The sequence below is a fragment of the Saccoglossus kowalevskii genome, unplaced genomic scaffold, assembly GCF_978046115.1.
Source record: "Saccoglossus kowalevskii unplaced genomic scaffold, keSacKowa6.1 SCAFFOLD_272, whole genome shotgun sequence".
Lineage (NCBI taxonomy): Eukaryota > Metazoa > Hemichordata > Enteropneusta > Harrimaniidae > Saccoglossus > Saccoglossus kowalevskii.
This window is the reverse complement of record NW_028188725.1, coordinates 1-60,983: the sequence shown is the minus strand read 5'-3', so window position 1 is coordinate 60,983 and position 60,983 is coordinate 1. Positions and strand designations below refer to the sequence as shown.

General features: G+C 35.6%; 1 long non-coding RNA gene across 1 annotated transcript; it reads right to left on the bottom strand.

Moving 5' to 3' along the window:
- Positions 1–46,610: 46,610 nt before the first annotated feature.
- LOC144358010 (uncharacterized) lies at positions 46,611–51,012 on the bottom strand. Its single transcript, XR_014928814.1, has 2 exons — positions 50,328–51,012; positions 46,611–46,855 (listed from the first exon to the last, which is right to left on the bottom strand). It is a non-coding gene; the product is annotated as an uncharacterized LOC144358010 (long non-coding RNA).
- Between the last annotated feature and the right edge of the window lie 9,971 nt (positions 51,013–60,983).

Sequence of the window (60,983 nt, the reverse complement as noted above, 5' to 3'; positions counted from 1 at the left end):
CATGCTACTATTTTGGTACCAATCCTGTATCGAATGTTAACAGATCCCGACAACAGAATAATACATGCTACTATTTTGGTACCAATTCTATATCGAATAATAACAGATCCCGACAACAGAATAATACATGCGACTATTTGGGTACCAATCCTATATCGAATAATAACAGATCCCAACAACAGAAAAATACATGCTACTATTTTGGTACCAATCCTATATCGAATAATAACAAATTCCGACAACAGAATAATACATGCTACTATTTTGGTACCAATCCCATATCGAATAATAACAGATTCCGACAACAGAATAATACATGCTACTATTTTGGTACCAATCCTATATCGAATAATAACAGATTCCGATAACAGAATAATACATGCTACTATTTTGGTACCAATCCTATATCGAATAATAACAGATCCCGACAACAGACAAATACATGCTACTATTTTGGTACCAATCCATTATCGAATAATAACAGATCCCGACAACAGAATAATACATGCTACTATTTTGGTACCAATCCTATATCGAATAATAATAGATCCCGACAACAGAATAATACATGCGACTATTTGGGTACCAATCCTTTATCGAATAATAACAGATCCCGACAACAGAATAATATATGCTACTATTTTGGTACCAATCCTATATCAAATAACAACAGATCCCGACAACATAATAATACATGCGACTATTTTGGTACCAATCCTATATCGAATAATAACAGATTCTGACAACAGAATAATACATGCTACTATTTGGGTACCAATCCTATATCGAATAATAACAGATCCCGACAACAGAATAATACATGCTACTATTTTGGTACCAATCCTGTATCGAATGTTAACAGATCCCGACAACAGAATAATACATGCTACTATTTTGGTACCAATCCTATATCGAATAATAACAGATCCCGACAACAGAATAATACATGCGACTATTTGGGTACCAATCCTATATCGAATAATAACAGATCCCAACAACAGAAAAATACATGCTACTATTTTGGTACCAATCCTATATCGAATAATAACAAATTCCGACAACAGAATAATACATGCTACTATTTTGGTACCAATCCCATATCGAATAATAACAGATTCCGACAACAGAATAATACATGCTACTATTTTGGTACCAATCCTATATCGAATAATAACAGATTCCGATAACAGAATAATACATGCTACTATTTTGGTACCAATCCTATATCGAATAATAACAGATCCCGACAACAGACAAATACATGCTACTATTTTGGTACCAATCCATTATCGAATAATAACAGATCCCGACAACAGAATAATAAATGCGACTATTTTGGTACAATCCTCAATCAAATAACAACAGATCCCGACAACAGAATAATACATGCGACTATTTTGGTACCAATCCTATATCGAATAATAACAGATTCCGACAACAGAATAATACATGCTACTATTTTGGTAATAATCCTATATCGAATAATGACAGATCCCGACAACAGAATAATACATGCGACTATTTTGGTACCAATCCTATATCGAATAATAACAGATCCCAACAACAGAAAAATACATGCTACTATTTTGGTACCAATCCTATATCGAATAATAACAGATTCCGACAACAGAATAATACATGCTACTATTTTGGTACCAATCCTATATCGAATAATAACAGATCCCGACAACAGAATAATACATGCTACTATTTGGGTACCAATCCTATATCGAATAATAACAGGTCCCGACAACAGAATAATACATGCTACTATTTTGGTACCAATCCTATATCGAATAATAACAGATCCCGACAACAGAATAATACATGCTACTATTTTGGTACCAATCCTATATCGAATGTTAACAGATCCCGACAACAGAAAAATACATGCTACTATTTTGGTACCAATCCTATATCGAATAATAACAGATCCCGACAACAGAATAATACATGCTACTATTTTGGTACCAATCCTATATCGAATGTTAACAGATCCCGACAACAGAAAAATACATGCTACTATTTTGGTACCAATCCTCAATCGAATAATAACAGATCCCGACAACAGAATAATACATGCTACTATTTTGGTACCAATCCCATATCGAATGTTAACAGATCCCGACAACAGAATAATACATGCTACTATTTTGGTACCAATCCTATATCGAATAATAACAGATTCCGACAACAGAATAATACATGCGACTATTTGGGTACCAATCCTATATCGAATAATAACAGATCCCAACAACAGAAAAATACATGCTACTATTTTGGTACCAATCCTATATCGAATAATAACAGATCCCGACAACATAATAATACATGCTACAATTTTGGTACCAATCCTCAATCGAATAATAACAGTTTCCGACAACAGAATAATACATGCTACTATTTTGGTACCAATCCTATATCGAATAATGACAGGTCCCGACAACAGAATAATACATGCGACTATTTGGGTACCAATCCTATACCGAATAATAACAGATTCCGACAACAGAATAATACATGCTACTATTTTGGTACCAATCCCATATCGAATGTTAACAGATCCCGACAACAGAAAAATACATGCTACTATTTTGGTACCAAGCCTCAATCGAATAATAACAGATTCCGACAACAGAATAATACATGCTACTATTTTGGTACCAATCCCATATCGAATGTTAACAGATCCCAACAACAGAATAATACATGCTACTATTTTGGTACCAATTCTATATCGAATAATAACAGATCCCGACAACAGAATAATACATGCGACTATTTGGGTACCAATCCTATATCGAATAATAACAGATCCCGACAACAGAAAAATACATGCTACTATTTTGGTACCAATCCTATATCGAATAATAACAAATTCCGACAACAGAATAATACATGCTACTATTTTGGTACCAATCCCATATCGAATAATAACAGATTCCGACAACAGAATAATACATGCTACTATTTTGGTACCAATCCCATATCGAATGTTAACAGATCCCAACAACAGAATAATACATGCTACTATTTTGGTACCAATTCTATATCGAATAATAACAGATCCCGACAACAGAATAATACATGCGACTATTTGGGTACCAATCCTATATCGAATAATAACAGATCCCGACAACAGAAAAATACATGCTACTATTTTGGTACCAATCCTATATCGAATAATAATAAATTCCGACAACAGAATAATACATGCTACTATTTTGGTACCAATCCCATATCGAATAATAACAGATTCCGACAACAGAATAATACATGCTACTATTTTGGTACCAATCCTATATCGAATAATAACAGATTCCGATAACAGAATAATACATGCTACTATTTTGGTACCAATCCTATATCGAATAATAACAGATCCCGACAACAGAAAAATACATGCTACTATTTTGGTACCAATCCATTATCGAATAATAACAGATCCCGACAACAGAATAATAAATGCGACTATTTTGGTACCAATCCCATATCGAATGTTAACAGATCCCAACAACAGAATAATACATGCTACTATTTTGGTACCAATTCTATATCGAATAATAACAGATCCCGACAACAGAATAATACATGCGACTATTTGGGTACCAATCCTATATCGAATAATAACAGATCCCGACAACAGAAAAATACATGCTACTATTTTGGTACCAATCCTATATCGAATAATAACAAATTCCGACAACAGAATAATACATGCTACTATTTTGGTACCAATCCCATATCGAATAATAACAGATTCCGACAACAGAATAATACATGCTACGATTTTGGTACCAATCCCATATCGAATGTTAACAGATCCCAACAACAGAATAATACATGCTACTATTTTGGTACCAATTCTATATCGAATAATAACAGATCCCGACAACAGAATAATACATGCGACTATTTGGGTACCAATCCTATATCGAATAATAACAGATCCCGACAACAGAAAAATACATGCTACTATTTTGGTACCAATCCTATATCGAATAATAACAAATTCCGACAACAGAATAATACATGCTACTATTTTGGTACCAATCCCATATCGAATAATAACAGATTCCGACAACAGAATAATACATGCTACTATTTTGGTACCAATCCTATATCGAATAATAACAGATTCCGATAACAGAATAATACATGCTACTATTTTGGTACCAATCCTATATCGAATAATAACAGATCCCGACAACAGAAAAATACATGCTACTATTTTGGTACCAATCCATTATCGAATAATAACAGATCCCGACAACAGAATAATAAATGCGACTATTTTGGTACCAATCCTCAATCAAATAACAACAGATCCCGACAACAGAATAATACATGCGACTATTTTGGTACCAATCCTATATCGAATAATAACAGATTCCGACAACAGAATAATACATGCTACTATTTTGGTACCAATCCTATATCGAATAATAACAGATCCCGACAACAGAATAATACATGCTACTATTTGGGTACCAATCCTATATCGAATAATAACAGATCCCGACAACAGAATAATACATGCTACTATTTTGGTACCAATCCTATATCGAATAATAACAGATCCCGACAACAGAATAATACATGCTACTATTTTGGTACCAATCCTATATCGAATGTTAACAGATCCCGACAACAGAAAAATACATGCTACTATTTTGGTACCAATCCTATATCGAATAATAACAGATCCCGACAACAGAATAATACATGCTACTATTTTGGTACCAATCCTATATCGAATGTTAACAGATCCCGACAACAGAAAAATACATGCTACTATTTTGGTACCAATCCTCAATCGAATAATAACAGATCCCGACAACAGAATAATACATGCTACTATTTTGGTACCAATCCCATATCGAATGTTAACAGATCCCGACAACAGAATAATACATGCTACTATTTTGGTACCAATCCTATATCGAATAATAACAGATTCCGACAACAGAATAATACATGCGACTATTTGGGTACCAATCCTATATCGAATAATAACAGATCCCAACAACAGAAAAATACATGCTACTATTTTGGTACCAATCCTATATCGAATAATAACAGATCCCGACAACATAATAATACATGCTACAATTTTGGTACCAATCCTCAATCGAATAATAACAGTTTCCGACAACAGAATAATACATGCTACTATTTTGGTACCAATCCTATATCGAATAATGACAGGTCCCGACAACAGAATAATACATGCGACTATTTGGGTACCAATCCTATACCGAATAATAACAGATTCCGACAACAGAATAATACATGCTACTATTTTGGTACCAATCCCATATCGAATGTTAACAGATCCCGACAACAGAAAAATACATGCTACTATTTTGGTACCAAGCCTCAATCGAATAATAACAGATTCCGACAACAGAATAATACATGCTACTATTTTGGTACCAATCCCATATCGAATGTTAACAGATCCCAATAACAGAATAATACATGCTACTATTTTGGTACCAATTCTATATCGAATAATAACAGATCCCGACAACAGAATAATACATGCGACTATTTGGGTACCAATCCTATATCGAATAATAACAGATCCCGACAACAGAAAAATACATGCTACTATTTTGGTACCAATCCTATATCGAATAATAACAAATTCCGACAACAGAATAATACATGCTACTATTTTGGTACCAATCCCATATCGAATAATAACAGATTCCGACAACAGAATAATACATGCTACTATTTTGGTACCAATCCCATATCGAATGTTAACAGATCCCAACAACAGAATAATACATGCTACTATTTTGGTACCAATTCTATATCGAATAATAACAGATCCCGACAACAGAATAATACATGCGACTATTTGGGTACCAATCCTATATCGAATAATAACAGATCCCGACAACAGAAAAATACATGCTACTATTTTGGTACCAATCCTATATCGAATAATAATAAATTCCGACAACAGAATAATACATGCTACTATTTTGGTACCAATCCCATATCGAATAATAACAGATTCCGACAACAGAATAATACATGCTACTATTTTGGTACCAATCCTATATCGAATAATAACAGATTCCGATAACAGAATAATACATGCTACTATTTTGGTACCAATCCTATATCGAATAATAACAGATCCCGACAACAGAAAAATACATGCTACTATTTTGGTACCAATCCATTATCGAATAATAACAGATCCCGACAACAGAATAATAAATGCGACTATTTTGGTACCAATCCCATATCGAATGTTAACAGATCCCAACAACAGAATAATACATGCTACTATTTTGGTACCAATTCTATATCGAATAATAACAGATCCCGACAACAGAATAATACATGCGACTATTTGGGTACCAATCCTATATCGAATAATAACAGATCCCGACAACAGAAAAATACATGCTACTATTTTGGTACCAATCCTATATCGAATAATAACAAATTCCGACAACAGAATAATACATGCTACTATTTTGGTACCAATCCCATATCGAATAATAACAGATTCCGACAACAGAATAATACATGCTACGATTTTGGTACCAATCCCATATCGAATGTTAACAGATCCCAACAACAGAATAATACATGCTACTATTTTGGTACCAATTCTATATCGAATAATAACAGATCCCGACAACAGAATAATACATGCGACTATTTGGGTACCAATCCTATATCGAATAATAACAGATCCCGACAACAGAAAAATACATGCTACTATTTTGGTACCAATCCTATATCGAATAATAACAAATTCCGACAACAGAATAATACATGCTACTATTTTGGTACCAATCCCATATCGAATAATAACAGATTCCGACAACAGAATAATACATGCTACTATTTTGGTACCAATCCTATATCGAATAATAACAGATCCCGACAACAGAATAATACATGCTACTATTTTGGTACCAATCCTATATCGAATGTTAACAGATCCCGACAACAGAAAAATACATGCTACTATTTTGGTACCAATCCTCAATCGAATAATAACAGATCCCGACAACAGAATAATACATGCTACTATTTTGGTACCAATCCCATATCGAATGTTAACAGATCCCGACAACAGAATAATACATGCTACTATTTTGGTACCAATCCTATATCGAATAATAACAGATTCCGACAACAGAATAATACATGCGACTATTTTGGTACCAATCCTATATCGAATAATAACAGATCCCAACAACAGAAAAATACATGCTACTATTTTGGTACCAATCCTATATCGAATAATAACAGATCCCGACAACATAATAATACATGCTACAATTTTGGTACCAATCCTCAATCGAATAATAACAGTTTCCGACAACAGAATAATACATGCTACTATTTTGGTACCAATCCTATATCGAATAATGACAGGTCCCGACAACAGAATAATACATGCGACTATTTGGGTACCAATCCTATACCGAATAATAACAGATTCCGACAACAGAATAATACATGCTACTATTTTGGTACCAATCCCATATCGAATGTTAACAGATCCCGACAACAGAAAAATACATGCTACTATTTTGGTACCAAGCCTCAATCGAATAATAACAGATTCCGACAACAGAATAATACATGCTACTATTTTGGTACCAATCCCATATCGAATGTTAACAGATCCCAACAACAGAATAATACATGCTACTATTTTGGTACCAATTCTATATCGAATAATAACAGATCCCGACAACAGAATAATACATGCGACTATTTGGGTACCAATCCTATATCGAATAATAACAGATCCCGACAACAGAAAAATACATGCTACTATTTTGGTACCAATCCTATATCGAATAATAACAAATTCCGACAACAGAATAATACATGCTACTATTTTGGTACCAATCCCATATCGAATAATAACAGATTCCGACAACAGAATAATACATGCTACTATTTTGGTACCAATCCCATATCGAATGTTAACAGATCCCAACAACAGAATAATACATGCTACTATTTTGGTACCAATTCTATATCGAATAATAACAGATCCCGACAACAGAATAATACATGCGACTATTTGGGTACCAATCCTATATCGAATAATAACAGATCCCGACAACAGAAAAATACATGCTACTATTTTGGTACCAATCCTATATCGAATAATAATAAATTCCGACAACAGAATAATACATGCTACTATTTTGGTACCAATCCCATATCGAATAATAACAGATTCCGACAACAGAATAATACATGCTACTATTTTGGTACCAATCCTATATCGAATAATAACAGATTCCGATAACAGAATAATACATGCTACTATTTTGGTACCAATCCTATATCGAATAATAACAGATCCCGACAACAGAAAAATACATGCTACTATTTTGGTACCAATCCATTATCGAATAATAACAGATCCCGACAACAGAATAATAAATGCGACTATTTTGGTACCAATCCCATATCGAATGTTAACAGATCCCAACAACAGAATAATACATGCTACTATTTTGGTACCAATTCTATATCGAATAATAACAGATCCCGACAACAGAATAATACATGCGACTATTTGGGTACCAATCCTATATCGAATAATAACAGATCCCGACAACAGAAAAATACATGCTACTATTTTGGTACCAATCCTATATCGAATAATAACAAATTCCGACAACAGAATAATACATGCTACTATTTTGGTACCAATCCCATATCGAATAATAACAGATTCCGACAACAGAATAATACATGCTACGATTTTGGTACCAATCCCATATCGAATGTTAACAGATCCCAACAACAGAATAATACATGCTACTATTTTGGTACCAATTCTATATCGAATAATAACAGATCCCGACAACAGAATAATACATGCGACTATTTGGGTACCAATCCTATATCGAATAATAACAGATCCCAACAACAGAAAAATACATGCTACTATTTTGGTACCAATCCTATATCGAATAATAACAAATTCCGACAACAGAATAATACATGCTACTATTTTGGTACCAATCCCATATCGAATAATAACAGATTCCGACAACAGAATAATACATGCGACTATTTGGGTACCAATCCTATATCGAATAATAACAGATCCCGACAACAGAAAAATACATGCTACTATTTTGGTACCAATCCTATATCGAATAATAACAGATCCCGACAACAGAAAAATACATGCTACTATTTTGGTACCAATCCTATATCGAATAATAACAAATTCCGACAACAGAATAATACATGCTACTATTTTGGTACCAATCCCATATCGAATAATAACAGATTCCGACAACAGAATAATACATGCTACGATTTTGGTACCAATCCCATATCGAATGTTAACAGATCCCAACAACAGAATAATACATGCTACTATTTTGGTACCAATTCTATATCGAATAATAACAGATCCCGACAACAGAATAATACATGCGACTATTTGGGTACCAATCCTATATCGAATAATAACAGATCCCGACAACAGAAAAATACATGCTACTATTTTGGTACCAATCCTATATCGAATAATAACAAATTCCGACAACAGAATAATACATGCTACTATTTTGGTACCAATCCCATATCGAATAATAACAGATTCCGACAACAGAATAATACATGCTACTATTTTGGTACCAATCCTATATCGATTAATAACAGATTCCGATAACAGAATAATACATGCTACTATTTTGGTACCAATCCTATATCGAATAATAACAGATCCCGACAACAGAAAAATACATGCTACTATTTTGGTACCAATCCATTATCGAATAATAACAGATCCCGACAACAGAATAATAAATGCGACTATTTTGGTACCAATCCTCAATCAAATAACAACAGATCCCGACAACAGAATAATACATGCGACTATTTTGGTACCAATCCTATATCGAATAATAACAGATTCCGACAACAGAATAATACATGCTACTATTTTGGTACCAATCCTATATCGAATAATGACAGATCCCGACAACAGAATAATACATGCGACTATTTTGGTACCAATCCTATATCGAATAATAAGAGATCCCGACAACAGAAAAATACATGCTACTATTTTGGTACCAATCCTATATCGAATAATAACAGATCCTGACAACAGAATAATACATGCTACTATTTTGGTACCAATCCTCAATCGAATAATAACAGATTCCGACAACAGAATAATACATGCTACTATTTTGGTACCAATCCTATATCGAATAATGACAGATCCCGACAACAGAATAATACATGCGACTATTTGGGTACCAATCCTATATCGAATAATAACAGATCCAGACAACAGAATAATACATGCTACTATTTTGGTACCAATTCTATATCGAATAATAACAGATCCCGACAACAGAATAATACATGCGACTATTTGGGTACCAATCCCATATCGAATAATAACAGATCCCGACAACAGAATAATACATGCGACTATTTGGGTACCAATCCTATATCGAATAATAACAGATCCCGACAACAGAATAATACATGCGACTATTTGGGTACCAATCCTATATCGAATAATAACAGATCCCGACAACAGAAAAATACATGCTACTATTTTGGTACCAATCCTATATCGAATAATAACAAATTCCGACAACAGAATAATACATGCTACTATTTTGGTACCAATCCCATATCGAATAATAACAGATTCCGACAACAGAATAATACATGCTACTATTTTGGTACCAATCCTATATCGAATAATAACAGATTCCGATAACAGAATAATACATGCTACTATTTTGGTACCAATCCTATATCGAATAATAACAGATCCCGACAACAGAAAAATACATGCTACTATTTTGGTACCAATCCATTATCGAATAATAACAGATCCCGACAACAGAATAATAAATGCGACTATTTTGGTACCAATCCTCAATCAAATAACAACAGATCCCGACAACAGAATAATACATGCGACTATTTTGGTACCAATCCTATATCGAATAATAACAGATTCCGACAACAGAATAATACATGCTACTATTTTGGTACCAATCCTATATCGAATAATAACAGATCCCGACAACAGAATAATACATGCTACTATTTGGGTACCAATCCTATATCGAATAATAACAGATCCCGACAACAGAATAATACATGCTACTATTTTGGTACCAATCCTATATCGAATAATAACAGATCCCGACAACAGAATAATACATGCTACTATTTTGGTACCAATCCTATATCGAATGTTAACAGATCCCGACAACAGAAAAATACATGCTACTATTTTGGTACCAATCCTATATCGAATAATAACAGATCCCGACAACAGAATAATACATGCTACTATTTTGGTACCAATCCTATATCGAATGTTAACAGATCCCGACAACAGAAAAATACATGCTACTATTTTGGTACCAATCCTCAATCGAATAATAACAGATCCCGACAACAGAATAATACATGCTACTATTTTGGTACCAATCCCATATCGAATGTTAACAGATCCCGACAACAGAATAATACATGCTACTATTTTGGTACCAATCCTATATCGAATAATAACAGATTCCGACAACAGAATAATACATGCGACTATTTGGGTACCAATCCTATATCGAATAATAACAGATCCCAACAACAGAAAAATACATGCTACTATTTTGGTACCAATCCTATATCGAATAATAACAGATCCCGACAACATAATAATACATGCTACAATTTTGGTACCAATCCTCAATCGAATAATAACAGTTTCCGACAACAGAATAATACATGCTACTATTTTGGTACCAATCCTATATCGAATAATGACAGGTCCCGACAACAGAATAATACATGCGACTATTTGGGTACCAATCCTATACCGAATAATAACAGATTCCGACAACAGAATAATACATGCTACTATTTTGGTACCAATCCCATATCGAATGTTAACAGATCCCGACAACAGAAAAATACATGCTACTATTTTGGTACCAAGCCTCAATCGAATAATAACAGATTCCGACAACAGAATAATACATGCTACTATTTTGGTACCAATCCCATATCGAATGTTAACAGATCCCAACAACAGAATAATACATGCTACTATTTTGGTACCAATTCTATATCGAATAATAACAGATCCCGACAACAGAATAATACATGCGACTATTTGGGTACCAATCCTATATCGAATAATAACAGATCCCGACAACAGAAAAATACATGCTACTATTTTGGTACCAATCCTATATCGAATAATAACAAATTCCGACAACAGAATAATACATGCTACTATTTTGGTACCAATCCCATATCGAATAATAACAGATTCCGACAACAGAATAATACATGCTACTATTTTGGTACCAATCCCATATCGAATGTTAACAGATCCCAACAACAGAATAATACATGCTACTATTTTGGTACCAATTCTATATCGAATAATAACAGATCCCGACAACAGAATAATACATGCGACTATTTGGGTACCAATCCTATATCGAATAATAACAGATCCCGACAACAGAAAAATACATGCTACTATTTTGGTACCAATCCTATATCGAATAATAATAAATTCCGACAACAGAATAATACATGCTACTATTTTGGTACCAATCCCATATCGAATAATAACAGATTCCGACAACAGAATAATACATGCTACTATTTTGGTACCAATCCTATATCGAATAATAACAGATTCCGATAACAGAATAATACATGCTACTATTTTGGTACCAATCCTATATCGAATAATAACAGATCCCGACAACAGAAAAATACATGCTACTATTTTGGTACCAATCCATTATCGAATAATAACAGATCCCGACAACAGAATAATAAATGCGACTATTTTGGTACCAATCCCATATCGAATGTTAACAGATCCCAACAACAGAATAATACATGCTACTATTTTGGTACCAATTCTATATCGAATAATAACAGATCCCGACAACAGAATAATACATGCGACTATTTGGGTACCAATCCTATATCGAATAATAACAGATCCCGACAACAGAAAAATACATGCTACTATTTTGGTACCAATCCTATATCGAATAATAACAAATTCCGACAACAGAATAATACATGCTACTATTTTGGTACCAATCCCATATCGAATAATAACAGATTCCGACAACAGAATAATACATGCTACGATTTTGGTACCAATCCCATATCGAATGTTAACAGATCCCAACAACAGAATAATACATGCTACTATTTTGGTACCAATTCTATATCGAATAATAACAGATCCCGACAACAGAATAATACATGCGACTATTTGGGTACCAATCCTATATCGAATAATAACAGATCCCGACAACAGAAAAATACATGCTACTATTTTGGTACCAATCCTATATCGAATAATAACAAATTCCGACAACAGAATAATACATGCTACTATTTTGGTACCAATCCCATATCGAATAATAACAGATTCCGACAACAGAATAATACATGCTACTATTTTGGTACCAATCCTATATCGAATAATAACAGATTCCGATAACAGAATAATACATGCTACTATTTTGGTACCAATCCTATATCGAATAATAACAGATCCCGACAACAGAAAAATACATGCTACTATTTTGGTACCAATCCATTATCGAATAATAACAGATCCCGACAACAGAATAATAAATGCGACTATTTTGGTACCAATCCTCAATCAAATAACAACAGATCCCGACAACAGAATAATACATGCGACTATTTTGGTACCAATCCTATATCGAATAATAACAGATTCCGACAACAGAATAATACATGCTACTATTTTGGTACCAATCCTATATCGAATAATGACAGATCCCGACAACAGAATAATACATGCGACTATTTTGGTACCAATCCTATATCGAATAATAAGAGATCCCGACAACAGAAAAATACATGCTACTATTTTGGTACCAATCCTATATCGAATAATAACAGATCCTGACAACAGAATAATACATGCTACTATTTTGGTACCAATCCTATATCGAATAATAACAGATCCCGACAACAGAATAATACATGCTACTATTTTGGTACCAATCCTATATCGAATGTTAACAGATCCCGACAACAGAAAAATACATGCTACTATTTTGGTACCAATCCTATATCGAATAATAACAGATCCCGACAACAGAATAATACATGCTACTATTTTGGTACCAATCCTATATCGAATGTTAACAGATCCCGACAACAGAAAAATACATGCTACTATTTTGGTACCAATCCTCAATCGAATAATAACAGATCCCGACAACAGAATAATACATGCTACTATTTTGGTACCAATCCCATATCGAATGTTAACAGATCCCGACAACAGAATAATACATGCTACTATTTTGGTACCAATCCTATATCGAATAATAACAGATTCCGACAACAGAATAATACATGCGACTATTTGGGTACCAATCCTATATCGAATAATAACAGATCCCAACAACAGAAAAATACATGCTACTATTTTGGTACCAATCCTATATCGAATAATAACAGATCCCGACAACATAATAATACATGCTACAATTTTGGTACCAATCCTCAATCGAATAATAACAGTTTCCGACAACAGAATAATACATGCTACTATTTTGGTACCAATCCTATATCGAATAATGACAGGTCCCGACAACAGAATAATACATGCGACTATTTGGGTACCAATCCTATACCGAATAATAACAGATTCCGACAACAGAATAATACATGCTACTATTTTGGTACCAATCCCATATCGAATGTTAACAGATCCCGACAACAGAAAAATACATGCTACTATTTTGGTACCAAGCCTCAATCGAATAATAACAGATTCCGACAACAGAATAATACATGCTACTATTTTGGTACCAATCCCATATCGAATGTTAACAGATCCCAACAACAGAATAATACATGCTACTATTTTGGTACCAATTCTATATCGAATAATAACAGATCCCGACAACAGAATAATACATGCGACTATTTGGGTACCAATCCTATATCGAATAATAACAGATCCCGACAACAGAAAAATACATGCTACTATTTTGGTACCAATCCTATATCGAATAATAACAAATTCCGACAACAGAATAATACATGCTACTATTTTGGTACCAATCCCATATCGAATAATAACAGATTCCGACAACAGAATAATACATGCTACTATTTTGGTACCAATCCCATATCGAATGTTAACAGATCCCAACAACAGAATAATACATGCTACTATTTTGGTACCAATTCTATATCGAATAATAACAGATCCCGACAACAGAATAATACATGCGACTATTTGGGTACCAATCCTATATCGAATAATAACAGATCCCGACAACAGAAAAATACATGCTACTATTTTGGTACCAATCCTATATCGAATAATAATAAATTCCGACAACAGAATAATACATGCTACTATTTTGGTACCAATCCCATATCGAATAATAACAGATTCCGACAACAGAATAATACATGCTACTATTTTGGTACCAATCCTATATCGAATAATAACAGATTCCGATAACAGAATAATACATGCTACTATTTTGGTACCAATCCTATATCGAATAATAACAGATCCCGACAACAGAAAAATACATGCTACTATTTTGGTACCAATCCATTATCGAATAATAACAGATCCCGACAACAGAATAATAAATGCGACTATTTTGGTACCAATCCCATATCGAATGTTAACAGATCCCAACAACAGAATAATACATGCTACTATTTTGGTACCAATTCTATATCGAATAATAACAGATCCCGACAACAGAATAATACATGCGACTATTTGGGTACCAATCCTATATCGAATAATAACAGATCCCGACAACAGAAAAATACATGCTACTATTTTGGTACCAATCCTATATCGAATAATAACAAATTCCGACAACAGAATAATACATGCTACTATTTTGGTACCAATCCCATATCGAATAATAACAGATTCCGACAACAGAATAATACATGCTACGATTTTGGTACCAATCCCATATCGAATGTTAACAGATCCCAACAACAGAATAATACATGCTACTATTTTGGTACCAATTCTATATCGAATAATAACAGATCCCGACAACAGAATAATACATGCGACTATTTGGGTACCAATCCTATATCGAATAATAACAGATCCCGACAACAGAAAAATACATGCTACTATTTTGGTACCAATCCTATATCGAATAATAACAAATTCCGACAACAGAATAATACATGCTACTATTTTGGTACCAATCCCATATCGAATAATAACAGATTCCGACAACAGAATAATACATGCTACTATTTTGGTACCAATCCTATATCGAATAATAACAGATTCCGATAACAGAATAATACATGCTACTATTTTGGTACCAATCCTATATCGAATAATAACAGATCCCGACAACAGAAAAATACATGCTACTATTTTGGTACCAATCCATTATCGAATAATAACAGATCCCGACAACAGAATAATAAATGCGACTATTTTGGTACCAATCCTCAATCAAATAACAACAGATCCCGACAACAGAATAATACATGCGACTATTTTGGTACCAATCCTATATCGAATAATAACAGATTCCGACAACAGAATAATACATGCTACTATTTTGGTACCAATCCTATATCGAATAATGACAGATCCCGACAACAGAATAATACATGCGACTATTTTGGTACCAATCCTATATCGAATAATAAGAGATCCCGACAACAGAAAAATACATGCTACTATTTTGGTACCAATCCTATATCGAATAATAACAGATCCTGACAACAGAATAATACATGCTACTATTTTGGTACCAATCCTCAATCGAATAATAACAGATTCCGACAACAGAATAATACATGCTACTATTTTGGTACCAATCCTATATCGAATAATGACAGATCCCGACAACAGAATAATACATGCGACTATTTGGGTACCAATCCTATATCGAATAATAACAGATCCAGACAACAGAATAATACATGCTACTATTTTGGTACCAATTCTATATCGAATAATAACAGATCCCGACAACAGAATAATACATGCGACTATTTGGGTACCAATCCCATATCGAATAATAACAGATCCCGACAACAGAATAATACATGCGACTATTTGGGTACCAATCCTATATCGAATAATAACAGATCCCGACAACAGAAAAATACATGCTACTATTTTGGTACCAATCCTATATCGAATAATAACAGATCCCGACAACAGAATAATACATGCTACTATTTTGGTACCAATCCTATATCGAATAATGACAGATCCCGACAACAGAATAATACATGCGACTATTTTGGTACCAATCCCATATCGAATGTTAACAGATCCCAACAACAGAATAATACATGCTACTATTTTGGTACCAATTCTATATCGAATAATAACAGATCCCGACAACAGAATAATACATGCGACTATTTGGGTACCAATCCTATATCGAATAATAACAGATCCCGACAACAGAAAAATACATGCTACTATTTTGGTACCAATCCTATATCGAATAATAACAGATTCCGACAACAGAATAATACATGCTACTATTTTGGTACCAATCCTATATCGAATAATGACAGATCCCGACAACAGAATAATACATGCGACTATTTGGGTACCAATCCTATATCGAATAATAACAGATCCAGACAACAGAATAATACATGCTACTATTTTGGTACCAATTCTATATCGAATAATAACAGATCCCGACAACAGAATAATACATGCGACTATTTGGGTACCAATCCCATATCGAATAATAACAGATCCCGACAACAGAATAATACATGCGACTATTTGGGTACCAATCCTATATCGAATAATAACAGATCCCGACAACAGAAAAATACATGCTTCTATTTTGGTACCAATCCTATATCGAATAATAACAGATCCCGACAACAGAATAATACATGCTACTATTTTGGTACCAATCCCATATCGAATGTTAACAGATCCAGACAACAGAATAATACATGCTCCTATTTTGGTACCAATCCTATATCGAATAATAACAGATCCCGACAACAGACAAATACATGCTACTATTTTGGTACCAATCCATTATCGAATAATAACAGATCCCGACAACAGAATAATAAATGCGACTATTTTGGTACAATCCTCAATCAAATAACAACAGATCCCGACAACAGAATAATACATGCGACTATTTTGGTACCAATCCTATATCGAATAATAACAGATCCCGACAACAGACAAATACATGCTACTATTTTGGTACCAATCCATTATCGAATAATAACAGATCCCGACAACAGAATAATAAATGCGACTATTTTGGTACAATCCTCAATCAAATAACAACAGATCCCGACAACAGAATAATACATGCGACTATCTCGGTACCAATCCTATATCGAATAATAACAGATTCCGACAACAGAATAATACATGCTACTATTTTGGTAATAATCCTATATCGAATAATGACAGATCCCGACAACAGAATAATACATGCGACTATTTTGGTACCAATCCTATATCGAATAATAACAGATCCCGACAACAGAATAATACATGCTACTATTTTGGTACCAATCCTATATCGAATAATGACAGATCCCGACAACAGAATAATACATGCGACTATTTGGGTACCAATCCTATATCGAATAATAACAGATCCCGACAACAGAATAATACATGCTACTATTTGGGTACCAATCCTATATCGAATAATAACAGATCCCGACAACAGAATAATACATGCTACTATTTTGGTACCAATCCTATATCGAATAATAATAGATCCCGACAACAGAATAATACATGCGACTATTTGGGTACCAATCCTTTATCGAATAATAACAGATCCCGACAACAGAATAATATATGCTACTATTTTGGTACCAATCCTATATCAAATAACAACAGATCCCGACAACATAATAATACATGCGACTATTTTGGTACCAATCCTATATCGAATAATAACAGATTCTGACAACAGAATAATACATGCTACTATTTTGGTACCAATCCTATATCGAATAATGACAGATCCCGACAACAGAATAATACATGCGATTATTTGGGTACCAATCCTATATCGAATAATAACAGATCCCGACAACAGAATAATACATGCTACTATTTTGGTACCAATCCTATATCGAATGTTAACAGATCCCGACAACAGAATAATACATGCGACTATTTGGGTACCAATCCTATATCGAATAATAACAGATCCCGACAACTGAAAAATACATGCTACTATTTTGGTACCAAGCCTCAATCGAATAATAACAGATTCCGACAACAGAATAATACATGCTACTATTTTGGTACCAATCCCATATCGAATGTTAACAGATCCCAACAACAGAATAATACATGCTACTATTTTGGTATCAATCCTATATCAAATAACAACAGATCCCGACAAAAGAATAATACATGCTACTATTTGGGTACCAATCCTCAATCGAATAATAACAGATTCCGACAACAGAATAATACATGCTACTATTTTGGTACCAATTCTATATCGAATAATAACAGATCCCGACAACAGAATAATACATGCGACTATTTGGGTACCAATCCTATATCGAATAATAACAGATCCCAACAACAGAAAAATACATGCTACTATTTTGGTACCAATCCTATATCGAATAATAACAAATTCCGACAACCGAATAATACATGCTACTCATTTGGTACCAATCCCATATCGAATAATAACAGATTCCGACAACAGAATAATACATGCTACTATTTTGGTACCAATTCTATATCGAATAATAACAGATCCCGACAACAGAATAATACATGCGACTATTTGGGTACCAATCCTATATCGAATAATAACAGATCCCAACAACAGAAAAATACATGCTACTATTTTGGTACCAATCCTATATCGAATAATAACAAATTCCGACAACAGAATAATACATGCTACTATTTTGGTACCAATCCCATATCGAATAATAACAGATTCCGACAACAGAATAATACATGCTACTATTTTGGTACCAATCCTATATCGAATAATAACAGATTCCGATAACAGAATAATACATGCTACTATTTTGGTACCAATCCTATATCGAATAATAACAGATCCCGACAACAGACAAATACATGCTACTATTTTGGTACCAATCCATTATCGAATAATAACAGATCCCGACAACAGAATAATAAATGCGACTATTTTGGTACAATCCTCAATCAAATAACAACAGATCCCGACAACAGAATAATACATGCGACTATTTTGGTACCAATCCTATATCGAATAATAACAGATTCCGACAACAGAATAATACATGCTACTATTTTGGTAATAATCCTATATCGAATAATGACAGATCCCGACAACAGAATAATACATGCGACTATTTTAATACCAATCCTATATCGAATAATAACAGATCCCAACAACAGAAAAATACATGCTACTATTTTGGTACCAATCCTATATCGAATAATAACAGATTCCGACAACAGAATAATACATGCTACTATTTTGGTACCAATCCTATATCGAATAATAACAGATCCCGACAACAGAATAATACATGCTACTATTTGGGTACCAATCCTATATCGAATAATAACAGATCCCGACAACAGAATAATACATGCTACTATTTTGGTACCAATCCTATATCGAATAATAACAGATCCCGACAACAGAATAATACATGCTACTATTTGGGTACCAATCCTATATCGAATAATAACAGATCCCGACAACAGAATAATACATGCTACTATTTTGGTACCAATCCTATATCGAATAATAACAGATCCCGACAACAGAATAATACATGCTACTATTTTGGTACCAATCCTATATCGAATGTTAACAGATCCCGACAACAGAAAAATACATGCTACTATTTTGGTACCAATCCTCAATCGAATAATAACAGATCCCGACAACAGAATAATACATGCGACTATTTGGGTACCAATCCTATATCGAATAATAACAGATCCCAACAACAGAAAAATACATGCTACTATTTTGGTACCAATCCTATATCGAATAATAACAGATTCCGACAACAGAATAATACATGCGACTATTTGGGTACCAATCCTATATCGAATAATAACAGATCCCGACAACAGAAAAATACATGCTACTATTTTGGTACCAATCCTATATCGAATAATAACAAATTCCGACAACAGAATAATACATGCTACTATTTTGGTACCAATCCCATATCGAATAATAACAGATTCCGACAACAGAATAATACATGCTACTATTTTGGTACCAATCCCATATCGAATGTTAACAGATCCCAACAACAGAATAATACATGCTACTATTTTGGTACCAATTCTATATCGAATAATAACAGATCCCGACAACAGAATAATACATGCGACTATTTGGGTACCAATCCTATATCGAATAATAACAGATCCCGACAACAGAAAAATACATGCTACTATTTTGGTACCAATCCTATATCGAATAATAACAAATTCCGACAACAGAATAATACATGCTACTATTTTGGTACCAATCCTATATCGAATAATGACAGATCCCGACAACAGAATAATACATGCGACTATTTGGGTACCAATCCTATATCGAATAATAACAGATCCAGACAACAGAATAATACATGCTACTATTTTGGTACCAATTCTATATCGAATAATAACAGATCCCGACAACAGAATAATACATGCGACTATTTGGGTACCAATCCCATATCGAATAATAACAGATCCCGACAACAGAATAATACATGCGACTATTTGGGTACCAATCCTATATCGAATAATAACAGATCCCGACAACAGAAAAATACATGCTTCTATTTTGGTACCAATCCTATATCGAATAATAACAGATCCCGACAACAGAATAATACATGCGACTATTTTGGTACCAATCCTATATCGAATAATAACAGATTCCGACAACAGAATAATACATGCTACTATTTTGGTACCAATCCCATATCGAATGTTAACAGATCCAGACAACAGAATAATACATGCTCCTATTTTGGTACCAATCCTATATCGAATAATAACAGATCCCGACAACAGACAAATACATGCTACTATTTTGGTACCAATCCATTATCGAATAATAACAGATCCCGACAACAGAATAATAAATGCGACTATTTTGGTACAATCCTCAATCAAATAACAACAGATCCCGACAACAGAATAATACATGCGACTATTTTGGTACCAATCCTATATCGAATAATAACAGATCCCGACAACAGACAAATACATGCTACTATTTTGGTACCAATCCATTATCGAATAATAACAGATCCCGACAACAGAATAATAAATGCGACTATTTTGGTACAATCCTCAATCAAATAACAACAGATCCCGACAACAGAATAATACATGCGACTATCTCGGTACCAATCCTATATCGAATAATAACAGATTCCGACAACAGAATAATACATGCTACTATTTTGGTAATAATCCTATATCGAATAATGACAGATCCCGACAACAGAATAATACATGCGACTATTTTGGTACCAATCCTATATCGAATAATAACAGATCCCGACAACAGAATAATACATGCTACTATTTTGGTACCAATCCTATATCGAATAATGACAGATCCCGACAACAGAATAATACATGCGACTATTTGGGTACCAATCCTATATCGAATAATAACAGATCCCGACAACAGAATAATACATGCTACTATTTGGGTACCAATCCTATATCGAATAATAACAGATCCCGACAACAGAATAATACATGCTACTATTTTGGTACCAATCCTATATCGAATAATAATAGATCCCGACAACAGAATAATACATGCGACTATTTGGGTACCAATCCTTTATCGAATAATAACAGATCCCGACAACAGAATAATATATGCTACTATTTTGGTACCAATCCTATATCAAATAACAACAGATCCCGACAACATAATAATACATGCGACTATTTTGGTACCAATCCTATATCGAATAATAACAGATTCTGACAACAGAATAATACATGCTACTATTTTGGTACCAATCCTATATCGAATAATGACAGATCCCGACAACAGAATAATACATGCGATTATTTGGGTACCAATCCTATATCGAATAATAACAGATCCCGACAACAGAATAATACATGCTACTATTTTGGTACCAATCCTATATCGAATGTTAACAGATCCCGACAACAGAATAATACATGCGACTATTTGGGTACCAATCCTATATCGAATAATAACAGATCCCGACAACTGAAAAATACATGCTACTATTTTGGTACCAAGCCTCAATCGAATAATAACAGATTCCGACAACAGAATAATACATGCTACTATTTTGGTACCAATCCCATATCGAATGTTAACAGATCCCAACAACAGAATAATACATGCTACTATTTTGGTATCAATCCTATATCAAATAACAACAGATCCCGACAAAAGAATAATACATGCTACTATTTGGGTACCAATCCTCAATCGAATAATAACAGATTCCGACAACAGAATAATACATGCTACTATTTTGGTACCAATTCTATATCGAATAATAACAGATCCCGACAACAGAATAATACATGCTACTATTTTGGTACCAATCCTATATCGAATAATAACAAATTCCGACAACAGAATAATACATGCTACTATTTTGGTACCAATCCCATATCGAATAATAACAGATTCCGACAACAGAATAATACATGCTACTATTTTGGTACCAATTCTATATCGAATAATAACAGATCCCGACAACAGAATAATACATGCGACTATTTGGGTACCAATCCTATATCGAATAATAACAGATCCCAACAACAGAAAAATACATGCTACTATTTTGGTACCAATCCTATATCGAATAATAACAAATTCCGACAACAGAATAATACATGCTACTATTTTGTACCAATCCCATATCGAATAATAACAGATTCCGACAACAGAATAATACATGCTACTATTTTGGTACCAATCCTATATCGAATAATAACAGATTCCGATAACAGAATAATACATGCTACTATTTTGGTACCAATCCTATATCGAATAATAACAGATCCCGACAACAGACAAATACATGCTACTATTTTGGTACCAATCCATTATCGAATAATAACAGATCCCGACAACAGAATAATAAATGCGACTATTTTGGTACAATCCTCAATCAAATAACAACAGATCCCGACAACAGAATAATACATGCGACTATTTTGGTACCAATCCTATATCGAATAATAACAGATTCCGACAACAGAATAATACATGCTACTATTTTGGTAATAATCCTATATCGAATAATGACAGATCCCAACAACAGAATAATACATGCGACTATTTTAATACCAATCCTATATCGAATAATAACAGATCCCAACAACAGAAAAATACATGCTACTATTTTGGTACCAATCCTATATCGAATAATAACAGATTCCGACAACAGAATAATACATGCTACTATTTTGGTACCAATCCTATATCGAATAATAACAGATCCCGACAACAGAATAATACATGCTACTATTTGGGTACCAATCCTATATCGAATAATAACAGATCCCGACAACAGAATAATACATGCTACTATTTTGGTACCAATCCTATATCGAATAATAACAGATCCCGACAACAGAATAATACATGCTACTATTTGGGTACCAATCCTATATCGAATAATAACAGATCCCGACAACAGAATAATACATGCTACTATTTTGGTACCAATCCTATATCGAATAATAACAGATCCCGACAACAGAATAATACATGCTACTATTTTGGTACCAATCCTATATCGAATGTTAACAGATCCCGACAACAGAAAAATACATGCTACTATTTTGGTACCAATCCTCAATCGAATAATAACAGATCCCGACAACAAAATAATACATGCGACTATTTGGGTACCAATCCTATATCGAATAATAACAGATCCCAACAACAGAAAAATACATGCTACTATTTTGGTACCAATCCTATATCGAATAATAACAGATTCCGACAACAGAATAATACATGCGACTATTTGGGTACCAATCCTATATCGAATAATAACAGATCCCGACAACAGAAAAATACATGCTACTATTTTGGTACCAATCCTATATCGAATAATAACAAATTCCGACAACAGAATAATACATGCTACTATTTTGGTACCAATCCCATATCGAATAATAACAGATTCCGACAACAGAATAATACATGCTACTATTTTGGTACCAATCCCATATCGAATGTTAACAGATCCCGACAACAGAAAAATACATGCTACTATTTTGGTACCAATCCTATATCGAATAATAACAAATTCCGACAACAGAATAATACATGCTACTATTTTGGTACCAATCCCATATCGAATAATAACAGATTCCGACAACAGAATAATACATGCTACGATTTTGGTACCAATCCCATATCGAATGTTAACAGATCCCAACAACAGAATAATACATGCTACTATTTTGGTACCAATTCTATATCGAATAATAACAGATCCCGACAACAGAATAATACATGCGACTATTTGGGTACCAATCCTATATCGAATAATAACAGATCCCGACAACAGAAAAATACATGCTACTATTTTGGTACCAATCCTATATCGAATAATAACAAATTCCGACAACAGAATAATACATGCTACTATTTTGGTACCAATCCCATATCGAATAATAACAGATTCCGACAACAGAATAATACATGCTACTATTTTGGTACCAATCCTATATCGAATAATAACAGATTCCGATAACAGAATAATACATGCTACTATTTTGGTACCAATCCTATATCGAATAATAACAGATCCCGACAACAGAAAAATACATGCTACTATTTTGGTACCAATCCATTATCGAATAATAACAGATCCCGACAACAGAATAATAAATGCGACTATTTTGGTACCAATCCTCAATCAAATAACAACAGATCCCGACAACAGAATAATACATGCGACTATTTTGGTACCAATCCTATATCGAATAATAACAGATTCCGACAACAGAATAATACATGCTACTATTTTGGTACCAATCCTATATCGAATAATGACAGATCCCGACAACAGAATAATACATGCGACTATTTTGGTACCAATCCTATATCGAATAATAAGAGATCCCGACAACAGAAAAATACATGCTACTATTTTGGTACCAATCCTATATCGAATAATAACAGATCCTGACAACAGAATAATACATGCTACTATTTTGGTACCAATCCTCAATCGAATAATAACAGATTCCGACAACAGAATAATACATGCTACTATTTTGGTACCAATCCTATATCGAATAATGACAGATCCCGACAACAGAATAATACATGCGACTATTTGGGTACCAATCCTATATCGAATAATAACAGATCCAGACAACAGAATAATACATGCTACTATTTTGGTACCAATTCTATATCGAATAATAACAGATCCCGACAACAGAATAATACATGCGACTATTTGGGTACCAATCCCATATCGAATAATAACAGATCCCGACAACAGAATAATACATGCGACTATTTGGGTACCAATCCTATATCGAATAATAACAGATCCCGACAACAGAAAAATACATGCTACTATTTTGGTACCAATCCTATATCGAATAATAACAGATCCCGACAACAGAATAATACATGCTACTATTTTGGTACCAATCCTATATCGAATAATGACAGATCCCGACAACAGAATAATACATGCGACTATTTTGGTACCAATCCCATATCGAATGTTAACAGATCCCAACAACAGAATAATACATGCTACTATTTTGGTACCAATTCTATATCGAATAATAACAGATCCCGACAACAGAATAATACATGCGACTATTTGGGTACCAATCCTATATCGAATAATAACAGATCCCGACAACAGAAAAATACATGCTACTATTTTGGTACCAATCCTATATCGAATAATAACAGATTCCGACAACAGAATAATACATGCTACTATTTTGGTACCAATCCTATATCGAATAATGACAGATCCCGACAACAGAATAATACATGCGACTATTTGGGTACCAATCCTATATCGAATAATAACAGATCCAGACAACAGAATAATACATGCTACTATTTTGGTACCAATTCTATATCGAATAATAACAGATCCCGACAACAGAATAATACATGCGACTATTTGGGTACCAATCCCATATCGAATAATAACAGATCCCGACAACAGAATAATACATGCGACTATTTGGGTACCAATCCTATATCGAATAATAACAGATCCCGACAACAGAAAAATACATGCTTCTATTTTGGTACCAATCCTATATCGAATAATAACAGATCCCGACAACAGAATAATACATGCTACTATTTTGGTACCAATCCCATATCGAATGTTAACAGATCCAGACAACAGAATAATACATGCTCCTATTTTGGTACCAATCCTATATCGAATAATAACAGATCCCGACAACAGACAAATACATGCTACTATTTTGGTACCAATCCATTATCGAATAATAACAGATCCCGACAACAGAATAATAAATGCGACTATTTTGGTACAATCCTCAATCAAATAACAACAGATCCCGACAACAGAATAATACATGCGACTATTTTGGTACCAATCCTATATCGAATAATAACAGATCCCGACAACAGACAAATACATGCTACTATTTTGGTACCAATCCATTATCGAATAATAACAGATCCCGACAACAGAATAATAAATGCGACTATTTTGGTACAATCCTCAATCAAATAACAACAGATCCCGACAACAGAATAATACATGCGACTATCTCGGTACCAATCCTATATCGAATAATAACAGATTCCGACAACAGAATAATACATGCTACTATTTTGGTAATAATCCTATATCGAATAATGACAGATCCCGACAACAGAATAATACATGCGACTATTTTGGTACCAATCCTATATCGAATAATAACAGATCCCGACAACAGAATAATACATGCTACTATTTTGGTACCAATCCTATATCGAATAATGACAGATCCCGACAACAGAATAATACATGCGACTATTTGGGTACCAATCCTATATCGAATAATAACAGATCCCGACAACAGAATAATACATGCTACTATTTGGGTACCAATCCTATATCGAATAATAACAGATCCCGACAACAGAATAATACATGCTACTATTTTGGTACCAATCCTATATCGAATAATAATAGATCCCGACAACAGAATAATACATGCGACTATTTGGGTACCAATCCTTTATCGAATAATAACAGATCCCGACAACAGAATAATATATGCTACTATTTTGGTACCAATCCTATATCAAATAACAACAGATCCCGACAACATAATAATACATGCGACTATTTTGGTACCAATCCTATATCGAATAATAACAGATTCTGACAACAGAATAATACATGCTACTATTTTGGTACCAATCCTATATCGAATAATGACAGATCCCGACAACAGAATAATACATGCGATTATTTGGGTACCAATCCTATATCGAATAATAACAGATCCCGACAACAGAATAATACATGCTACTATTTTGGTACCAATCCTATATCGAATGTTAACAGATCCCGACAACAGAATAATACATGCGACTATTTGGGTACCAATCCTATATCGAATAATAACAGATCCCGACAACTGAAAAATACATGCTACTATTTTGGTACCAAGCCTCAATCGAATAATAACAGATTCCGACAACAGAATAATACATGCTACTATTTTGGTACCAATCCCATATCGAATGTTAACAGATCCCAACAACAGAATAATACATGCTACTATTTTGGTATCAATCCTATATCAAATAACAACAGATCCCGACAAAAGAATAATACATGCTACTATTTGGGTACCAATCCTCAATCGAATAATAACAGATTCCGACAACAGAATAATACATGCTACTATTTTGGTACCAATTCTATATCGAATAATAACAGATCCCGACAACAGAATAATACATGCGACTATTTGGGTACCAATCCTATATCGAATAATAACAGATCCCAACAACAGAAAAATACATGCTACTATTTTGGTACCAATCCTATATCGAATAATAACAAATTCCGACAACAGAATAATACATGCTACTATTTTGGTACCAATCCCATATCGAATAATAACAGATTCCGACAACAGAATAATACATGCTACTATTTTGGTACCAATTCTATATCGAATAATAACAGATCCCGACAACAGAATAATACATGCGACTATTTGGGTACCAATCCTATATCGAATAATAACAGATCCCAACAACAGAAAAATACATGCTACTATTTTGGTACCAATCCTATATCGAATAATAACAAATTCCGACAACAGAATAATACATGCTACTATTTTGGTACCAATCCCATATCGAATAATAACAGATTCCGACAACAGAATAATACATGCTACTATTTTGGTACCAATCCTATATCGAATAATAACAGATTCCGATAACAGAATAATACATGCTACTATTTTGGTACCAATCCTATATCGAATAATAACAGATCCCGACAACAGACAAATACATGCTACTATTTTGGTACCAATCCATTATCGAATAATAACAGATCCCGACAACAGAATAATAAATGCGACTATTTTGGTACAATCCTCAATCAAATAACAACAGATCCCGACAACAGAATAATACATGCGACTATTTTGGTACCAATCCTATATCGAATAATAACAGATTCCGACAACAGAATAATACATGCTACTATTTTGGTAATAATCCTATATCGAATAATGACAGATCCCGACAACAGAATAATACATGCGACTATTTTAATACCAATCCTATATCGAATAATAACAGATCCCAACAACAGAAAAATACATGCTACTATTTTGGTACCAATCCTATATCGAATAATAACAGATTCCGACAACAGAATAATACATGCTACTATTTTGGTACCAATCCTATATCGAATAATAACAGATCCCGACAACAGAATAATACATGCTACTATTTGGGTACCAATCCTATATCGAATAATAACAGATCCCGACAACAGAATAATACATGCTACTATTTTGGTACCAATCCTATATCGAATAATAACAGATCCCGACAACAGAATAATACATGCTACTATTTGGGTACCAATCCTATATCGAATAATAACAGATCCCGACAACAGAATAATACATGCTACTATTTTGGTACCAATCCTATATCGAATAATAACAGATCCCGACAACAGAATAATACATGCTACTATTTTGGTACCAATCCTATATCGAATGTTAACAGATCCCGACAACAGAAAAATACATGCTACTATTTTGGTACCAATCCTCAATCGAATAATAACAGATCCCGACAACAGAATAATACATGCGACTATTTGGGTACCAATCCTATATCGAATAATAACAGATCCCAACAACAGAAAAATACATGCTACTATTTTGGTACCAATCCTATATCGAATAATAACAGATTCCGACAACAGAATAATACATGCGACTATTTGGGTACCAATCCTATATCGAATAATAACAGATCCCGACAACAGAAAAATACATGCTACTATTTTGGTACCAATCCTATATCGAATAATAACAAATTCCGACAACAGAATAATACATGCTACTATTTTGGTACCAATCCCATATCGAATAATAACAGATTCCGACAACAGAATAATACATGCTACTATTTTGGTACCAATCCCATATCGAATGTTAACAGATCCCAACAACAGAATAATACATGCTACTATTTTGGTACCAATTCTATATCGAATAATAACAGATCCCGACAACAGAATAATACATGCGACTATTTGGGTACCAATCCTATATCGAATAATAACAGATCCCGACAACAGAAAAATACATGCTACTATTTTGGTACCAATCCTATATCGAATAATAACAAATTCCGACAACAGAATAATACATGCTACTATTTTGGTACCAATCCTATATCGAATAATGACAGATCCCGACAACAGAATAATACATGCGACTATTTGGGTACCAATCCTATATCGAATAATAACAGATCCAGACAACAGAATAATACATGCTACTATTTTGGTACCAATTCTATATCGAATAATAACAGATCCCGACAACAGAATAATACATGCGACTATTTGGGTACCAATCCCATATCGAATAATAACAGATCCCGACAACAGAATAATACATGCGACTATTTGGGTACCAATCCTATATCGAATAATAACAGATCCCGACAACAGAAAAATACATGCTTCTATTTTGGTACCAATCCTATATCGAATAATAACAGATCCCGACAACAGAATAATACATGCGACTATTTTGGTACCAATCCTATATCGAATAATAACAGATTCCGACAACAGAATAATACATGCTACTATTTTGGTACCAATCCCATATCGAATGTTAACAGATCCAGACAACAGAATAATACATGCTCCTATTTTGGTACCAATCCTATATCGAATAATAACAGATCCCGACAACAGACAAATACATGCTACTATTTTGGTACCAATCCATTATCGAATAATAACAGATCCCGACAACAGAATAATAAATGCGACTATTTTGGTACAATCCTCAATCAAATAACAACAGATCCCGACAACAGAATAATACATGCGACTATTTTGGTACCAATCCTATATCGAATAATAACAGATCCCGACAACAGACAAATACATGCTACTATTTTGGTACCAATCCATTATCGAATAATAACAGATCCCGACAACAGAATAATAAATGCGACTATTTTGGTACAATCCTCAATCAAATAACAACAGATCCCGACAACAGAATAATACATGCGACTATCTCGGTACCAATCCTATATCGAATAATAACAGATTCCGACAACAGAATAATACATGCTACTATTTTGGTAATAATCCTATATCGAATAATGACAGATCCCGACAACAGAATAATACATGCGACTATTTTGGTACCAATCCTATATCGAATAATAACAGATCCCGACAACAGAATAATACATGCTACTATTTTGGTACCAATCCTATATCGAATAATGACAGATCCCGACAACAGAATAATACATGCGACTATTTGGGTACCAATCCTATATCGAATAATAACAGATCCCGACAACAGAATAATACATGCTACTATTTGGGTACCAATCCTATATCGAATAATAACAGATCCCGACAACAGAATAATACATGCTACTATTTTGGTACCAATCCTATATCGAATAATAATAGATCCCGACAACAGAATAATACATGCGACTATTTGGGTACCAATCCTTTATCGAATAATAACAGATCCCGACAACAGAATAATATATGCTACTATTTTGGTACCAATCCTATATCAAATAACAACAGATCCCGACAACATAATAATACATGCGACTATTTTGGTACCAATCCTATATCGAATAATAACAGATTCTGACAACAGAATAATACATGCTACTATTTTGGTACCAATCCTATATCGAATAATGACAGATCCCGACAACAGAATAATACATGCGATTATTTGGGTACCAATCCTATATCGAATAATAACAGATCCCGACAACAGAATAATACATGCTACTATTTTGGTACCAATCCTATATCGAATGTTAACAGATCCCGACAACAGAATAATACATGCGACTATTTGGGTACCAATCCTATATCGAATAATAACAGATCCCGACAACTGAAAAATACATGCTACTATTTTGGTACCAAGCCTCAATCGAATAATAACAGATTCCGACAACAGAATAATACATGCTACTATTTTGGTACCAATCCCATATCGAATGTTAACAGATCCCAACAACAGAATAATACATGCTACTATTTTGGTATCAATCCTATATCAAATAACAACAGATCCCGACAAAAGAATAATACATGCTACTATTTGGGTACCAATCCTCAATCGAATAATAACAGATTCCGACAACAGAATAATACATGCTACTATTTTGGTACCAATTCTATATCGAATAATAACAGATCCCGACAACAGAATAATACATGCTACTATTTTGGTACCAATCCTATATCGAATAATAACAAATTCCGACAACAGAATAATACATGCTACTATTTTGGTACCAATCCCATATCGAATAATAACAGATTCCGACAACAGAATAATACATGCTACTATTTTGGTACCAATTCTATATCGAATAATAACAGATCCCGACAACAGAATAATACATGCGACTATTTGGGTACCAATCCTATATCGAATAATAACAGATCCCAACAACAGAAAAATACATGCTACTATTTTGGTACCAATCCTATATCGAATAATAACAAATTCCGACAACAGAATAATACATGCTACTATTTTGTACCAATCCCATATCGAATAATAACAGATTCCGACAACAGAATAATACATGCTACTATTTTGGTACCAATCCTATATCGAATAATAACAGATTCCGATAACAGAATAATACATGCTACTATTTTGGTACCAATCCTATATCGAATAATAACAGATCCCGACAACAGACAAATACATGCTACTATTTTGGTACCAATCCATTATCGAATAATAACAGATCCCGACAACAGAATAATAAATGCGACTATTTTGGTACAATCCTCAATCAAATAACAACAGATCCCGACAACAGAATAATACATGCGACTATTTTGGTACCAATCCTATATCGAATAATAACAGATTCCGACAACAGAATAATACATGCTACTATTTTGGTAATAATCCTATATCGAATAATGACAGATCCCAACAACAGAATAATACATGCGACTATTTTAATACCAATCCTATATCGAATAATAACAGATCCCAACAACAGAAAAATACATGCTACTATTTTGGTACCAATCCTATATCGAATAATAACAGATTCCGACAACAGAATAATACATGCTACTATTTTGGTACCAATCCTATATCGAATAATAACAGATCCCGACAACAGAATAATACATGCTACTATTTGGGTACCAATCCTATATCGAATAATAACAGATCCCGACAACAGAATAATACATGCTACTATTTTGGTACCAATCCTATATCGAATAATAACAGATCCCGACAACAGAATAATACATGCTACTATTTGGGTACCAATCCTATATCGAATAATAACAGATCCCGACAACAGAATAATACATGCTACTATTTTGGTACCAATCCTATATCGAATAATAACAGATCCCGACAACAGAATAATACATGCTACTATTTTGGTACCAATCCTATATCGAATGTTAACAGATCCCGACAACAGAAAAATACATGCTACTATTTTGGTACCAATCCTCAATCGAATAATAACAGATCCCGACAACAAAATAATACATGCGACTATTTGGGTACCAATCCTATATCGAATAATAACAGATCCCAACAACAGAAAAATACATGCTACTATTTTGGTACCAATCCTATATCGAATAATAACAGATTCCGACAACAGAATAATACATGCGACTATTTGGGTACCAATCCTATATCGAATAATAACAGATCCCGACAACAGAAAAATACATGCTACTATTTTGGTACCAATCCTATATCGAATAATAACAAATTCCGACAACAGAATAATACATGCTACTATTTTGGTACCAATCCCATATCGAATAATAACAGATTCCGACAACAGAATAATACATGCTACTATTTTGGTACCAATCCCATATCGAATGTTAACAGATCCCAACAACAGAATAATACATGCTACTATTTTGGTACCAATTCTATATCGAATAATAACAGATCCCGACAACAGAATAATACATGCGACTATTTGGGTACCAATCCTATATCGAATAATAACAGATCCCGACAACAGAAAAATACATGCTACTATTTTGGTACCAATCCTATATCGAATAATAACAAATTCCGACAACAGAATAATACATGCTACTATTTTGGTACCAATCCCATATCGAATAATAACAGATTCCGACAACAGAATAATACATGCTACTATTTTGGTACCAATCCTATATCGAATAATAACAGATCCAGACAACAGAATAATACATGCGACTATTTGGGTACCAATCCTATATCGAATAATAACAGATCCCAACAACAGAATAATACATGCTACTATTTTGGTACCAATTCTATATCGAATAATAACAGATCCCGACAACAGAATAATACATGCGACTATTTGGGTACCAATCCCATATCGAATAATAACAGATCCCGACAACAGAATAATACATGCGACTATTTGGGTACCAATCCATTATCGAATAATAACAGATCCCGACAACAGAATAATAAATGCGACTATTTTGGTACCAATCCTCAATCAAATAACAACAGATCCCGACAACAGAATAATACATGCGACTATTTTGGTACCAATCCTATATCGAATAATAACAGATTCCGACAACAGAATAATACATGCTACTATTTTGGTACCAATCCTATATCGAATAATAACAGATCCCGACAACAGAATAATACATGCGACTATTTGGGTACCAATCCTATATCGAATAATAACAGATCCCGACAACAGAAAAATACATGCTACTATTTTGGTACCAATTCTATATCGAATAATAACAGATCCAGACAACAGAATAATACATGCGACTATTTGGGTACCAATCCTATATCGAATAATAACAGATCCCAACAACAGAATAATACATGCTACTATTTTGGTACCAATTCTATATCGAATAATAACAGATCCCGACAACAGAATAATACATGCGACTATTTGGGTACCAATCCCATATCGAATAATAACAGATCCCGACAACAGAATAATACATGCGACTATTTGGGTACCAATCCTATATCGAATAATAACAGATCCCGACAACAGAAAAATACATGCTACTATTTTGGTACCAATCCTATATCGAATAATAACAGATCCCGACAACAGAATAATACATGCTACTATTTTGGTACCAATCCTATATCGAATAATGACAGATCCCGACAACAGAATAATACATGCGACTATTTGGGTACCAATCCTATATCGAATAATAACAGATCCCGACAACAGAATAATACATGCTACTATTTTGGTACCAATTCTATATCGAATAATAACAGATCCCGACAACAGAATAATACATGCGACTATTTGGGTACCAATCCTATATCGAATAAATACAGATTCCGATAACAGAATAATACATGCTACTATTTTGGTACCAATCCTATATCGAATAATAACAGATTCCGATAACAGAATAATACATGCTACTATTTTGGTACCAATCCTATATCGAATAATAACAGATCCCGACAACAGAAAAATACATGCTACTATTTTGGTACCAATCCATTATCGAATAATAACAGATCCCGACAACAGAATAATAAATGCGACTATTTTGGTACCAATCCCATATCGAATGTTAACAGATCCCAACAACAGAATAATACATGCTACTATTTTGGTACCAATTCTATATCGAATAATAACAGATCCCGACAACAGAATAATACATGCGACTATTTGGGTACCAATCCTATATCGAATAATAACAGATCCCGACAACAGAAAAATACATGCTACTGGTTTACCTGTTTCTAGTTGAAATATAGCCAATCTTATTAACCAAGACAGTTGGACATTTGCCACATGTCACAACACTCATTTCCAAGTGCCATAGCTTGAAACAAGTAGTCAAATCTGATATTGGCTGGAGCTTTAGTTTATATGGACATGGTAAATGGCAAACTAGATGGTCAGAAAGTAATAAAAATAATCACAGCTTTACTCCACCCACCCCACTATGAAGTAAAAGGCTGTTTATAAGGCCATGTATGATGGTTTCATTTTTCTTATGGAAAACAATTTTAATTAAAAACTTCTATGCTCCTGTACCCAACCGTGGGGGTTCATCACACTAAACAACAGGTGTCACTATTACTAAGATAAATGTACTTTTTTTTCATTAAAATTACTGAATGCTTATACATATGTACTAAAACGTTAGTTAACATTTAATATCAGGCAATGCATTGGTTCATTACCCTGGCTACGTGTTAAAATGGTTATGAATTCATTTTGGATAAGTACGTACATAACCGACCAATCTTGGACTTTATTTCAATATGTTGGTCAGGGTTCTGACCCTGTGTATTTTTCGGTGGGTACCGTTTAATTTCATTACCCTGGCTACGTGTTAAAATGGTTATGAATTCACTCTGGATAAGTACGTACATAACCGACCAATCTTGGACTTTATTTCAATGTGTTGGTCAGGGTTCTGACCCTGTGTATTTTTCGGTGGGTACCGTTTAATTTCATTACCCTGGCTACGTGTTAAAATGGTTATGAATTCATTTTGGATAAGTACGTACATAACCGACCAATCTTGGACTTTATTTCAATATGTTGGTCAGGGTTCTGACCCTGTGTATTTTTCGGTGGGTACCGTTTAATTTCATTACCCTGGCTACGTGTTAAAATGGTTATGAATTCACTCTGGATAAGTACGTACATAACCGACCAATCTTGGACTTTATTTCAATATGTTGGTCAGGGTTCTGACCCTGTGTATTTTTCGGTGGGTACCGTTTAATTTCATTACCCTGGCTACGTGTTAAAATGGTTATGATTTCATTTTGGATAAGTACGTACATAACCGACCAATCTTGGACTTTATATTTCAATGTGTTGGTCAGGGTTCTGACCCTGTGTATTTTTCGGTGGGTACCGTTTAATTTCATTACCCTGGCTACGTGTTAAAATGGTTATGAATTCATTTTGGATAAGTACGTACATAACCGACCAATCTTGGACTTTATTTCAATATGTTGGTCAGGGTTCAGACCCTGTGTATTTTTCGGTGGGTACCGTTTAATTTCATTACCCTGGCTACGTGTTAAAATGGTTATGAATTCACTCTGGATAAGTACGTACATAACCGACCAATCTTGGACTTTATTTCAATATGTTGGTCAGGGTTCTGACCCTGTGTATTTTTCGGTGGGTACCGTTTAATTTCATTACCCTGGCTACGTGTTAAAATGGTTATGAATTCACTCTGGATAAGTACGTACATAACCGACCAATCTTGGACTTTATTTCAATATGTTGGTCAGGGTTCTGACCCTGTGTATTTTTCGGTGGGTACCGTTTAATTTCATTACCCTGGCTACGTGTTAAAATGGTTATGAATTCACTCTGGATAAGTACGTACATAACCGACCAATCTTGGACTTTATTTCAATATGTTGGTCAGGGTTCTGACCCTGTGTATTTTTCGGTGGGTACCGTTTAATTTCATTACCCTGGCTACGTGTTAAAATGGTTATGAATTCACTCTGGATAAGTACGTACATAACCGACCAATCTTGGACTTTATTTCAATATGTTGGTCAGGGTTCTGACCCTGTGTATTTTTCGGTGGGTACCGTTTAATTTCATTACCCTGGCTACGTGTTAAAATGGTTATGAATTCACTCTGGATAAGTACGTACATAACCGACCAATCTTGGACTTTATTTCAATATGTTGGTCAGGGTTCTGACCCTGTGTATTTTTCGGTGGGTACCGTTTAATTTCATTACCCTGGCTACGTGTTAAAATGGTTATGAATTCACTCTGGATAAGTACGTACATAACCGACCAATCTTGGACTTTATTTCAATATGTTGGTCAGGGTTCTGACCCTGTGTATTTTTCGGTGGGTACCGTTTAATTTCATTACCCTGGCTACGTGTTAAAATGGTTATGAATTCACTCTGGATAAGTACGTACATAACCGACCAATCTTGGACTTTATTTCAATATGTTGGTCAGGGTTCTGACCCTGTGTATTTTTCGGTGGGTACCGTTTAATTTCATTACCCTGGCTACGTGTTAAAATGGTTATGAATTCATTTTGGATAAGTACGTACATAACCGACCAATCTTGGACTTTATATTTCAATGTGTTGGTCAGGGTTCTGACCCTGTGTATTTTTCGGTGGGTACCGTTTAATTTCATTACCCTGGCTACGTGTTAAAATGGTTATGAATTCATTTTGGATAAGTACGTACATAACCGACCAATCTTGGACTTTATTTCAATATGTTGGTCAGGGTTCTGACCCTGTGTATTTTTCGGTGGGTACCGTTTAATTTCATTACCCTGGCTACGTGTTAAAATGGTTATGAATTCATTTTGGATAAGTACGTACATAACCGACCAATCTTGGACTTTATTTCAATGTGTTGGTCAGGGTTCTGACCCTGTGTATTTTTCGGTGGGTACCGTTTAATTTCATTACCCTGGCTACGTGTTAAAATGGTTATGAATTCATTTTGGATAAGTACGTACATAACCGACCAATCTTGGACTTTATTTCAATATGTTGGTCAGGGTTCTGACCCTGTGTATTTTTCGGTGGGTACCGTTTAATTTCATTACCCTGGCTACGTGTTAAAATGGTTATGAATTCACTCTGGATAAGTACGTACATAACCGACCAATCTTGGACTTTATTTCAATATGTTGGTCAGGGTTCAGACCCTGTGTATTTTTCGGTGGGTACCGTTTAATTTCATTACCCTGGCTACGTGTTAAAATGGTTATGAATTCATTTTGGATAAGTACGTACATAACCGACCAATCTTGGACTTTATTTCAATATGTTGGTCAGGGTTCTGACCCTGTGTATTTTTCGGTGGGTACCGTTTAATTTCATTACCCTGGCTACGTGTTAAAATGGTTATGAATTCATTTTGGATAAGTACGTACATAACCGACCAATCTTGGACTTTATTTCAATGTGTTGGTCAGGGTTCTGACCCTGTGTATTTTTCGGTGGGTACCGTTTAATTTCACCACCCTGGCTACGTGTTAAAATGGGTATGAATTCATTTTGGATAAGTACGTACATAACCGACCAATCTTGGACTTTATTTCAATGTGTTGGTCAGGGTTCTGACCCTGTGTATTTTTCGGTGGGTACCGTTTAATTTCATTACCCTGGCTACGTGTTAAAATGGTTATGAATTCACTCTGGATAAGTACGTACATAACCGACCAATCTTGGACTTTATTTCAATGTGTTGGTCAGGGTTCTGACCCTGTGTATTTTTCGGTGGGTACCGTTTAATTTCATTACCCTGGCTACGTGTTAAAATGGGTATGAATTCATTTTGGATAAGTACGTACATAACCGACCAATCTTGGACTTTATTTCAATATGTTGGTCAGGGTTCTGACCCTGTGTATTTTTCGGTGGGTACCGTTTAATTTCATTACCCTGGCTACGTGTTAAAATGGTTATGAATTCACTCTGGATAAGTACGTACATAACCGACCAATCTTGGACTTTATTTCAATATGTTGGTCAGGGTTCTGACCCTGTGTATTTTTCGGTGGGTACCGTTTAATTTCACCACCCTGGCTACGTGTTAAAATGGGTATGAATTCATTTTGGATAAGTACGTACATAACCGACCAATCTTGGACTTTATTTCAATGTGTTGGTCAGGGTTCTGACCCTGTGTATTTTTCGGTGGGTACCGTTTAATTTCATTACCCTGGCTACGTGTTAAAATGGTTATGAATTCATTTTGGATAAGTACGTACATAACCGACCAATCTTGGACTTTATTTCAATATGTTGGTCAGGGTTCTGACCCTGTGTATTTTTCGGTGGGTACCGTTTAATTTCATTACCCTGGCTACGTGTTAAAATGGGTCTGAAGTCACTCTGGATAAGTACGTACATAACCGACCAATCTTGGACTTTATTTCAATATGTTGGTCAGGGTTCTGACCCTGTGTATTTTTCGGTGGGTACCGTTTAATTTCATTACCCTGGCTACGTGTTAAAATGGTTATGAATTCATTTTGGATAAGTACGTACATAACCGACCAATCTTGGACTTTATATTTCAATGTGTTGGTCAGGGTTCTGACCCTGTGTATTTTTCGGTGGGTACCGTTTAATTTCATTACCCTGGCTACGTGTTAAAATGGTTATGAATTCATTTTGGATAAGTACGTACATAACCGACCAATCTTGGACTTTATTTCAATATGTTGGTCAGGGTTCAGACCCTGTGTATTTTTCGGTGGGTACCGTTTAATTTCATTACCCTGGCTACGTGTTAAAATGGTTATGAATTCATTTTGGATAAGTACGTACATAACCGACCAATCTTGGACTTTATTTCAATATGTTGGTCAGGGTTCAGACCCTGTGTATTTTTCGGTGGGTACCGTTTAATTTCATTACCCTGGCTACGTGTTTAAATGGTTATGAATTCACTCTGGATAAGTACGTACATAACCGACCAATCTTGGACTTTATTTCAATATGTTGGTCAGGGTTCTGACCCTGTGTATTTTTCGGTGGGTACCGTTTAATTTCATTACCCTGGCTACGTGTTAAAATGGTTATGAATTCATTTTGGATAAGTACGTACATAACCGACCAATCTTGGACTTTATTTCAATATGTTGGTCAGGGTTCAGACCCTGTGTATTTTTCGGTGGGTACCGTTTAATTTCATTACCCTGGCTACGTGTTAAAATGGTTATGAATTCACTCTGGATAAGTACGTACATAACCGACCAATCTTGGACTTTATTTCAATATGTTGGTCAGGGTTCTGACCCTGTGTATTTTTCGGTGGGTACCGTTTAATTTCATTACCCTGGCTACGTGTTAAAATGGTTATGAATTCACTCTGGATAAGTACGTACATAACCGACCAATCTTGGACTTTATTTCAATATGTTGGTCAGGGTTCTGACCCTGTGTATTTTTCGGTGGGTACCGTTTAATTTCATTACCCTGGCTACGTGTTAAAATGGTTATGAATTCACTCTGGATAAGTACGTACATAACCGACCAATCTTGGACTTTATTTCAATATGTTGGTCAGGGTTCTGACCCTGTGTATTTTTCGGTGGGTACCGTTTAATTTCATTACCCTGGCTACGTGTTAAAATGGTTATGAATTCACTCTGGATAAGTACGTACATAACCGACCAATCTTGGACTTTATTTCAATATGTTGGTCAGGGTTCTGACCCTGTGTATTTTTCGGTGGGTACCGTTTAATTTCATTACCCTGGCTACGTGTTAAAATGGTTATGAATTCATTTTGGATAAGTACGTACATAACCGACCAATCTTGGACTTTATATTTCAATGTGTTGGTCAGGGTTCTGACCCTGTGTATTTTTCGGTGGGTACCGTTTAATTTCATTACCCTGGCTACGTGTTAAAATGGTTATGAATTCATTTTGGATAAGTACGTACATAACCGACCAATCTTGGACTTTATTTCAATATGTTGGTCAGGGTTCTGACCCTGTGTATTTTTCGGTGGGTACCGTTTAATTTCATTACCCTGGCTACGTGTTAAAATGGTTATGAATTCATTTTGGATAAGTACGTACATAACCGACCAATCTTGGACTTTATTTCAATGTGTTGGTCAGGGTTCTGACCCTGTGTATTTTTCGGTGGGTACCGTTTAATTTCATTACCCTGGCTACGTGTTAAAATGGTTATGAATTCATTTTGGATAAGTACGTACATAACCGACCAATCTTGGACTTTATTTCAATATGTTGGTCAGGGTTCTGACCCTGTGTATTTTTCGGTGGGTACCGTTTAATTTCATTACCCTGGCTACGTGTTAAAATGGTTATGAATTCACTCTGGATAAGTACGTACATAACCGACCAATCTTGGACTTTATTTCAATATGTTGGTCAGGGTTCAGACCCTGTGTATTTTTCGGTGGGTACCGTTTAATTTCATTACCCTGGCTACGTGTTAAAATGGTTATGAATTCATTTTGGATAAGTACGTACATAACCGACCAATCTTGGACTTTATTTCAATATGTTGGTCAGGGTTCTGACCCTGTGTATTTTTCGGTGGGTACCGTTTAATTTCATTACCCTGGCTACGTGTTAAAATGGTTATGAATTCATTTTGGATAAGTACGTACATAACCGACCAATCTTGGACTTTATTTCAATGTGTTGGTCAGGGTTCTGACCCTGTGTATTTTTCGGTGGGTACCGTTTAATTTCACCACCCTGGCTACGTGTTAAAATGGGTATGAATTCATTTTGGATAAGTACGTACATAACCGACCAATCTTGGACTTTATTTCAATGTGTTGGTCAGGGTTCTGACCCTGTGTATTTTTCGGTGGGTACCGTTTAATTTCGCCACCCTGGCTACGTGTTAAAATGGGTATGAATTCATTTTGGATAAGTACGTACATAACCGACCAATCTTGGACTTTATTTCAATGTGTTGGTCAGGGTTCTGACCCTGTGTATTTTTCGGTGGGTACCGTTTAATTTCATTACCCTGGCTACGTGTTAAAATGGGTCTGAAGTCACTCTGGATAAGTACGTACGTAACCGACCAATCTTGGACTTTAATTCAATGTGTTGGTCAGGGTTCTGACCCTGTGTATTTTTCGGTGGGTACCGTTTAATTTCACTACCCTGGCTACGTGTTAAAATGGTTATGAATTCATTTTGGATAAGTACGTACATAACCGACCAATCTTGGACTTTATTTCAATATGTTGGTCAGGGTTCAGACCCTGTGTATTTTTCGGTGGGTACCGTTTAATTTCATTACCCTGGCTACGTGTTAAAATGGTTATGAATTCATTTTGGATAAGTACGTACATAACCGACCAATCTTGGACTTTATTTCAATGTGTTGGTCAGGGTTCTGACCCTGTGTATTTTTCGGTGGGTACCGTTTAATTTCACCACCCTGGCTACGTGTTAAAATGGGTATGAATTCATTTTGGATAAGTACGTACATAACCGACCAATCTTGGACTTTATTTCAATGTGTTGGTCAGGGTTCTGACCCTGTGTATTTTTCGGTGGGTACCGTTTAATTTCATTACCCTGGCTACGTGTTAAAATGGGTCTGAAGTCACTCTGGATAAGTACGTACGTAACCGACCAATCTTGGACTTTAATTCAATGTGTTGGTCAGGGTTCTGACCCTGTGTATTTTTCGGTGGGTACCGTTTAATTTCACTACCCTGGCTACGTGTTAAAATGGTTATGAATTCATTTTGGATAAGTACGTACATAACCGACCAATCTTAGACTTTATTTCAATGTGTTGGTCAGGGTTTTGACCCTGTGTATTTTTCGGTGGGTACCGTTTAATTTCATTACCCTGGCTACGTGTTAAAATGGGTCTGAAGTCACTCTGGATAAGTACGTACATAACCGACCAATCTTGGACTTTAATTCAATGTGTTGGTCAGGGTTCTGACCCTGTGTATTTTTCGGTGGGTACCGTTTAATTTCATTACCCTGGCTACGTGTTAAAATGGGTCTGAAGTCACTCTGGATAAGTACGTACATAACCGACCAATCTTGGACTTTATTTCAATATGTTGGTCAGGGTTCTGACCCTGTGTATTTTTCGGTGGGTACCGTTTAATTTCATTACCCTGGCTACGTGTTAAAATGGGTCTGAAGTCACTCTGGATAAGTACGTACATAACCGACCAATCTTGGACTTTAATTCAATGTGTTGGTCAGGGTTCTGACCCTGTGTATTTTTCGGTGGGTACCGTTTAATTTCATTACCCTGGCTACGTGTTAAAATGGTTATGAATTCATTTTGGATAAGTACGTACATAACCGACCAATCTTAGACTTTATTTCAATGTGTTGGTCAGGGTTTTGACCCTGTGTATTTTTCGGTGGGTACCGTTTAATTTCATTACCCTGGCTACGTGTTAAAATGGGTCTGAAGTCACTCTGGATAAGTACGTACGTAACCAACCAATCTTGGACTTTAATTCAATGTGTTGGTCAGGGTTCTGACCCTGTGTATTTTTCGGTGGGTACCGTTTAATTTCATTACCCTGGCTACGTGTTAAAATGGGTCTGAAGTCACTCTGGATAAGTACGTACATAACCGACCAATCTTGGACTTTAATTCAATGTGTTGGTCAGGGTTCTGACCCTGTGTATTTTTCGGTGGGTACCGTTTAATTTCATTACCCTGGCTACGTGTTAAAATGGGTCTGAAGTCACTCTGGATAAGTACGTACATAACCGACCAATCTTGGACTTTAATTCAATGTGTTGGTCAGGGTTCTGACTCTGTGTATTTTTCGGTGGGTACCGTTTAATTTCATTACCCTGGCTACGTGTTAAAATGGGTCTGAAGTCACTCTGGATAAGTACGTACATAACCGACCAATCTTGGACTTTAATTCAATGTGTTGGTCAGGGTTCTGACGCTGTGTATTTTTCGGTGGGTACCGTTTAATTTCACTACCCTGGCTACGTGTTAAAATGGGTCTGAATTCATGGGGGCCTTGTAATTTGGAAATCCCCAACTGTCTCAATCTTATTTGATCATTGCATGACTTACCTTCCAAATTCCTACTTTAATTGTGTTTGCAACAATGTTATATTTTCATTGACTTTTGTTTTATATTTAAAATTCATATCTGACTAAAGCTAAATGAATCTAATTGTACTTGATATATTGTTTTTCTTTTGCAAAACGCAGGAACGCAAGAACCCTGGAATGTACTTTAGGGTGTCCATTTTTATAGTGCCAGTATCCAATATGATGTATTATTACTCTATAATTAATCAGGACACAAACCAGGACGTCATTGGCTGATGAATAAAATACAAGAATTGCGTCAACAGTGGATCATATACACTTACAAGGACATGTGCTTAGAAATTGTATGCTCTGTGCATGACTATGTTTATTATAAGTTGAAATGTAAAGCTGTGTTTAAATTCTATCTTGGGAAGTGTTTTTTCAATAATTTGAAAATGTTTATTGAAACTAAAATGAATCAACATTGTTAATTAAAAAAATAGTTTTGTTTGAAACTTGTCAATTGATTGTTAATAGATTAGTAAATATACCTGACAATGGATACCAACATACCACTGGTGATATGTACATTGCTTTTGCCCAATTGGCACCTTTTTGTGTTAAATTATTCAATTAACAGCTTGAATAATATGTTCTACAGTAGTACTATGCACCATTCATTTTTAGTTTGTTAAAATAATGAAACAAATAATTTGTGTTTATTAATTAACTAATATTTTCCCACATTTGAATGTAATTATTTCTCTGGAACCCCTGTCATATGAATTACTGTAGTAATGACCTGCAAGTTAAAAAAAGAGATGAAGGTGTTTTAAATACATTGATCTGTGTCAAAATAATAAGGTATTTACTAGTAGTTCATTACTGGGATGGGGAATAGTTGTAAATTTAAAAGAAAATTAGTTTCATTACGTTTACATAAACCTTATTTTGCATATACCATAAATTTCATTTATTTAGCGATTTTGAAAATGTTCAGCAATTAGTCTGTCATGTGGCACTTGCGTGTGAAACTTCATATATTCAATTGTGTATTTCCTGACTTTTGAATGCTGTAAAACTATTTAATTTAACTGACATTTAATTTTAATGTTTTGATGTTTTTAGCATGTTCACTGTGTTTTAATTTCTTGTCAAGGAAATATTGAATTTTATTGTTATTTTACATGTTCACAACACAACACAACACAACTCAACTCGAACATAGATCATAAATTACTTTAATTTGGAAAAGTTTGTGAATTTGCAAAAAATGGTGCTTTCTCATCACCATAATTATATAACAATTCTGCCCCTTCTGGTATGTAATATTTGGAAATCATAACCACACACGGCCTGTCATTAATCTTCAGTTGTTTTGTGACAATGTTGGAATGCTTTTTGGAATGGTTCAGGAAAAAGGTAATTCCACTTGTTTCCCACATCTTCTTTTCACTGTGTGGATTTATTCTGAAAATATATGGCCATGATGATATTAACATGAGAGAGTGAGTGAGTGAGTGAATGAAGGTGAGGGTGGGTGAGTGAGTGAAGATGAGGACAAGTGAGTGAAGATGAGGGCGAGTGAGGGTAAGTGAATGAAGGTGAGGGTGGGTGAGGGTGAGTGAGTGAGTGAATGAAGGTGATGGTGGGTGAGTGAGTGACGGTGTGTGGATGAGGGTGAGTGATTGAAGGTGAGGGTGGGTGAGTGAGTGAAGATGAGGGCAGTGAGTGAAGATGAGGGTGAGTGAATGAAGGTGAGGGTGGGTGAGGGTGAGTGAGGGTGGGTGAGGGTGAGTGAGTGTGAGTGAATGAAGGTGAGGGTGGGTGAGTGAGTGAGGGAGTGAAGATGAGGGCGAGTGAGAAAAGGTGAGGGTGAGTGAGTGAAGGTGTGTGGATGAGGGTGAGTGATTGAAGGTGAGGGTGAGTGATTGAAGGTGAGAGTGAGTTAGAGAAGACGAGTGAGTGAAGATGAGGGTGGGTGATTCAAGGAGAGAGTGAGTTAGAGAAGGCGAGTGAGTGAAGGGTGAGTGAGAGTGATTGAGTGAAGGTGAACGAGTGAGTGAAGGTGTGTGAGTGAAGGAGAGGGTGAGTGAAGGTGAGCGAGTGAGTGAAGGTGTGTGAGTGAAGGTGGGTGAGTGAGTGAAGGTGAGGCTGATGGAAGTGAAGCTGAGGGTGAGTGTGTGAGTGAAGGTAAGGGTGAGGGTGGGTGAGTGAGTGAGTGAAAGTGTGTGACTGAAGGTGAGTGAGTGAGTGAATGAGGGTGAGTGAAGATGAGACTGAGGGTGAGTGAGTAAGTAAAGCTGAGGGTGAGTGAGTGGGAGTAAAGACGAGTGAGTGAAGGTGAGTGAGTGGCTGAAGATGGGAGTGAGTTAGAGAAGGTGAGTGAGTGAAGACGAGGGTGAGTGAATGGAGGTGTGGATGAGAGTAAGTGAAGATAAGGGGGAGTGAAGGTAAGGGTGAGTGAATGAAGGTGAGTGAGTGAGTGAGCGAAGGTGAGCGAGTGAGTGAGCGAAGGTGAGAGTGAGTTAGAGAAGGCGAGTGAGTGAAGGTAAGGGTGAGTGAGAGTGAGTGAGTGAAGGTGAGTGAGTGAGTGAAGGTGTGTGAGTGAAGGAGAGGGTGAGTGAAGGTGAGCGAGTGAGTGAAGGTGTGTGAGTGAAGGTGGGAGTGGGTGAGTGAGTGAAGGTGAGGCTGATGGAAGTGAAGCTGAGGGTGAGTGTGTGAGTGAAGGTGAGGGTGGGTGGGTGTGTGAGTGAGTGAGTGAGTGAAAGTGTGTGAATGAATGAGGGTGAGTGAGTGAGTGAGTGAATGAGGGTGAGTGAAGATGAGACTGAGGGTGAGTGAGTAAGTAAAGCTGAGGGTGAGTGAGTGGGAGTAAAGATGAGTGAGTGAAGGTGAGTGAGTGGGTGAAGATGGGAGTGAGTTAGAGAAGGTGAGTGAGTGAAGACGAGGGTGAGTGAATGGAGGTGTGGATGAGAGTGAGTGAAGATAAGGGGGAGTGAATGAAGGTGAGTGAGTGAGTGAGCGAAGGTGAGCGAGCGAGTGAGTGAGTGAGTGAAGGCGAGTGAGTGAAGATGAGGGCGAGTGAGTAAATGAAGATGAGGGTGAGTGAGTGAGGGAGTGAAGATGAGGGCGAGTGAGAAAAGGTGAGGGTGAGTGAGTGAAGGTGTGTGGATGAGGGCGAGTGATTGAAGGTGAGAGTGAGTTAGAGAAGACGAGTGAGTGAAGATGAGGGTGGGTGATTGAAGGAGAGAGTGAGTTAGAGAAGGCGAGTGAGTGAAGGTAAGGGTGGGTGGGTGAGTGAGTGAGTGAAGGTGAGCGAGTGAGTGAAGGTGTGTGAGTGAAGGTGAGGCTGATGGAAGTGAAGCTGAGTGTGAGTGAAGGTGAGGGTGGGTGGGTGAGTGAGTGAGTGAAAGTGTGTGACTGAAGGTGAGTGAGTGAATGAGGGTGAGTGAGTGAGTGAATGAGGGTGAGTGAAGATGAGACTGAGGGTGAGTGAGTAAGTAAAGCTGAGGGTGAGTGAGTGGGAGTAAAGATGAGTGAGTGAAGGTGAGTGGGTGAAGATGGGAGTGAGTTAGAGAAGGTGAGTGAGTGAAGACGAGGGTGAGTGAATGGAGGTGTGGATGAGAGTGAGTGAAGATAAGGGGGAGTGAAGGTAAGGGTGAGTGAATGAAGGTGAGTGAGTGAGCGAAGGTGAGCGAGTGAGTGAGTGAAGGTGAGAGTGAGTTTGAGAAGGCGAGTGATTGAAGATGAGGGCGAGTGAGTAAATGAAGATGAGGGTGAGTGGGTGAAGGAGTGAGTGAGTGAAGGTAAAGGTAAGTTAGTGAAGGTAAGGGTGAGTGAGTGAGTGGGTGAGGTGAGTGAGTGAAGGTGAGGCTGAGGATGGGTGAATGAAGGTGAGGGTGGGTGAATGAAGGTGAGCATGAAGGTGAGTGGGTGAGAGTGAGTGAATGAAGGTGAGTGAGTGAGTGAGTGAGTGAATGAAGATGAGTGAAGGTGAGAAAGTGAGTGAAGGTGAGGCTGAGGGAGTAAAGCTGAGTGGGTGAGGGTGAGTGAGTGAAGATGTGTGTGTGAGTGAGTGAAAGGGTTAATTGATGCGTCATTTGAGTATGACAGTGAATGGATGGGTGGGTGGTTGGTTGGATGGATGTGTTTATATATACAACAGTGAGTCAATCTGTTGGTGAGCGAATGGGTGCTTGAGTTGGCAAGTGTGTAATGAGTAAGTTGATATAATGTACATATGACTGAGTGAATTAACTAGATTTAGTGTTGATTAAGTGAGCGAATGAAGCTATCTTTGGGTTGACAAATCAGTGAGCTAGTGGTAAGGTGGGACAGTTAAGTTATAGCGTGTGCGAGTTAAAATGGGTTAATGAAATGTGGGCAAGTCAGAGAGAAATCAATGTTTCACTCAGCAAGTCATTTGGTTGGTGAGTTAATAATATATGTCTGATTGTTACTGAATTATTTCGTTGTTAAGTGGGTGAGTAGAAAGGAATTTATTAAACAATGAGTCACTCATTTAGTCAATCAGTTGAGAGTAATGAGTGAATTGCGGTTGACCTAATGAAAGGGTGGCTTGATAATGTAAGAGTTGTGGGTGAATTAGATTTAGTTGTGAGTGAGTTTGTTGGAGGATGATCAAATGGGTGGGTGAGTGAGTTTGTGTGCGAGTTTGTGTGTGTCAGTGGGTGGAGTGTTTGAGTTCAATGAATTGGGGTGGGAGAGGGTAAGCGAGTGCGTGAGAATGGGTGAATTGCCATTGTGCGTGTGTGTGTGTGTGTGTGTGAGCGAGCTAGTTGATAAGAGCGAGTGTGTGACAGCAAGTGCATAATTCATTTCATTAGTTTTACATTAAATTGTATGAAAGTAGTGTTACATATAACTACTAACACTAAGAAAATATTATGGCAAATATTGTGGCTGATTATATACTCACACCATGCCGGAATATTCCAGGTGATACATGCCACAACGTTCACCTGTTACCGCATACTGTCGTTCTAGTTGTTCAGCCTCTGCTCTGTCAATTATTTCTCCGTCGTACACCCCAATTATCTCATTTGCTTTTATATCTTGTTTTGCAAAGGCGCACTTTCCCGCTTCTCTAAAATCTCTGTTAACGACTTCAACCTTAATTTCAATGTAAACAAATATTGTTTTTTGTTTTGATTTCACTAGACTATTCTGGGGGTCTTTTAGTAAAAATCAAATTCAAAAATCGGCCCTCGAAATATATTTTCGATATAAAAACACTCTTTTATTACATGTACACTATACTAGTTACAAATAATTGTTAAATTAAACTATCATTGCCGCATATTACACAATATATAAAGCTAGCAACGATATCATTCTTTTTGATTTCTGAGAATGTCGAAAAGGGACCCTGTTATGAAGCATAATTTCTAGAACACTTGGGTGCCTCGCTTTTCCGTGAGTTTTACCAGTGATCCCCTGGGAAGATCATGTACCAAATCTTATCGTCATAATACATTAAACAACAAAATATCTATTCTATATACTGAACTGTTAGAGTTACGAGCATCGAGTTACGAAAACATTGAGTTACAAATATTACCACGCCCATATTTTATAAATCACGCCCCTTTTGCGAAACCACACCCAAATTGTAACTATGGCCAATCAACAGTTACTGTAGAATACTTTATTTTCGCTTGGAATTTATTTTCGCTATTTTCGCTGAAGGGATGATTCCGTGAAAATAAAATCCAGCGAATATACTTTTTTTCCTATATTTTCACTTTAAACTCATCCAAAATCAGTGAAAATAAATTCCAAGCAAACGCCCAAAAAGCCTTTTCAGCGAAAATTAATTCCGGCGAAAATAAAGTATTCCACAGTAACAAAACTTCGCGTTATGGGCAACATACTTAATAGTTGAACGTTAAAAAAAATCATGCTGCCTGTAACTCGATGTTTGGTTAACTGTTACTTAAAGTTCAAGTTACTAAATGTGGACCTTCAACAACTAAAAATGTATTTTACCTGTAACTCGGAATTCTGTTGACTAGTTAATCGAGTTACAGTTTGGACGAGGTCTCACAAAAGTGGGTGTGGTTTCCAAAATGTAACTTTTTTTGTAATTCGATGTTCGTACTTCGATGTCCGTAACTCGAACAACTTAGCAGCTCTCTATATTCTAACACAAATAATGTATTCTTATTATTAACTCGTTGTCAGTTTTCCATGAGATAACACTCATGTATAATAGCATTTGATTCGTAAAACATGTTTAATTTACTCATTTATTTCCTATTTCGAATTCGAGATAGAAACTCCTATAATAAACAGAGTATTTTGTTATGAAAGTGTAACTCATTTTAATGAAAACATGGGTGAAAAGAAATGCTAAATAATTTCGGGACAAACTCGTTCAGGAATATACAGAGCAAGGAAGGATTCGTCAATTATGCTATGCAAACATATTTTGAAATTGCAAACGATTATGCATTGATTAAAATGAGCTACATGTGACATAGTAATTATATTTCAGTATAGCAACATGCACCCCATAACAATATATATAATCTCATTATAGTGAGATGTTAAATCATTATACTATGGATGTACAAAATATTAAACCATTACAAATACTAAGACTTTTATTCTAGATTGAGATATTCCCTCATTATCAGGAGAGAACTCGTCAAATTTAAATATAAAGGTGTGAACTTTCCACAGATGTGGATCTCCACGTTTAATATATTTTGCTTAATAACTCTGCTTATTTTTTTGTAATTACGTTCCGCATTGTACCTGTATATATTCATCCCATTTTTTTCGTTTCAAAAAGTGTTCTGTTTTTTCTTTAATAGACATCGAGGATTGTTCCCTTCTTAGCCGATGTTGCCGCATATTCAACCCGCGATAACCTCGCTTACCACCCGAGGTGACTGGCGATATGCCATTATGGACAAGTGTAACCTTGATTTGCTGTAAAATACCACATGTCAAATGAGATACAATTTATGATATAATTATAAAATTTAAACACCAGTGGAAGTTATGAAGGGTGACCCCTTGCCCATTTTTTTATTGTGTAATCTTTCCATTAGTAGTTATGTCAACGCATGTATTTTATTTCTTTATAGCTGACTAGTTTTAATCAATTGTCGTACTTTTAATCTGGTGTGTAGTTTCTTTACAAAACACAAATAATATATAAGACTGATCCCGAATTACACTAGCGTTTCACAATATTCCCTGCACATGTATAACCGATGTAAGCAATGTATAGTTTTCTGAATTTGTATAACGTTTACAATATTTATGTAACAAATCCAAACACAATGAAAAAAAGAAAGAAACTTGTCATTGTGAAATATTTCTCGTCTGTATTTCCTTAATTTGTGGTGATATGACAAATTCAATCATCGATCACCCGGCCACACAAAAGCACGTACCTTATGAAAACGAGTCTCACTAATCATTGACTGTGTCTGGCGATCATTTTTTGTCATTAATGATATAAAATTTTCATAATGAAAAAACAGCTCCTTTGATGTAATGATGTCACCAGGTTCTCGTGTGAAGCACAAATACTCCTCTACAAATAAGCTCAGAAATGGGCACTTGATTCCTATTTTTACTCCGTTGATGAGTTTGCGTACGTTGCCTTTGCTAGCCATCTTGAAATAATAAGACTCACTTGTCATGAATTTGACTGGGTGGAACGATTTGCGTAAAAATCAGAATGTGGGTGATAAATATACACGAGTATTCAATAAATAAATAAAATAAAATGTAATGTTACTACTATTCATGTGTATATATGTTCATTTTATTTTCTTCGCATAATAAATATATAAATGCAAATTCAATTAAAAACATAATTTTGCCTTCAATTTGTCACCCACTCTAGAAAGGATAATGGTTGTATACCTTTCACACGTGATTACATTCAGAACGACACACATAATTGAATGACCTTGGGTTTCAGAAACCACGGCATATAATTTCTGAAATGGTCTAATACATTCGCGTTCGTTCTCAACGCAATTTAAACACTGTTGCAAATTTCTATTTTGGTCTGCGTCACCTAGATGATGACCTATTTTTAGCACAACATCTACACGTGTGTACGACAAGAGACAAAAGTTGTCGCGTCCGTGCACCAGCACGTAATTACTTTTCAATTTAGCCACTCCACAGGACCGTTAGTTTACTAGTAAATGATCAAATATTTTTTTTTCAAATCAACATATTTGCAAACACACACACAACAGTGCGCAGAAAATTAGCTTTTATAAAATGAATAATAACCCGTTATGATAGTAACGAGGTCCGAACCGAATTAAAGATTATATATATATGTATATGTGCTGCAACATGCTCGGTAGTCAGTAGGCGCAAGTGGTCGCGCATTTTTGGGGGGCGCGACTGCCGCTCACTTCCCCGCTGGTAGTGGAACTTTGAATTCGGCTCGAACTCGAAGCGTTATAGTAGAGCCTACACATAATTTTTAAGATGGCACCTTGAAATAACATTCTTGTGTGTGTTACAGTAATGTATTTTGAGAAACTTGTCATAAAAATCACTTCTTTTAGAACAATTCCTTGGTACGCAATGATAAAAAAAATGCATTATTTAATTTCTCCAAAAAACAAATTTATGAAAAAAGAATCACTATAATTTGTCGAGTCGAGTGTGTGGTGACAATTCCGATTTGCTAAAGTTAGCTTCCATTATAATATTACCCAGACAAAGTTATCAGTCTAACAGTGAGTCAACTGGACCTGGGCTACTTTTAGACTTGATCAAATTGAACACCAGCTACTCCGTGCATAGGATGAAGTAAGACTACGAGAGATTTTCTGTAATATACATCGGCGAGGGCTTCATATCAGAAGAGTTCGACTAGGACTTAAAACTCCGTGACCAATCGTTGCCGTCGTATAAGGATCGGGAAAAATTAAGATCAAATAATGCATAACGCACTTACGAGCATTTTGAAAATCAGTAAAACAAATATCAATACACACTCGTTCACTCATCCTGTAGAAATTTGCAAGTAATCACTTTTATACGAAAATGAAGTCCATCTCCTAACGTTGATGTTCACGAAAGTGTCCTACGGTTGACCGATCATGACCTTGTATTTGTTATCAAAATAATTGGTCACGTCAACATATGGTTGTGACGTTGTTTTCTATTTGCTTGGCTAAATACGTCCATGCAACGAAATGTTTTTAACGTTATTCATTATATATCAAAGGGAACAGATGGAATCGCGTTACATTGATAAAACCAACAATACTTAAAGCAATAAAGGGTGTGTTATGTGGTATGTAATATAGATTATTGTGGGTCATTATAATAATAATAATAATAATAACTTTATTGCATCCTTAGAAATACAATGTTTCTATCAGTTAATAGCAATACGATGGTCATGATGACTGATCACGATTCTTGAGAAAACATATAGATATGTGATATATTTTAAGGAATTTCTCAGGAAAGAGTACCTTTTGCACCCACCACTAATCCTAACACTAACTTTCACCCCTCAATTAATTTGTGAACGTCCACTCTAGATATAACTGTAGATATACTTGGGAGGGCATATGCAATCAAATTGGGAAACGCAGGAGGGTCGGGTAATAGTGTTTGGTTTAGAAACTTATTCCATTTCTTATACATTTGAAATCCTTCAATGAGTCTTGTAAACAATTTTGCACGCAATTCTTATTTGGAAAGCAGACCTATGCCACAATTTTCAAACGAAAAATGTTATAAAACACGAGGGCAACCTTCAAACTTATTTTGATGCTAAAAATACGGGTTTCACCTATGGTCATAATTGTCCATCGGAAACATTCTATCTCGGGTAACATTTTCCATTCGATTATACCACTCAATATCAGGTGCTCTATAGTTCTCATCGTTCATTTCTCATATGCAAACTAATAAACATTTACAGTTACACTGGTTAACCTGTTTGTATAACAATGTAACCGTGGTGTTTACTAATATACATAACAATAGGGAAGCTTTCATAAACAAACAATATACAAGGTGTTTCGTGCAAATCGCCCAGTTTTAATTTCAAATTGCCCCCTCCCTTCTAATGCAATGCTATCTTATTGCTGTGGTGATGAAATATTTGGGCGTGGTCATTTTTCGTATTTCGATGTTTTTGTAATACGATCTCCGTAAATCGAATAATTGACAGTCTCTCTTATTGCTACAATTTCACTAGTATTTGAGACGTCGATCCCATGCATTTGCATAATACTGTCACCGCTACTACTACAAGACTGAAACTCTTGTAGGGCACTCGCGTATGAGCGCAATAGATATGGCAACCTCAATCAGCGATCTCTCAGCCAACGAAAAATCTGCTCTAAAACTCAAAATTTTGGAAAAACGAATAGTTTGTGGCAAGTATGGGTGTTGGGTTTGGAGTGGTTCTACAAGCAGAGGGTACGGGACTTGTAGGATAACTCCGAATGGAGCAGTTCGTACTGTCCATCAAATTAGTTTCGTTGTGCATGGTGGAATGCTAAATCCGTCTTTAGAAGTGTCACACCTGTGCCATACTCGGGCGTGTTTTAACCCTTTCCATCTTGTACTAGAAAGCCGAATCCAGAATAATAGCCGTAAGAGTTGCGTGAGTGGATCGTCTTGCTGGCACCGCCCGTCATGTTTGATCTGATCAATAGACTGTGGTCTCCACGAGACCCAAAATGAAGATAAGGTAGAACGCGATGTAATCATAATTAAACTTGTATGTGTGCGTTATTTCCCCCCCCCCCACTGAGTGCGGGCGCTATATTTTACACGAACACATCGCCCTGAATTTTCGTCAACCGTGAATTTGTCTTTCTATATTAGATAATGTCAACGAAAGCAGCTCAAACAAATGCCGAACAGGGTTTGCATTCAGCAACTGGTACTGTTTCGTTAGAAATATAATTTAAACGAAAGAATCTTGTGATATTACGCATCGAATATGATAAAGGGTCAAAATTGCATTCACGTATTAGGTCATTGAATGTGTCCGAATATATGGAACCGATGATCGATACTGATAATTGTTAATACCGCCAAACATATGTTTTGTATGTAAATTGATTTAAGTTACGTTTCGTTACGGGTTTATTAAATGCATTCTTGTGTTATTGCCTGAGTGTGAAAGTTCCGCGATTACCGTGTGATCGTAACTGTACGAGTCCTACGGATTCAACATGAACCAAGCATTTAGATGTAGACGTTTTTTTCTTTTTCTATTTCTTTTGCCAAACACTAGTATAATGTTCACGTTGATTGGTATGTATCAAACAAAGAACAAACTCAAAATATATCACTGTAAGCCGCTGTGACAGATCGTAAAATTAATACACGGGAAATTGGTCCGAACTCCCGTAAATCATAGTTAAAATGATTGAGATTTGATTCTTTATGAGAGCGAGTGTCATTGTAGCATGGACTTGTATAATCATATGCATAGTTATAGTGACTTGAAAAATTATCAATATGGTAATCACGCTGAGAATGAGGATAGGATTGTGATTGGTACTCATAGTCACGACGAACAATGAGTTTGGGCGTCTCTTAGCCAGTGCTAAACACTGTTTCATCCTTACATGGACGCAACTCGGACTAGCCTATATGAAAACATATGAGATTAGCTTAAATTTTAGCCCGTGCTTGGTGTAGCCAGATGACATAGTTAGCGCACAGTACCCAACAGCCAGTTGGGGAACGCTGTTGTTCTAAGGTGTGAATCGCATACAGTGCGCGTTGCTCTTCAGTGGGGAGACAGCGGTGACGTCATATCATTCTCGTTGGGAGCACTTCTGTTCTGTGTCACGTCTACAAATATTGCGTGTTTTTAAGTAAAGTCGGTAAATTTTATTTAAAGTTACAAGTCTCTATGTGATCATATCGGTTTCATGAAAATGCACGTGTAGTTTAAAATTCATATTCATTATACCACGACGGAAAGTTTCAACCCTGGTAAATCGCGTTACCACACCCAAAACAATCACATTCTTTATTTGTGATTTAATACTTGAATTGTTGGATAATATTTATTAATTTATGCATAAGTGCCGAGGAGATGTTCATCTCAGTGGAGGAACTGTGGTTAGCGATACACATGCAAATTATAGTTTACATTAAACTTTTGACTAGTACTATATAGTCTACAGTACTTCGAGATTAAACTGGTTTCGTATTATTGTAGGGTCTATAATTCTAAACTACGTTGTTGGAATCAGAATTTTGTAACTTACACGAGGTCGAGGAAAAGTTATCGTCATTATCAACAACTATATAAATTGATCTGTGAGTTGAACAGCCCATTTAATTATGTCTCCCATGATGCACCAGTGCTAAACTGGGATTGTGGAACCGCGAACCTCAGGTTGCATATTTGTTTCTTTAATATATTCACAAGGTCGTACACAAATGCAACGTCAACTTCCTCTGTCAAGGAATGTGAATCTTTGTGCCACGCTACACTTAGTACGCATATGTATTGAACGATGGCCGTACGTGGAGGATTCTGTTATAATACCTGGTCATTTGAACAACCATGGGCTCATAGAACAGTTCAAAGACTACCTCGTAAAGGGTTATATAAACGAAAAGTAACTATCACGAGAAAGTTTGCAAAATCTACTACAGCGAGGAAAAACAGAGCATTTCCTTTTGTTGACCGGATGTCGCTCTCCTGTTCGTGTAACAATGACTGTTTAATCCAAACAGGCGTTCGAAATATCAGAATGATTCGCCGTGATTTTGACCTTAAATGCTATGATGAGCAGAATCTCATTTTAATACAACTAATGGATATACGGACGGTACGCCGATGCAATTCACGCACTTATCATATTATTGATGTTACAATGAACAGAAAGCGTATCTGCCGTCTGGGATTTTTGAAAATCTTCGGAATCAGCAAGCAACGTATTGCAACTCTTATGGGGAAAAGAAGACCACTTTCGACAATTCAATCCGACCGCCGCGGAAAACACGGACTGCACCACAAATCTGTTGACAGACAATGCGTTATGGACATCGACAATCATATGGCAAGTTATACATTCGAATCCCCCCATTATTGTAATATTGGAAACACTGAAACAAAATATATGCCAGCTTCAAATAGTATTAGTAGTTGCTATCGCGATTATCTGAAGAAACAACGAAATAATAACAGACGATACGTTTCCTTTTCAACTTTTCGAACACACGTTTTAAAAAACATTGATATCCATTTTAAACGGCCTCGGCGAGATACTTGTCAGCGATGTGATGTGATGGCCAAAAAAATTAAATATGCAAGAACGACCGAGGACAAACGGCGTTTCCAGAAGGCCCTACAGGATCATTTGTCAATTGCCGAAACACATTATGGTAATATAAATTACGATTTTACAGTTTTGGCAATGAAACCACCCGACACACAAAACTGGGAAATTCCCGAAGTATTTTCGTAGCGGACTGAATTTGATCTCATCATGTGTTCAACCGCCGAGGGAGGGCACTATGTTACAGAAGACGAACCACTTGCTCTGCAATATAAATGCGTGGTGGTTAGTTGGAAACAGACATCTTGCTTGTCGGAACTAAAGATGGATAATTTTTGTTCAACGAATGACGTTGCTGTATTTCACTTAGATTTCTCAAAAAGCCTTCCATGTCCAAAGGTAAGACATATTAGTTTTAATGTTAAATTACATGCTCTCTATAATGCCGTACACTTTCATGTTGTTATCTAGATTACTTCACATAGAATTTGATTTAGATTACTTCATATAAAATAATTCTAGCATGAAGGTGGGATATTGCTTATTTTTTTTTATTATCGGATAATTTGATAATTATAGATTATAGTACCATATGTTTATCAGGGAGCTCGCGATTCCAAAAATCCTGATTAAGACCCAACATCAAGCCTGTCTAATATCGATCTAATATCGGACGTAAATTTCCATATTTAAACAGTCGATAAATTATTGATATCATATCGATCCCTGCTTTCCTCAGCTGACCAAAATTGATGATTCGAATTACCGTTCATAGACGATATATCATATCTAGTGCCTTATCTGATCTATTTGTTTATTTCAACCACTAGGTCTCCACTCAAGACTGGCACTTTCGCAGTAAATTACATCTGAGATGTCTTGGAGTGGACGTTGCTAAGACAAGAACTTTTCATTGTTTTCTTTGGGATGAAATGAACGGAGGTAAAGGTCCAAATGAAATCATCTCTGCATTCCAAAGCCTTCTCGTGCAACAGAATATAACCTCACGGCATGCTATTTTGAGTTCGGATAACCATCCAGGTGAATATCTTTTTTATATATAGTATATTTGTGCTAGACAATAATTTCGGGCATTGAGTGACAAGTTTGTCTTTCCTGACTTTCTTTTTTGCCATTTGCAGGTGAATGTTTAAACAATAAATTTATGTGGTATCTTCAGAGTTTAAATGACCAGGGAACTTTCCAGCGAATAGATTATAAAACGCTGTTAGAGGGACATTCATACAGCTTTGCAGATCGTCACTTTGGGCTGATTGAAAAGAATTCACGGAAACACGATGTCATAGAGCTTCCTACAGATTGGTTAAATGTGATAGAACAGTCGTCATTTGCGGGCCACTATAAAGCCAAACTGTTGACAATTGATGACATTTATGATTATTCTTCATACTTAAAAAATGAGTTTACATACAGGTACAAAGATGTCAACGGAATCAAATTTTCGTTTGACGAGGCTCACTATTTTAATTTTGGAATTGGTGAACGATTAATTGATGGTACTGTCAAAACATTTTCTCATCCGGAAACAGCCTGGGTGCGTAAGACTCTTGATCCGAAAGAAACTCCGATTGTTGTGTCGTTCAGGAAAATTAAGCAAATGACAAGAATAACAGATTGTCATTTACATACTCTTAGTAGAGAATTAAAACCATTGCCTGGAAAGGTGTTTCAAGACGTGAATGAATTGGCGATAAAATATTTATCCCCACGCGCACAAGAATGGTATCAGGCTTTGCCAAAAGTCACGGAATCGTAAATATTTGCATATACAAATGTGTGTATTTGTGGTTATTTTTAATAACATTGTACGTGAAATTTTCTGATCTTATCTTTGCAAATAGTAATTTTAATATTTAGTAGACCCGGTAACGCAGTCTACTGATCAATGGGCATTGCAACCACTATATGGGACTTGTGTGACTTGAAGGAAACACAATAAGAAGTTTTATATATATGACAAATTAGTTGTATTTTTACCAAAAACTAAATGATAATTGTAGAGGTTGGTAATTTGCGAGAAGTGCTCACTATTTTAAATAAATACATGTATGTAGACGAACAAGTTTTCTTATTTTTTATATATGTTTCTTCACGGGTATACTTTGTAAACACACTTACGTTCACCCCTGTCAAGAAGGACCCATATATCATTTCAACGAATCACGATAATTTGTAATAATGATTAGCATACCCATTTGAAGTATTCCATGTTGCATTTGTCAAACTATTTCTGTAATTGTAACTCCCTAACATTGCTTGATTATTTCATTGACAACATTATTTATATACAA